Here is a 52942-nt window from a genome sequence, read left to right on the forward strand (position 1 = left end):
ACCATTTTATGATTCTATGATTCTATAATACATCTATAATACATAAGTAATAACATACAATAAAGATAAGTGATTTTTTACCAATGAAGTAATATTGCATGACTTAGATGTTTTCTTAATTCTTCCTACTTTTAGCCCCTTGGAGAAGAACCGTTATGGGGGGATTATTCTAAACCATAAAATAATTTCTCATATACACAAGACCTACCTTCTGAGTCTGCTATCAGAACAATAAGTCAGTATGTCAGCATAACCCAGGTGACCTAACAGTTCAAAATGTCTCTAGCTTCTTTCATGCTATTACTGGAAAACTAAATTTGTTGCGAGTCTGCAGTTTGCGTTTGAAATTTAACCGCAAGTTTAATAAAATCTGTTATTTTTCATTTTCAAACAACTAACTGTAAAAAACATAATGCCATTTTGATACTCCATTTTAAATACAGGTATAATCACCTTTAGAGACTTGCTCACTGTACTTTTGCAGGTATGATGAAAATAATTTGCCCCAATTGCCAATTTACTTATTTTTCAAATAGTCTGCACTTTTTGTTAACCTTTTCAGAGTGGTAAAAATATTCTCTCTCTGTCTCTTTATGTGGCAAGTTTTACCCCCAAAGGTTTTATTTAGGAGTGTCTGTACAAACTCTTACAATATTTCTCAATCTTCAGTAAAATTCTTATCCTTTTAACACATTCAAAGGAAGACGACATAAAACATTTCCAAATTCCACCTTTCCAGAAAGGCGTGATTCATGTTTCCTTTTTTGGCAAACATACCACGAATGCTGTTTTACAAATGGATTCTGTTTTGTAATCCTATGCTCAGAGTCACCATGTACCAATCTGAGACAGGCAGAAAAGCCATATAAGGTCATCTAGGCCATTACTCCCTCCAGTTCAGGGTTGTTGTTCCCATGGTGTGATTTCTAATGCTTTTTTCCCCCAGCATACTTTCAAGCATCCTAATGTTTACTTTTACCTCCAGTTATCTCCATCTGAAAAAGACCACTAGGAGGGTTCTGCTTTTCCATCACCATTGTTTTTAAAGAAACATTTCCTCCACCTAACTTAATCCCATCTTCTCTTATTACACACAAACTAAGGTTTTTTCCTCTCCCAGCTGTTTTTTATGCTTTTCAAGTTACTGATTAAAACACTGGATTTTTCTGTCCCATTGACAAGTACTTCTCAGCCCTCTTGCAAAACAGTCACTGAACACTCTCTAAAACCTAAGCCTATGCTCCCTTGCCTCTTTTAATTAAAAATTTCTGAGTTCTTCATTGTAATACATCTAAAATACAAATAAAAAGTAACTTAGGTAGGAACACCAGTAGGAAATGCAAAGTACAAGGGAGCGATATAAGCCCATCTCATTGAAACTTCAGTGATACTCTATTACAATTCAGATGCCAGCATTGACTATTTTACTCTTGATCATAAGACCAAACCACGGTGACTATCCATTATTATATATATTTGTAAGGACTACAATGAAGCATTTATTTGCTGTCAGATGTCAATGAATCCAGGTCCTAATTCTTCACCATGATTAAACTTACTTCTTCTTGTGTCCTAAAAATAAGAAAAAGGTGAACCAAGCCTCACTCATTTCCTAGCTGTGAAGTTTTCAGTGCTCCCTTCATAATAATGGCTTTCAAATAAGTCTCTCAAAAAATAAAATGGGGAATAGTGGCATTTAGACACTTTACTCCTGTTCTATTATCTGTTTCTTTCATCATCACTGGGGAGAATAAATGACTACCTGTGGGGTCAAAAAGAGGAGAATACCTCAATAGGAAGTAATTCTGTATCTAACTTCTAAGATCGTTACATTTTTGAATATGTATAGTTTCCCCTTAAATTAGTTGGTTGTGGAATCAGTACATACCTTTTCTGTGGACAGTGAAAAAGCACTTAAGCTTTGCATCTTTTAACTACTAGAGTTTATGTTAATAAAAAACAGGTAGGAAACAGAATTAGATACAAAACAATTTTGAGGATGGGTACATAATAGGCAATACAACTGAGAATAATGCGGAGAATAAAATGTAGAAAAACAATGAGTTCAGTATGACAATGTCTTTTCTTTTATCAAAAGACCTCAACAGTTTTTCTCAGATTTTGGCAGAAGCCAAGTAACTTTCACCATGAAACAAGAACAGACAAAGCCCTGCACAACATGCAGGGTTGATTTCAGAAGCTTTTACCTTCTTATCTATTATGACAATATAATATTTCAGCAAGTTACTCACCTACACAGTTACCCACCCATGGGCAATGGTGATCAAACTTCGCTATACATCGATTGCATACACCACAGTGTTTGGACCTCACTGGCTTCCGTATCTGTAACGGTTATTAACATTTGTTTAGAATAACAAAAATACCCTGACACAGTTTTATAGAAAACCTACTCAATTTAAATGCAATTCGATTTTTCTATTGTTAACCTCTTAAAGAACTTCAAACTTAATGCTAATTTTTAAAGCAATCTTAGCTACTAAGGTTAATCTGTATACTATTTAACACAAACATCTTGTATTTGGATTCTAGGATTTTTTTTTTTTTCATTCAAAGTTCTCCTGTTCCCTCCAGCTACTGAGCTTCATATAGCAACCAGTTTCATTTCAGCTTTTAACAACGAAAGTATAGGATGAGTTTGAGTTCCATGACCCCGTCAGTATCATTCACAGCTCAGCTCCAGTGTAAAGTGTTCCAGCTTATTTTCTAAAGACAGGAATATGACTCAGCAAATGGAACTCAGTGGAACTTGGAATGCTAAAGTACTCACAATGATTTTTTAAAAAGGTTATGTTTTGACAGAAAATGGCAATAAAAAACTAATATTAAGTGTTTCGAGATATGTATGTACATACACATGTCATTTTTAAGGTGTTGCATCTGTACGTCATTTTCCAGATTCACTTTTGGGAATATTAACATTATTCATGGTCTCCATAGGTCAGAGCATTACAGTGTTACACTGATAACCTTGATAATTTTATATTTACAAGTTACCTTTCTTAAAAAAAAACCCCACATTATATTTCCTATGGTTCCTTTTTTTTTTTTTTCCCCCTTAAGCAGTTATTTCCCCTTACATTTTTTGTGGTGAAACCAAGTATTAACTAGCCTAAGAAAAGTATTTGCTCAAAATTTGACAAACTTTACAAAAATTAAGATTTTATTTTTCCACCTCCTGATTGCTGCAAAATTAAGAAATACACCTGATTTTTGGAAAAAAAAATAATTGAAGCACCACATAATTTTACTGTGAGTTAAAGAGGTGTCAGAATGTCACCTGTGATTTTCATTACTTGTTAGGTCTATAACCAACCATCTTGGTAGATATATTGGATATTTGGATTTCAACACTAGCAAGTTATTTCTGCAACGATAACTTTTTTTCCTCTTATTGATGCAGGGTTTTTGGTGTACAGATACATTATTTTATTGAAAACACTGCTTAAATTAAGGATTACAAATAAATCCTTCCCTTGAAATTGCACTATTAAGGCCAAAAATATGTTCAGTATAGGAACATCCAGTTTTGGCCTAGCATTAAAAAAAAAAAAAAAAAAACCACAAAACAAAAAAACCACCAGTGCTGCAATTGATTAAAAAATACACTACCAAGCAGGTACTGCAGAATATACTGAGGTCCAGACTTCCTGTCTCTGCAAGTTCTACTATTGTCTGAAAAAAAAAAAAAAAGGAGAAAAAAAAAATAAATTAGAGTTTAGCATATAAATAAATGCTGACAACCACTGTAACATAGCTGCTTCTCAGCCCCAGGGTTGTAAACTCTATTCATTTCAGGTGCTTTCTAAACACAGAAACAAATTCAGCTGAAACTGATTTTAAACTATTTTGTTAAACCAATAAGCACATTTACTTCTAAATTAAATCTAGCATATACTTACTCCTAGTCTAGTTAGGTTTAATTAGAGAAAAAGACAGCTTATATTAATTTTGATACACACAGCAATTAGCACCAGTTTGACTAACCTGTTGTTAAACCTGTTAAAATTAATGCAGCTGAATTTCCAAACAGGAACACAAATAAAACGAGCTAACAGGATCAGCCAGTCTAAAAATCAGACTTTCTTTCCAGAGGTATCCCATCAAACCCTTTAAATATATATTCACCTCTTTCCTCCGATGTTGAAGCTTCAAGAAAGAAAAGAAATAATGCAAACCAAACCTCCTCTTACAGATAACGCTATACTTATGGGTCAAGTGATACACAGAAGTAGTTATCAGTTAAAGCATGCCTATACCTTCACACTAAATGATTAGCTTTTTCGAATTTCATACACTCCTTCAGTATCCACGTCACTGTTGGTATAGAAGGAACCTAGAATTCCATTAAGTGGTTTCCAACAAGTTTTAAAATTCAGCAGCTGAAATTCATGCCACATGAGGCTGAAATGACATTTGCAACATATGGAAAATATCCTGAAAACATCTTTTGCCAGAATAGCTTTCCTTGAACCAGAAGGAATTTGCTCAGCGTAAGTAGCCTAATGGCAAACAGATTAATCTACTGCTCCCTTTCAAATCACGTATATCTTACACATCAAGGTGGTTTCTAACTGCAGAAGCAATAAAATAGTCTTTACAACTATTTTATCACCATAGCAATATAAACAGAACTTCCTTAATTAGATGATGACCACTAAGGTGGGTATCTTGACTGAAGCCGCAAAAGTTTTCTTCCAAAACACTACACTTAATAACTGGTTAGGAAAAAATTATGAAAACTTTTCCTCAAAGTAACCAGTAAAAGCTACAGTCAACAGTCCGGGGTAAATCTTAATGCTTTCCCTGCTGATCTCTGGTAAATGAGGAACGATCTTTACAGTTTTATAACACTTCTAAGCTCTGAAAGTTGATTATTTTTTCTCCTTGTTTGTTGTATTTCCATTTGCTATTGGCCCAGTATTCTTGCCTCCACCAGTACAACCCTTGAGATCCACTCTCCAACCAACTACTGCCATTACGAGCCCTTTCATGTCCCTCCTGCATCTTGCTAACTTCAGTACTCTACATCCCGTTCTCATCCCCCTCTGCCATCCCTCACTGCTCTAACAACATTTCCCACTACAGGACTTGAAATTAAAGAGCCTCCCTCACAAGAGTAACTTTTGTAAATAAATCAAACAGAAAGCAAAGAACCCAACAACATGTATCTACTATAAATTCAATGCTGTTGATGTAGTTTTTGACACCTTAATATATTTTGGAGAATTTCAGTGGGAGTATACACTATGCTACCGGCTAATGAAAGGACTGACTCAAAAAAGAATGTACGTGTTGTGATGCTCAGCACTGCAGTTCAGTATTGTCCACAAGCAAGACACCAATGCTCAGGAGAACAGAACTGACCATGAGCAGATAAACCACTTATATTTAAGTCTCCTTAGAGATTATAGCATAGAGACCCAGGAGTACTCAAGTCAGAACCACATTTTTGTGGTTTGTAAACGTTGGGTCTATTTTCTGTACTCCTGAACTATTAATATTTGATTCTGAAAATTTTGAATTGTATATTTATTATTTGTTTACTTATTTTAAGAGTGATTTGGGTTGTTTTGTAACACAAAAGAAAGGGCATGACATATTGGAAGAATGGAACATCTGAAATCTTTGCTTACTACATAATTCCAAACATACTTAACTTGATCATCTGGAATTAAAAGAACTTTTTTTGGTTGCTTCTTCCAAAGCTAAAGGCTAACTCAATATAAAACATTTGGAGACAAATCACAAAAACATGAGGAAGCAGTACACTGCACAAAGGTACGACATGTACCCCACAGTGGTTTATGTCCCTGATAACGGATCATTTCACAATTTGGTTATCAGCAATGTATGACATCCAAAACATTCACAGCCATATGCATCTGACTGAAGAAGTTCCATGTTACAATTCCTGTCAAGTTCAGCAAGGCTTTTGTAACCACACTTAGCTACTTAAGCAAGTAGATAAAATGAACTGCATATTCGTACAATTTGCTGAATCTGAACCAAAGTGTAGTTATCGACTCTTCAATTTAATTCAGTCCAGTTGAAGGAAGAGAATTTAGTCTGGAACTTACTTTGGCAAATTTGCAATAACAAAAAGGGAATTTGCAAAAGTAAATCTGCACACTGACTATCAACTCAGTAAAAATCTACTGGAGAAAACAAAAATCACTTAAGCTATCACAACCATCCTTTAAAGGCTATTATATGTTTATCACCACATAAGGCCATAATTCCAAGCATCACATTTCGATCCACACAGGTGTTTTCACAGATGAGCATGAAGTAGAAGCACAAAACTCACTTCTGCTGGGATGTGACCTTCTGGGAAATTTGGCCAAAAATTAAACAAATAAAATGTTTCTCCTGCTTGTATAATTTTGCAATAGTCAATGCTGAGTTTGGCTGCTGAGAACAATGTACTTCAACAAAAAAAAATCAGAAATGCTAACAGGGTTAGAAAGTCTTAGAAAAGTATCTTTAGATAATCCATATTTTCTCTAATATTTAACCAAAAATTAAAAAAATCCACCCCTGACCACCTAGGGTTTTGATTATTTTTAACTTCAGTCAGTCCAGTTGTCCTGGTTTCAGCTGAGACAGTTAACTTTCTTCATAGTAGGTAGTGAGAGGCTATGTTCTGGATTTGGGCTGGGAAGAAGGCTGATGACATACTGATGTTTATAGTTGCTGCCAGGACAGTCAAGGACTTTTCAGCTTCTCTGCTGTGACAGTGCCTGCAAGTGCAGAAGCTGGGAGGGAGCACAGCCCCAATTACTAGCCTTGGGTTCAACCTCAGGTTTAGGATTGAGACCCAAATTGGCCAATAGTCTACTCCATGTCATGCACATCATTCTCAGTTTAGAGATGAGGCTCTGTCCGGAAGTTCTCTCTGTTGCTCTGGGTTGTCTCACTCCGGGTTGCCCCTCTCTCAGTCAGCTCTCGGTCTCTCAGACACTCAGGCTCATATCTCCATTCCGAGATTGTGGTTTTGGGACTCTCCCTGCTCCAGGATTGTTGGCCGGGAATGGGCTGAACCTTGGTCATTGGGTGTTGAGCAGCATTCCTGTGTATCACTCATTTGTATATTTGTATATATTACTGTTATTATTATTATAAATACTAGTATCAACTTTATTGTAGTTTAGTTATTAAATTGTTCTTATCTCAACCCACAAGTCTCTTTTCCCTTCACCCCTTTAATTCTCTTCCCCATTCCCAGGAAGGTGAGGGGGAAGGGAGAGCAAGTGGTGTTCTGTAAAACTACAACACTAATACTTTTAGACACAAGGAAAACTAGAGGTGCTGTAAAGTCTGCATTTTTTTTTAGAATCAAATTAACTAACACTTATCCCATATGGGTCATTTTTTTCAGTAAGGCAAATCTCTGAAATTTCACATTTTAATTTTCACCCAACTGCTTTTTAAACTTTTTTATCTTGAAAATCTAAATTGCGATTTTGTTACTCAAAATGACCTAAACCTAACTTTGAACCAGTAAGCACTTGAACTTATGTTCCAAATGTAAAAAAAAGAAACCTGGATGACAAGTGAAAAGAAAACTTTTCAACGTTTTAGACTTTTTCTTATACAACAATTTATTGAAATTTCATGTACTGAACAGCAAACTACTCTGACCAACTGGTGGCAGGCTGCTGAAGATCAACTTTCACATATCTTATGGCTTTACCTTTTTCTTCTGTTCTTCCGTGGCTTTGATGATTCCTGGATCAGATTTCCAGGATTTTCCAAAATTGTAGAAAAGTGCAACGCTATTAGCAAGGAATGGAAGATGTATAAAGAAAAAATTGAGATGTGTTTGAAGTCAAGGAATCTAAAGTTTAAAAGCAAATTTCCTCTTGAAAATATCCACTGACAACTCTGAAATAAAATTTAAATAAACTTATTTTTTACAAATGCCTTTGAGTCACTGTCTTCTGAATTAACAAAATTGAGTGCTGCTGTAAGAACTAGCTTGGTACTAAGTATTTTCTATTGCCCAAAAACTTGAAAATTTACTTTTTAAAATACTGTTCTCTATGAGGCATTTCTAAAGCACTTACCCTTCTAAAGAATGAATAATGATAGTTCAGTTTTTGTATTTATTTTCCCTTTTAAATAAATTAAATTCCATGAAGTTTATCTTCTTGAAAGTATTTCCTGTTTTCACAATAAACATTTCAGAGGTCTATTTATGAGATAGTCATTTGACTGCCTATGTCTTCGGTGGCTTGAAATTCCTGTTAGATCACAGAAGGGACTGTTTCTAGCCATAGAAGGAATCATGCTGCAACAACCACTGTTGCACGGCAATCATGTCTCGACACCACTTATCTCCAAGAAAGGTACTGTCTGAAACCTGGTCCTATTATAAGGCAATACCCACATTTTACATCAATGAAAGTTATTTTTAACATAATAATATCTCTAATTCTTACAAAACCACAGGATTTAGTATTCTCTGGAAGTGCTTCATCAATTACCATATAAAGACAGAAAATAACCATTAGTTTTAAAATATATTTCCTGTGTTGAATGACTTGCCATATAACATGCCTAGTCTTACAAGACTTGACATTTCTTCACAGAATTAAAACATTTCTTAGCAATGATGTTGCAAAACTAAACACTTCAGACATGTCTCTTCCACAAAAAGTGGAAAATTATTTACTCTGATAAACCTACAAAAGATCTGACCAACCCGACTAAAGATACCTGTCAGCTGTCAGTCCTAACTGCAAGGAGATGTCATATTTGACAAACCTGTGGTGGCAGAAGCCTCTACAGCATTCTGAGTAACTTAGATAAATATTTCTCTCTACTTTGGTAGTCATTAGAACTTCTACTGTAATTAAAGTTTAATATTTTGTGTGTTTCCATTACGAAACCCTCATATAAGACTTAAAAACAAGCATTATGTAGCAATCCATACTGAACTGGTACATAATACTTCAAAGATAACAACAAAAAACATTTTTGCATGCTTTGAAAAAATCAGATTTTGAAGTTAAAGTATATAATGTATTAAATCAAATATATTCTACTATATATCTACAAGTATATTCTATTCTGTTTGACTCGATTGGAAAAAATGTTTATTGAAGGCATCAATCAGTATTAAGAAAAAAATTACACAAACAACATGGTCCAGATGCAAGGAAATATTAAATGAAAAAACAATAATTTCTATAAAATAACAGTAAGTATCTCAAATCCTTCTACTACTCTTGTGATGTGAAAGAACCCTGCAAGATGGATAAGATCTCTTTTTGACTTCTGAAATGCTAACAAAGTCTCACTGTTCATGTGAAGCACATTCTGAATAACTTTTGTTTTCCTTCTCTTGTGGGTAGGAATTGGCTGTGAATTTTTAATAAAAAATATTGGCAAGTTAACTTAAAATTTTAATCATGTACCTTATATAGCAGCATGTTAGTGTTAACTCACTAAAGGCTAACTAATCCTTCCTCTAACAAGCTGCTTCCAGCACGTTTATAATAGGGTGAAAAAACCCACCAGCTATACCATAAACTAAACACTCACAGTTCTACTTGATACATTATAGATAAAAAGTTCTGACTTTAATACTTATACAATCTAATTTCTTTCTATTTTTCTTCTAAAATTACCTGCTGCCAAGAAAAAAACTGGTTCTAGCTAGACAGAGATTACATTTTCTTTAGAATACTAAAAGTATCACTGAGGTTTTTGCCACAACGGTGAAAACAATTTTTCATTAAAAATACCTTAATCGGACATCTGTTACAAACAATAAAAGAAGAATTGAAAAAAATTATATGACCCATTCCTAATTACTATACGTCATGTCTAGACTGTTAAAGGAGATAGGGGAAGACAATTTACTTTCTACCCAGTAAAAGAGTTTAACCTTAAAGTTCTGGAATTGGTTTTTTACTGACTAAAATTTGGACAACCTGTGTGATAAAGAAGCTGTCCATGGATCCAAGGCACACAAGTGGAAATTCAGAATTTTTCTGAACTTACACCTCCCCCATTTTACTTCATAAAACACAGAATCAGAATTTTTCTGAATTTACCCCTCCCCCATTTTACTTCATAAAACACAGAGCATAAGAGACTCCCCACAGAGGCTAAGTTTTGCCTTTCCTTTTATCACAGTGGTGTCAGATGAGCGCAACACTGACAGTGTAAATGGTGGCAGATAAGGTACTTCTGTGCTGAGGATGAGAGAAGTTGGGAGACTACATGAGAAAGCAAAGTTAAGTATACATGAGCAGTAACTATATAAATGGATAAAGACAAAGTCAGCAGTATTTTTCATTAGTATCTTCAAAAATCCATTTCTCATAAGTTTTAAGCAAAACTGGGGAGAAGGGATGAAAACCAACCAGACTTTGAAGGAGAAAGGAAGGTTAGAATTGTCTTCTCCAAGATACTTCTGGCATCTGATGTAGATAAACATGTCCCACTGTGAGATTCACCTCACCTACCTTAAATCCCTCAGTATGCCTTCATACACAACAAAAAGGAAAACTATATCCAATCTATCTTCAGTATCAAGCTATTTAAATGAAGTCAGAGAACCAGTGCCCTACAAGTGGCTGTCTTTCTCCACGGGCTATGAAGAGAGCTTAAACAACTAATTTAGATACAGATGTCCCGAGTAGAGATATCCAAAATTATGCTGAACTCCCCTCTGAAGTTTACTTCCAAAGGGATTTTAGCAACTTTGAGCAACTCTCAAAACTCTCCATATGCACGAAACCCCTGTAATTGCATTAGCTACAGCGCAGGGAATCAGTTCTCTGGAGAGAGTGACTTGTTTTCACATCCTCATTTACATCTACGAAGAAAAAATGCAGTACCTTATTATTAAGGGCTGCAAAATGCATGATATAGCAAGCATTCACCTTCTGCCCTGTCACTACTTTGCTGTCTTTTATGAGGTTTCCCCAGTTTTAATTGTGAGAGACAAAGCAGAAACACCCATGAATCCCTTCCTACTTTTAGTCCGAATCAACATCCTTTAGTTATTAGAACAAGAACAACAGGCTGGCTGAAAATTATTCCAGGAAACCACCTGGAACCAAAAAAGACCATCTCATTAAAAAGAAAATGAAAACCAAACAAGCACCACACAACCCATGAGTGAGGTAAACATACGATGAGTTAATTTTTCATCCTGAGCTGCAGCCTATTTGAAAGGGCCCAAACACAGGCAGCTTCCTGCTATCACAGCTACACATCATGCAAGAGTCTGAAACCAAGCCAAAGTGCACATTATATACCAAGATGCTCCCTTCAACAAACTACAAATCCAGTAATAAAGTCCTTTTTCCTAAAGAGAAAGATCTGCAGCCAGTGTAAGTTGCAGAGATCAATACATGCTAATGAACCCGCCAATTCATACCAGCGGTACATCTGGATCCAAGAGTCCATGTAGATAACAGCAAATAGCTACCTACGCCAGAAGCCTCACTTGACTAAGCATTTATTAGACAAAATTCATTTTCAACCAACTGAAGCTCTGCAAATGCTCTCTATTCCCATCTTCTATCTAACATAAACAAAATCCCTTAGCTTGCAAAAAAATTAATTCACTGCCATCTCCTCTATCCCAGAATTTTTTTGTTTGTTTGCCTGGGATTTTTTTAAATTTAGAAAAAGTATTTAGACACGGAAACAGAACTTTTGGATAGCTGGGACTGGTGTTTGGATTCTTTGGGTCTTTGGTTCCTCTCGAAACATGGCTGCTGGCTTCTTTCTTTCTGCGTGCAAGGCTTTTTGCTGTTTTCCTAAAGCTAATTTTGTTAATATGAATTTATTTTGTTTCAACGGCTTAACTATACCAATTGGCTTGTTACAGTTTTTAAAACACTATGCAATTGTAACAGCTTTGTGAAACCATGAAAACCATAATGAATTCTCTTACACCCAGTTTTTAAAATGATTACTAACTGAAGAACTGTGCAGTGTCTGTTTTCTTTCACCTAAAAGCCACCAATACATGAAATATATTTGAAATAAGTTAATCAATACAGTATTAGTCAATGCTAAATTACTTTAAAAATTATAAATTGTCTTATCTCATTATCTCAGCATTGCAAGTAGTATGCTATATCAAAAAAAGCTTAATTAATGAAAACTGCACACTCCCATTTGCAGCAAATGGAAGTGGTAGAACAACAAAAAAAATACTGTGAATAATTTGGGTTAGAGCAAACCCTGACATCTTAGAAAAACAGAGCAGTATAAGAACCTTCTGACACAACAGGCACTATTTGTTCAGCTGGAACTGAAAAGACTGCGTGAACAACTGAGATATGAACTCGGTACGTGTGCCATGAACTGTTACAAGACACAAGAGAAGGTTCTACCTATAAATGCTAATGAAAAAGAATGAAATGTGAAATTCTAGTCTCACATTATTAAAAGTGTACTCCTAAATCCCTTTTTTCCCCCTTTAAAAATAAAACCAAATTAAAATACAGTGATTTAGTGTGTAGGACTTTTGAGGATTCCACCCCCCCACTCTGCAAATAGATTAGAATCCACTAACAGAGCAAGACAGAGCTATCCTTTGTTATGGGCAAAATACAACTAAAGGGAAGCGACAAAACAGCAGCAAAACAGTGTCAACAAAGCACAGGACCACAGACTCATATATCCATAAATACACAGATCATAACTTCCTCATTCCCAGCAAGAATAGGATTTCTATTTTAACAAATACACCAGATTCAGAAGCTGCTGAGAAAAATCCAACAGAATGGAAACATTTACAAAAATTCAGTACACTAGATCCATCTAAACTGCTTGAAATTACCTTCAAGATTGGTATTTTAGAAGACACATCATCATGCTTTAGAATTTATAGACTTGTTTTTCATGTGACCACCCTGAAAATTCAAGAAAACACACTTCTAATCTTTGGTTTTGATTGTTCTTTATGACACATTGTTTTGAGTCCCCTTGTCTGTCTCATTAGCATTAAACCCAGAACACCAGATGATCTTCCAGACACCTTCAACATATCTACAAGAAAAGAAAATTCTTACCAAACACCTGAATATTAAAGTAACATTTGCACCAATTAAGACATTTATAGTATTTATAATACAAAGTCCCAGTAAGGCAATTAGTGACAGTTGTTTAAGCTTCTAAACTTTTTTTCCTGAGCAAAAAAGATGGTCAGAATTTGTGAAAACTACTAGGACAGGTTTTATCACTTGAACATTACAAAGTAGTACTCTAGTCTGCTATAACTAATCATATAAAGCTGTAAAAATACAAGAATCCTTTCTTCAACCACAATGCTGTGCCTCATGCTATAAAAATAGAGCAAACATGCAATTCCATTTTTCCAATAAAGCTACAGTGCAATTTTCCAGAAGAAGAAGAATGAATTTGGAATCTTATTACAAAGACTTCCAATTAAAAAATCATCATTTAAAGGAAGATGGCCTCAAGCACTAAGTCTCTAAAACTGCTTGTCACAAAGAATTGTGTCAGCTCTAATGAAAGCAATTAGTAACTGAAGTTTTTAGACTACTACTTCTGTCTACAAAGAGACTGTTGCAAAGGTTTTGAGGCACCTACCTTAAATTACAGAAACAGTACAGTATTTTATTGACATTCTGAAGTCGGACTTTATTAGGGTAATTGTCTACAGTTACTATGTCTAGTGGACAATGAACATTATTCTGTGACAAGAAAAAACCCCAAACTTCAAGTTACGTTAATCAGAATGGCTAACAGAAATAAAAATCTAAGCAAGCTGGTACAAATATGAAGAAAACCCAAGCTCCAGGATAAAAATCTCACAATTTGCCAGCCTTAAGGGACAGTTTCCTACATCAAAATAGAGGCCATCATCAAGTTGCGTTGGCTGTGCAGCCATTTTAATACGGTCAAGGACTTTGATCTGAAGTTGCACACATTCTTAGATCTCATTCAAACTGATGTTATGTTTGCACCAGAAAGCATTTCATTATAGCTCAACATTCGCAACCCAAAACATGTAGTAGCATTAGCAAATGTGAGCTTCTAAAGAAAACCTACAAGGTATGGAGAGCTGAGATTCAGAAGTGAGATGATGTAGTTATTATAACTGCCTCAGAAACTTGTATTTTACTATTTGCCAAAAGTCAGGTTTCCTTAACAAAAAGAATAGAAAAGCAATTTGAGTCTAGAGGCAGGACATATTTAGACAGTCCTACTCCATTCCATAACAACTGAAAAAATATACCTCCATTTTTAACTACCACTTTTAAAAATATTTTTCATATTAATTTTGTACTTGCTTTCCTCATTCTGCAGTTACTAGAAGAATTTAATTGAGCAAAAACACAGAAAATCAGCCCAGCGAGACCGGTAGTAGGACCAACATTTCTAAACAACTATTTCAAGACATACTCATGCTAATATTGATAGATTTTTTTTTTTTATTTAACAGCTACTAGATTTTAATTTTTAGGTTTTTTTAAACATGAAATAGCAACCATCTCCAGTCACAGGGGACTGCGGTTATTCACAGCAGCACCTTTGCAAACACCATCAGCATGGAAGCAGGGTCTCCTCTCTCTTCTCAACGCAAAAATGTAAGGCTCAGTTAGCTAAGGCTGGGGAACATATTAACAAGATGATAAAAGGGTTGCACTGCTGCTATCCTATTTCATGGTAATTCCTTTGATAATGAAAAGGCTTCTAGAAAAGTCAAGCCAACTTCCATCATAAAGTTCACTTCAACTAAGAACTGTATTAAACATTTAACAAAACATTAAATCTCTATTTAGTTTTCTTGGTTACTGGAATTACAACACCCAATAAAGTTGTCTAAAAATGTTTATCTATTTCCTTATGGTGGATAATTGACATTCTTCACTGAACTCTGAATCAATTTCTACCCCTTTGAGTATGAAAAGTTCATATCTAGGCAGGCAGTCAAAAACATAAAAAGAGAGGCATACGTAGAATCTCTATAATTTAGTGTTGTTAATACATACATCTTCACAAATTGAAAATACAGTAAATAAATACATCTAAAGTTTGCATGAAATTGAATTTGCAAAATCTTTAGGAAAAACTAACTATAAAGCTAATTCCACTGGAATTAACACCTACCGTGAAATTACCTACTGCTTCTCAGAAAAGCAGTGTCTAAAAATGCAGTCAATTACACCTTGTCACCTCACGGCCACAGCATATTTTATAGAGCTGCTTACATTTCCCCCACTTAAGAAACTGGTAAAGCACAGGAAATTTTGCAGGCTACTGAAAGCCAGTTTGGAGAAAAATCTTTCACTTACTGAAGCAAAGAAACAGTGTGCACATTTTTAAAGCAATAATAATTACCATCAATATAGAAAGAAATGTTTAATGGAGATAGCCATTTTAAAATTTTTGTTAGTTTACTTATATGCAGGCTATATCTAGGTATTACCTCATACTACTAACATGAAAAATATTACTTATTACTGTATGCAAAAAAGGATATCATTCCAAAACCAGAAGAACCACGTCACATACATCCAGAATTTTGTTGCCAAGTATATTCCAAGAGGCAGTGCACTGTGCATGGAGTGATCAAAGAATGACCTGTAAAGTAGGAGCAATGTCACAGGGTAAGTTTAGACTTATAAAATGTAAATTCTGAACTACGTCTTCTGAAAAACACTTTCTGTTAAAATATGTACTATAGAGGATGTTGCAAAATATATCATAAAAACATTTTCCTCACTTTTATCTTCAAAGTTTATGAGAAATTCCCATTTTCAACCTGTTCAGATGAAGTGTCATGACTGAAAGTTAATTAATTAAAATCTATACATTCACTTTTGAAGTGAATGTCAAGAACTGGACAAGAAAGGGAAAATAAGTAAATACTTATGCCAAAACTACTCTGCAAAAGCACTTAGAAATCTGTGTCATTCCTAGCATACATCATGGATACTAGTTGCAAAATACATTTACTCAGGAGATTTCAGTGCTAAAGGTATTTTGGAAACCCGTACAATGAAAAAAGCTTAAGAGACCTTGGTGTTATCAGCCTACATACTGCAAATATTTCAGATTCTTGAATCTTTTGCTTCTGCTACCAGAAGCCAACAGAAAGTTGGAAAAAAACACAGATTAATTCATTGCCATGTCACTAGATTTGCCAAATTCTAAGATAGAATGCTGCTACCTTAATTAAAAAAAAAAAAAGCCATCAGAATTATTTTCACCTTCTTATACTCTTGAATTTTAAGGAATATTCTGAGTAAAGTTAAATTTACTTGAGACAAACTACGTCAGTGACTAGACAATTCCATATTCAAGAAAAAAAAATCTAAACATATAAAAAGTCACACTCTAAACTGCTAAACTCCTTGAAATAAAACTTCTTCCATCATCTGCCTAAACATCCTTACATTGATGCATTTTGCTTTTTGTCCTGGTCATGCCTTCAGGGCTACCATGGACAAATGTCTGCACTGAGTAGTTTCTGTTTTACTCCTTTACTCCCTTGCAGTAACTGTCTCTTCTCTAATGGAGGTTTCTCAGGTCTTTCGAGAAAAATCACATAAGGAAGATGAGCTAATAGGGTAAGTAAGTAACAAGCAAATACACATTTGGATACACAGTAGTTACTCAGCAGTAATCTCTCTTTCAGTGATTTCTGTGCATTGTCTTTTATGACAGGACTACTCCTGTCAGGAGGAAAACACAGCTAAGCAGATTAGGTCAAATTCTACAGGGAAAGGAAATACTACTAGGGTAACAGTTTCATTCAAACTTTGTGAAAAACATTTCAAAGAGTATTTACACTAAACATTAAGCAAAGGATAAGAGAAAGTAAGAATGTTAATCCTGAATATGTGTCAGGCAGGTCAAAAATATAAAACCTGACAGAACATAGATCTTAAGAACCTTGAAGAAATCTTGTCCTTGCCTGACAAGGTGTGGTTGAGGATTCACGCTGCTGAGTAAGCTACCTGTGGGAGGAGGTCAGCAGATTGCACAGCCTCAGAAATGACAAGAAGACTGAATAGATCATCTCCAAGATCCCAGAGAGACAAAAGCCTGATGCCCCTTCACCCCCCTCCTGTTGTACTAAGTTCACTAAGAGTCTATGGTTTAAGGAACAGATATGTTTTCTTTTCCTCTTTAAATGGAAAGGAAGGAGAAGCACGTGGCTCTAATAAACATGACATTCAATGACAGAAAAGCGTAAAGCTCACAAGTATGAAGATATAAGTCTTTCTACACATGTAACACATGACAATGAAAAGAAAGCATAAATGAAGCAGTGTGCAGTCTGAAAATCTGTTGGAACATGTGTGTGTGTGTGTGCATATGCATGTGCAATTACAGATAATTAAAGTAATCGCAAATGCAACTAAAATTCTTTATGATCAAGTAACAAATGAAAAACATTATTAGAAAGCAGGCCTTTTCCTTAGTCTCCCCTTTCCACAATAACAGGAGCTACAAAACCTGACTCTGAATTCATTTTTCTTATAAATCTCTTCGGATGCCTTTGGGCATTTCAATTCTAAAAAATTGGGCTTTAACAGCAAACTTGCACATACATTTTTTTTCTATTCCTTTCCAGTAACTTTTCCCTTGACTGCCTTCTTCAAAATTCATGCCGATAATTCTTTGTAGACAGACATGCAGCACCCTCCTCTGGAGAACGTCTGAATTTCTGTTCTGCTGTTAGCTTCTATTAGCTCTGGTATTCACCCAAAATAATAATCTCATGGCTACTTGCAAGACAAAAGAGCATTACTAGAACTAAAGCTGCACAAGAACTTTCCTAGAAATAGTAATAATAAAAAAAATCCAACAAAAAATATATGTTGCATGTCAAAAAAACACCCCAAAAATACAAATTTAACATCACTTATCCAATAAAGATACCAGCAAAACACTTATTGTTTGCACACTAAACAGACAGTGTCCTGGTAAAATACTTACTTTGAAAGAAACTGCACCATAGCCCAAACGCCACCATACATCAGCCCTTTAATGAGCCAAGAATCAATGTCTAGGTCTGCTATAAACCCAACCAGCCAAATTACTAGGAAAGGAGTTCCCAGCATCACCTTCTGACGGAATTCCTATACAGAAAAAAATATCAGTAAGTAATTCTATTTTTAGGAACATGTAGTATTATAATAATATTCTATAATAAATAGGACAGTCACAAAAACTTCAATAAATTTTCAGGAAGCTTGATATAGCGGGAGGAATCTTTTTTTTTTTTGTCATTTCCTATATTTACATATCTCCAACATATGGGCAAGAAAAGAGTCTTCTTGAAATTTTATAGAAAATCAATAATTTTACTTATTTTAGAAAAACTGTCTTTTAGAGACCTTACTTTTAATCCAGAGTAAAGGCAACAGAAGCTCTTCAAGAATCTGTCAAGACATATAAACTACTACACAGCACACAGTAATCTCAGTGAACTATAAAGACAGGACCTTTTTTGTCTTATGTTACATGGGTACAACTCCTGACTAAGGCACTAAACTCTTTCCAGCAATTGTAAAAGCACAGCTGCAATGCACATGTACACATAATGCAATGCACATATCACCTAAAGTCAACAGATTATTATATTACCACAGGCTGTAGTCAGTGCTTTAATCGTCAAGATGCCAAGTATCTTTAAATCAAAAAGTTATTGATATTAACTCTACATACAAAGTTCTCAAACTACAGGCAGGTAGACAGTTCTTCATGTTAGAGCAACATGTTACACTTTACACCCCCATTTCTTGTCTCCTCCTATCTGCAGTATTAAATAATAACCTAAGAAAAAGGCCTCCACATTAGAGATTCACATGTTACATTATACTCCCAAGATTGACTGCTTCTTTCATTCAACACAAAACACTACATAATGAGAGATGAAATCAGAGTTCAGGATATCTAAAGTGCTTCTTTCCTTAGATACTCAAGAATCAGCTTTGTGAAAGTCTTGGCAATCCCCAACAATATCAGACCACTTGGTACTTTCCTAACATGTAGTCAGCACAAAAACTGAAAGCAACTGTGTGGAGGCTTAGGGTTTTCTTTCCTCTTGCCTTGAATAAACCTTTTTTTTTTTCTTTTGCAATTACTTTTTTCATAACAAAAAGATGTTTCCTAAAACTGAAATGTAGCAAACCACAGTACTGAACTGCTTTCTTTAAACAAACACATATGCCCCCAAACCAGCAGCAGCAGTAATACTGATTTACATAAGTGTTATACTACTTCTTACCTTATCAGCTTTTAATTTTCTCAGGAAGGATGGACTGTCATATCCCTTTGCCTGTCTTGCTTCCTGTAGGTGATTGATCATCCAAACATTTTTCCTCTGTTTTGCTAGATCAAGTGGTGATTCTCCCTGCCAGGAATATAAAAGTGGGAAACATAAAATTTAAAAATAAAATGCATTCAGAGCACTTTTGAAACAGAAGACTGTCAGGAAAAAATAATGCATTTTAAATCAGTTTAAGCTACATTCTGGCATATTTTTTGCTCTCCAGCTTACTTGACACCAAACATCATTCATTCTTTTTGGTCTTTTTCACTCTCATAACTATACATGGGTGCACAAGTAGAATATTAAATGTGTGATCCTGACAATATGTATGTCCTGACATAGTAATAATTGTTACCTTTGGCATAACACATCTATGTTTCACTGTTCTACACACAGTCTACTAGTCTCTAAATGAAAGACTATGCTTCGCCCTCAGCTATTGACAGGCAGCAGAAATCAAGCAAAGAATAAGAACTCGTGACGCACTGGATCATGGAAACTCTCCCAGTCTAAAGCCTGACTTCTCAGTTAATTCTCTGCCTTTTTGGCAGAGTGAAGTTACTAATACCATGGAATGTTCCTATAAGGAATTTTTACCACAAGATTAATGTTGTGATATTCATCTCAGTTACTGAAGTCCTAGAAAGAAAATGGGAAAGAATAAATTCATTGCTCACGTCCAACTTACTCCAAAACTCTGAGATTTATGCTCAGCTTGTGCTTCACATACTTTGGGTGCTAAACCAGCAATGGTCCATGCTTTCTCTTTCCTTACTTTCAGAGAGGACTGACAGACAAAGCAAGAGAGACACATAGCGAGATACAGGGGCCAAAAGTGCCTACCAAACTGATTTGGTTTCACTGCTTTTTAAACATTTAGGAAGAGAGCTAAAAGAAAGTTATTGATTGGGTCTAAAATTATAGAGGAGGCAAGAGACAACCAATTGCAGGTACCTCCAGCTTCAGTTTTGCATTTGACTCCTCCTCTCTTCTACTGGAGTTAACTCCCCTCCTAAACAAACCATTCATGGAGGCTTGAAAAATGGCTGAATCCTCCATCGCTCGGCCCCCTCCTAAAAAAAAAGTGAGACAGGTACCAGAAACTGAAATTACCCAGGAAGGGCAATAATTACTATAGACAGAAGAGATTTCAAAGATTAAAAGGTAGAGTTAGCTACCTATATCCCATAGAAAGACAATGGGAATTGAGTACTTAACTGTCATTTTTGCCTTTGAAATCTTGCTCCAAATCTCTAAAAGGTGAGTAAATAGTGCAGACTACAGATTATGAGGTGAAGCTTTTTGCTGCTTAATAGGACCTTGCTCCTTCTGTGTGAGGAGTTTAACTAGCAAAATCAGTTAAAAAAGAATAACATTCTGACTTAACTTAGCTTCAAAGTTATTCAGCCAGATGTTTAACAAACAGATTAAGTTAATTCCATCCTCAACAGAAATGCCTGAAATCAAACTATGGTGCCTGCTTCAGCACAAAATTTAATAGCACTTGGAACTGCTAATAGCTGGAAAACTCCAGAGATGCTGTTGTTTTATATCACCTTATATATCCAGACTGTAAAGATTACCTGCGGACAAGCAATCGTCTCTGGGAGTTGATCTCCCAAGTAAATCCTGAAGTTGTCTTGGGGTCCAGCTGAGCATCCCTTCCACTAGAGGGCCATGAGACACCTAGGAACTGCCTAGATAAAAAGATTGAGGGAGCTTTAACGAAGTCTTTGACTATGCTTCTTATCATCTGGCCGTTTTAATATTTTCCTTATATTCACAGAGGTGGTGAATGGCTGACTTGCTTAGAAAGAAAAAAAACCAAATCACAGAAATACCCCAGGGAACTTAATCTAGTTACACACTTAGTTTGCAAGCAAGCAATAAGGTCTCAATAGTATATATTTAAAGTATTTAGAACGAAAGAATAATCTGAAGAGTCATTACCATAGGGAACTGTATATGTAGACTTCCACAGACAAGCCTACAGATACACTGCATAATCAAGAAACTATATCTAAAGTCCATTCAATGATTCATTAAGAGAGTAAAAAAAAAATAAAAATATATATATATATATAGATATATATCTTCCTTAAACCATAAAAGCTCTTTTAGGTCTCTATCACCAGTAAAAAAGGAACCTCTTTTTATATTTAAATAAAATTTACAGGTTTCCCCCAACCTCTAGTGATAAACTGACTCCCTGTGAAATCCTGTCCTCATCTGTCCAATCTGTCTACCGGTGTGGCAAGATAATTTCCTTAAGAAAAAATCAATCAAACAAAAAAACCACTCTGACTACTGAAAAGCAGCTTCCAACTCCAACTGTAATCCCGTTCTCAAAAAGGAAAAAGAAAGTATCTTACTGGCTAAAGAAAAGTATTACTTCTTATACAGCTAATATAAAGAGGATAAATAACACAAGCAGGACAAACCTACTGCTTGTATCAAGCTTTACTCTAGAATAAGAGTGTTACTGTTCAATGTATTGTTCAAACTGTCATGCAAAGTAAACAAAACACCTTAGTGAGACAACTGGTTCAATTTGTTCCAAACCTAGGCGGCCAGCAGCATCTGCCTAACACAGACTCACTAGAGCTGATAACAGTAAGGCCAAAGCTTGAACCTAATATTCAGCCACTTCATGATTTGAAAACAATTAACACCTTTCAGCCAATGTATTTCTTTAACCTTAATGTCTTACCACCACTCTTGGTCAATTCCATGGGCTATCAGAAGTCTGGAAGTGAGCCCTTCATGATTCTTTTTATTTCTGGGGAAACATGAGCCAGAGACTTAACAACCATTTTTTGGCTCAAAGAAAACTTTTTTGGTGAACAGTCAAAGGAGACGTACAAAACTGAGTTTCTATATACCTACAAGAATTAACCAAATTTGTATGTTTTCTGTATGTTTGCTCTCATTCAAATCAGCATCTGTTATAAAGCCACTGGCAGGATGGCAAAACTACCACTGCAGAATTATTTTGATCCTCTGAAGATCCCAGAATCCTGGGAAGGCATGCAAGAAACCTAGACTCCACTGCAGAAGGCAGGCAGTTGGTTAATGAAACCAGGCACATGTCTTCTGGCATGACTGGAAAGATATCATGATCCAGCAGGTTTAAAAACCTATTCTTCTACCAACTGCTGCTGTCTGTCAATAAAGGAGAGACCAAGAACTGCTTCAGGCTAGCAGACACTTTTTCATTTGGCCAAACATATGAATTTTTATTATGGATTTTGTAAGAGTCCAGAAATGTAGGTGAGGTGATGACTTTAAAACTCTAATCACACCAATTAGTCTGCCAAGGGAAGCAAGGTATGACACACAGATATTTTTTTTTTTCCCCCACAAAAATACCTTAATTTTCACCATTAGGTGGCACAGAAAAAAGCTGTTCAAAAGTTTAGAAGAAGTGAGACTAGAAGCATAATCCATCCACACGACTGACCTTACAAACCAGAAATAATTATTATATGTTAACATCAGTACATGCAAGAGGCTAGTTGATTTGTTTTAAACATGTAAAAAAACATGTGATTTTTCTAAAGAGTCTTCATTCCTGATCATCAGTATTTCTGATATTCTAAAGTGGATGTAGGACCTAGACAGCTACTAGCAAAACGTGACTGCACCCTTAAAAAGACTGTTCCATACTGGTGAAGAAAAAGGATGTGTATCTATATTTTTTAGCATATTTCTATCACTCGTGGCCAAGCGAAATAGGCCCTGGCCATCTTAATCAGCAGGGAAAATGGCGAAAGGTCAAATAAATTTAATTAAGCATTTCATATTTTATAAATGTAGATTTACAGCTGTATTTTCCAGTATAACACTCATTAAGTGCAAAATACAAGTATTTGAAGAGAAATTCAGCAGAGAATTCTTCTAAAAGTTAATTCTTCTCTGATATCACAGAAGAAAGAGCTTGGGTGGTGAAATGCTTCTAATTTGATATGCAGAACAGTCTGGAGGCAATGGACAAAACCACATTCAATAGGTGCACCTTTCACTGCTGGAGAAGCTCTTATACACTCCAAGTCTATGGCATAAATTCTAACAGCTGCTTGGTTGACCTAACATATGCTAGGGATGGGCTCTTTTAGTGCTGAATCTAGCTTCATCATTAGGAGGTTCTGGTAGAGCAATCAGGCAATTTAAAATTCTGAAGCCAAAAGAGCCCATTTTCTTATTTTACTCCTACTGGTATTTTTAGGCCTCCTCTAGGAGCTATACCAGAGCATTCGTCATCTCTCTGGAAGAGGACAAAGAAGTCTCACATCTCACTCCAACAAACAGTCAGTCACCCCAGAACTTCACTAGAAGACATTCAGTCAGATTTCCAATTCTGCTTTCAAACGCATTGGTCTTCACGCATGCAGTCTAATTGCACACCCCACTTCCATATATCTGCACATAACCATTGGTAAATTATTTACATGAATACATTTGAAGGTGCAGATTTAGTGGTTATGCATCACTGTTAGGAAAAACCAATTCCCAAACTAAACATTAGTGGCATGGCTTTTGCTCCATCTTCATGATCCCACCATACCCACAATAATAATCTATTATTCAGATTTATCATAGGCTTTGTTATTTCTGCCTCAAACCACTTACAATAAAAACAGACCAAGTGTTTACCTTTATATTTTGAGCATCGACATTAGCTCCGGCTTCTAACAGAAGACTAATAACTGTAGTATTTCCTGCTAGCACAGCCCAGTGCAATGCTGTGTTTTTGTGATACTTGTCTCCAAGATTAACAGAAACATTAAACGTAAGTAGCAATCGGGTTGGATCCACGCTAGGAAAGAAAATTCTTGTTAGATCTACAGAAGATGAACTCAAATACATACCAACACTGTTCAGAAGTTCAATTTCTATAAAGAATATTGATCAGGTACAGTATGTAATAGCAAAGTGACATTTTTTTCTGATGATTATGAATGGCTCAAATTCCCTTCCCACCAAAGAGCAATCACAATTCTGTTGACTTTTAAAGGAGCTCGGTAAGACAGTTTGTTCTCAGATGTCATGAAACATATTTGGTACACAATTCTGTTTTCACATTTACCAAAACCTAACAGTATTAACAGATCTGTAAAAGCATGCACATGAATATATACTTGGCAGATAACAACCAAAGTTCAAAACATGTTATATTTGCACTTCACATTCCAAAAGATGAAAATAAAATAGGATGATAATGTTGGTAATGGTAGGTATTTGTAAAAGCTAACCTATGTTTCTCTCAACAACCGATGGAGATAGGCCCCTCAGAGCAGAAATATAATTCCAACAAATTCGCTCTTTGGAGAAGTGTTATTTTACACAACTTTTTTCAATCATCTCCACAGGAAGATTTGCTTTGTGAATTAAAAAGTTCATATTAGTGAGCATTTCTGCACAATATCCTCTCTCTTGAATAGGTTATTGGTTATTGTTTTTTTCCAGACCATATAATGTCATGCTCAGCAATAAAAGCTGGGGAAAGAAAGAGGAAGGGGGGATGTTTGGAGTTATGGTCTCTGCCTTCCCAAGTAACTGTTACAGGTGATGAAGCCCTGCTGTCCTGGAGATGGCTAAATATCTGCCTGCCAATGAGAAGCAGTGAACGAATTCCTTATTTTGCTTTGCTTGGGTGCGCAGCTCTTGCTTTATGTATTAAACTGTCTTTATCTCAACCCGCGAGGTTTCTCACTTTTGCCCTTCTGATTCTCCTCCCTCAACCCTGCCGGGCGGGACTAAGCAAGTGGCTGTGTGGGGCTGAGCTGCGAGCTGCCTACTGGGGTTAACTCATAACAATCATAAATGAAGAAAGATGAAGTGGCAATTGTGTAAAGAACATTGACTAGTTAAACAAAAAAAACTTTCAAAAAAATCAAAACCAGTCATTACTATGTTACTTAGTTAACATCAAGAGAAAGTCAAAACTCCAGTGAGATATTACCTATGTGTTCTGTAAGCTGCCCACATTAAAGGTGTCATTCCATTTTGATCCATCATATCTACATCCTAAAAAAAGAAAAGAAAAAAAAAAAGTTGTTGAGGTAAGTAAGCATGCTCAAGACCCAGTAGATACAAGGTTTGCAATGACAAGCAGTATTTTAAGACTAACCAACCGAATTGGAGAAAAACTGGCAAGCTTCTAGTACATAAGAAAATAGTATTTATAGAAATGAAAACAGACTTTAACATCACCATTGCAAAAATACACCATTACAGTCTATTTGGAAACTAAGGAACAGTCATGCTGTATAAGACTAGTCATTTCTATCTTACCATTAATCTTCAACATAAAAGAAATTTATAGATGGTGTACTACTGCACTTAAACGCAGGAGAAAACTAAAATAATGCACCAATAATTAATAAAATACTTGATAAACAAACATAAATACCATAGTATGAATCCTGCATCCTACTGTATATGCTAGATGCATCTATTTTTCCACTTGCAAAGCAATTTTCTTTAGTTCCTTCAGTTTAAAAATATTCATATATTTGAGAATCAAGTTAATGGATGTCAGAAATTTTTTAAGTTTAAACAAAAGCCATTAATAAAAACAACCTACCCAGAAATAAAACTGATCTATAACCACGGGCTGACTAAACTGATGGCTAAAAATTAAAAAAAAATTATTATTACATTTAACAGAACATAGCCACAGAATGACAAAATAGCACCATCCAGACATTTCTCTTAGACCCATCAGATAGGATCTAATACCTACAGCACTTTTTCTTGTTATAGATCCGTGCCTCACTAACATGGAAGTTGGTGATTCCTAAACACAATGAGGCAATTTAGACTCTCAAGTGCATTTGGGTAAGTTCTACAGACCACCACTAACAAAATTACTCTAGGCTACATTAATGCAACACCTGAACAGTCTTCCTTAGAAGCAACACAGCTATGTCAACACTTCCTATGCCACGCCCCTCAGTCCTTACTAGGAAAATTAGGTTGAAAGTGCTTCATTAAAGTCTTTTGCTACAGAAACTACTAACAGAAACACAAGAAAGTGGATGATGTTGCTTTCTATCGCCCCCAGAACCTTCTCTGCTCCAGTAGTCTGCCAAATGCCCAGCACCATGGGACGCCTACTCATGGTGCTAGCCTGATCCAGGCAGAAGTTTTCCAGAAAATCCCATTTAGTTCTTCCAAATAATTGCTTTTAAAATCTACCCTGCAGATAACTTTACATTTCTGAGTTTTTACTCTGTTGCTTAATTAAAAAAAAAAAAAAAACAGAAATTGCACAAACAGTTGATGGAGAGGAAAGAGAACCATTACTTTATTGTATTGTTTGTTCAGAAGAGTTATATGCATTGAGACTGGCATCCAAGTCTGTTTGCCCACGGTTCTTGTGTAGAATAGAACCTTTTGAGCCCATATGACCGTGCAACCATTGGCACTGCCTTTAACCTCCTGTTACTGAGATTGTGAAGGAAATTAGAACTGCAGCCTAACCTCAATTTCATTCATCCTTGAGAAGCATGACTTAGATTCACAGGTCACACTGCGTGAACAACATATTCTGAAGATCGTACAAATTACTGTAAAATGAACAATCACTCTTTCATATTTAGATTTCATATAGAAAAGCAATTCTTTGTGACAGCTAGGACTCGATTGCCTGGACGTAAATAAAATTATTCCTTCAGTGATTCCACCTGACAAATCAAAACTACATTTTGCACACTAAGTGACACTCAGCTAAAAGAAAAACAACAAAAAAAAGCCGTGAACTCCAGACTATTCCCTGCACACAAACTACCTAGGCAGGCTACAGCTATTACTCCTATTAAGCTACAACATGGGCTGAGGCAGATCCCTTTTCAAAAGAACATTAACAAGAGGCAAAGCAGCTAAGGTTGACTTGCATACTGTTGTACAGACATAACAAAGGCGATTAAGTTTTGGATAGCAGATGCATGCTCTAACAAACTTCCCATCAAAAATTCTTTATTATTTTGCCAGATCATTACCATAACCAAACAACAAGTGGGACATTTCAGAAAGGAAGCTCTGTTGCATCTTTTTACCAAAGGGCTGAGGCAAAAAAGTAGGTATACATCAAGTGATTGTTCTCTGTTCTGGTGTGTACCAACAGGCATTTTAACATTAATTTCTTGTTTAACTCTCAGTGACCGGTCAACCTGCTAATGCTCATGGAGGGGTGTACCTATGCTGTTAGGACACAGTACAAGCACTACAAAAACCAGATTTCAACAGTAAGTGATGCAATGATCAGCACACACTGCTACTGCTGCCCTCTGTATGTATTTAAAGCATGAACTTCATGGACCATAACCGGCAAATTCTTTACTTGTTTCTGAAATAGAACAACTCTGGTTCTGAAAGAGAACAACTTTGAATATGTGAAGATAACAAGACTTAATCCTACCACACTAATACAAGACTCCACAAAGCTTCTGGAGAGGCAAAATATAGGGGAGAGCAAGCTTCCTGCATGGAAAGGAGCTGTAGCAACTATTCTACTTAACGTTCCTTTCTGAAAGCAATACAGCTGATGAGGTAGGATTCTGAATAGCAGCTAGAGATCAGAGTCGCATTTATGCTTACCAGGACATTCAACAAGCAATGGTCAAACCAGTACTGTGATACAATACAGCCCTTTCAAAAGCACAAAAAGCATCAAGAGATTCCACTTAGAAGTGCATCAAATTGCACAGAAAGGAACCAGGAATTTGATCTTCTTTAGAACAATTACTGGTTATTTCACAAAACACAGACCTTCACAGAAAGACTCATCATGCCCTTGCTCAGAATCTTATTGTCCATAAGGAAAAGACCTTTTTCACATGGACTGTTGACCAAGGAAAGGATAACAGTCTTCTAAAGAGATGACATATTTAAAAGCATATAGTAAAGGAGATTTATCAGGCGGGGAGATGTAAGGCTGAAAACATTTCCTAATTTAGGAAAGATGTGTGCTAGTTATTCACTAGAAGCAGAGATATCGTAGGATTCTTATGGAATGAACTGAGTGCACGCAGATATGTGGCTCATCAAGCAAGGTAACACACAGAACTGAACCTACCTTGTTCTTTCAAACAACATAGACTTTGTTCTCAATACTCTAGTCCATCAAACACAGAGTCAGTTTTGACAATCATGAGGAAGAAACACAACTGGACTTATAATTCTGTAAGTAATAAGCTGTAGGTTGGGTTAAGGAAATAAACACTTGGTTCAGTGTCTTACACTGGCCTAAGGCCGGTGGAGAGATCGATTCTCAGTGCCAACAGAGATACAGTGCTTAGAAGCACTGCTCATAGACTGCAGCACCAAAGTAACCAAGGCTGCTGGTACCAACTGCCATCTTCCAACCTAGATGCCAACTACTCTTAGGCCATAGCTCAGAAGAAGGCCCTATGTAGCTTGAGACAGTACTTAACACATAAAATTGCAACTCTAAGAATAAAAAAAAAAAAAGCTTGATGAATAAGTGATACTTAACTATGAGTATAAAATAGCTAAACTATAATTTTAGCTCCAGAATATTTTTTACAACATGATTTTACCCTACTAGCAACTTTATAGTCACTCATTATCTGTGATCGAGGTAAGTTATCTCACACACGCCACAGGATGAGAACACATTATTCAACCAGCTAACATACCATATCCATATCTTAACTTATTCCAAGATGGCATGTTCGCATATGCTAGGCCCTGATATGCCTGTATTTTAAGTAGCGTAAGGCCCGTGTCAAGCAGTCCAGTAGTATGAGCATTTCAGTTTTCCTTTCTTGCATTTTTTAAAAATAATGATCTTGCCTAAACTAGAACTGTGCTACAGATTTTGTTACTTCCTATGTGATTATATCGTGTACATGCTCCAGGCTTGATTTTGATCCAGGCAACCTACTGACACAAACAACATGAGCAAATTATCATACAGCAGGTATTAGCCTCTCAAAATTCAGTAAGAGACATGAGTAAATAAAAAGCAACAGCTATCAGCCACTGTTGCCTCTTGGCTAAGCAGTACTTGCTGGCATGAAAGTGGGTTCACTTCTGTGGTAGTTAACCTTGGCTGGATGCCAGGTGCCCACCAGGCCCCTCTATCACTCCCCTGTCAGCAAAATAAAGGCAGAGAATAAGATGAAAAACTCGTGGGTCAAGATAAAAGCAGTTTAATTAAAGCAAAGGCCCAGGCCATGCACAGAAACAAAGGCAAACAAAGATGTTATTCTCTACTTCCCCTCAGTAAGCAATGTCCAGCCACTTCCCGGGAAAGCAGAGCTTCAGTGTGTGCAGCGGCTGCTCCTGGAGACAAACCCAGTCACCAATGCCCCCCTCCTCCTCCTGCCCTGGGCTGTTATGGCTGAGCTGAGGTCACATGGTCTGGAACAGCCAATCCGGGTCAGCTGTCCCGGCCCTGCCCCCTCCCAAGCTGTGTTATCAGCACCCTGCTGGCTGCCAGGGTGACACCCAGCGCTGTGAGGACGCTGTGGGGATGCTGACTCCAGCTCAGCCAGACCCAACACAACTTCCAAACAAGGCCAGAGGGCATCTGACCAATAGTTCTTCCCCTACACTATACTACAGAAGCTAGAGGACTGGACTTGAGCCTCTGCTTTGAAATTTTACCCTTGCCTTCTGCAGCCCAGGAAGAAAGTGAAGTAGAAAAACTGAACTTGGATTCCAGCTCTGTCTCAAAAAGGGACAAGAAACAACTAGGAGCAACTTCTTAATCCACCTATCAGTTCTCTACACAGTTATGAAAGCTGGCTCTCCTCTGATCATGCAGGTCCACAAAGGCACCAGGATCAGAACTATGCCTACGCTGACCTTTATTCTGACATATATTTAGTTGCCATTTACCACACAGGTACTACAATTAGGTTCAGAACAAGGGCAAGCCTACTCTTTGGATACAAGAGATCCTCATCTCTGTAAAGACAAAAAGCAAAAAAAAAAAATTGCAAGTAGTATACAGGGTAAGCCCACATAAGCAAAAGCAGTTCAAGCTTACAAACCCAAATCGTGGCATCATACAGAAGGTAAAAAAAGAGAGATTAATGACCTCAGATGTACTTATTAAAGGAGAATAAAAAGTAGAATTATGTATCTCCCATAGCTTCTACAGAAACCATGTAGTTTCTGTAGTTGTATGTAGTATAGCTAGAGAATTATGAGCTTAGAGATTGCTGTTATAATGCTATTAATATTACTATATTTTAAATAAACAAATCAATACATAATTTTAAAATTGAACTTTTTGAAGTGCTTACAAAATGTACTGTTAAAATTAATTGAAACTTGCAGCATGGAAAGGATACCAAAATCATATTGATAACATTTCGGAGATTTAATAGGAATCATCCTTTTAAAAGCTTTTGATAAGGAGAGCTGCTTCCAAGATAATAGGTTTTAAATTTTAAAGCAAATTTTGTGCATTTATGTATGTACACATGTAAAGACAGCTTCTTTTGGAATTAAGTATTATATGCTCAGATGAATAGGATGAGTCTGTATGTAAACACGAAGACAAACAAACATTTTCAGAGAGATTTCATAATTACAGCAGAACATTTTAAAGGTCATTTATACTTCATTAATACTATGCTTTAAACAAATTCGCACTTTCATAACATCTGCAAGATTTTCCTGGTAACATAAAACCCACATACAATTACACATAATTTGTGAACAAAATACAAAACTTGTTCCTGATGAAAAAGCATTTCTCTCTAATCATTATCTCTTACAAAATAGTGATTATATACGATCAGCCTCTTCTTGTGCCTAGCTTAATCTCTATCACACACTAAATACAGTTTTACCAAACAGTTCTCAGATACCAACTGAATACTGCATGGAGCAATGTTTTTTTTTTGTTGTTTTTTTTTTAGTATGTATAGGCGCAAATAAACTTCTGCAGCAAATTTAGTATTTGTTTCACATAGACCAAACCCACTGATTTCATAGTCATATTCTACCTGACTCACTGGATCACATCTTGCTTACTATTTGAAAGAATAAGCAGAGATTATTGGTTTTGGGTTGTTTTGTTTTGATTTTTTTAGTTATACAGGCATGCAATTAGTAACAGCAATAAATAAAAGTTGTGGACTGGGGTGTAAAAAAAGACATGACTTATGACAACTCCTTGTTATTAGATTCTTTACCCATGTATAACCTGATGATTTGGTAAAGAATTCTAAAATATTTGCTATCATTGTCACTGTTAACGTCTAAAGATTAAATTCGTTAGACATGAAGAACAGTAAAAGAATAACTGCTAGAATTTTCATATACTACACCAGACAGGTATGAGTTAAAGCCAAAGTACTCAGAGTACTGTTAGAGGAAATTAAGTTAGCAGGTAGCACATCAATACTGTAAGCTACAATAAAAGACATTGAATTATTTTTACATTTAGTCAGGCAAATAGTCTGCATTTCTTGAATGATAGGTATAGGTTCCAATTGTTTTCCTATGCTAATTCTGAGCAGGATCTATTTAAATACGATATTACTTAAAATTTACCTGTCCCTTTGCTATCAGGTAAGCAACAATCGAAGTATGTCCAAACTGGGCAGCCAAATGAATACAGCTACATCCTTCTCCATCAATTAGCGACGGATCTGCCCCATATTTCATCAGCTGTACAACCATGGATAAGTGACCCTGTCTAAATGTAACAAAACACAAAAAACAAACAACTGAATAACTATTTACAGAAAAACTACTAAAATTTGAATATTTGAATACAACAAATACATTTAGCAGTTAATTATACTACCAGAGCTTCCACACTTTGATTCATACTTTGAAAACACCAATCATCACAATCTGATTCTGCAATTAAGTAAACAACCTTATCACACGAGTAAATTCTATGCAGCCAATGCACGCATCACATGCAATTGGTTTAAGCACGCTATATAGCAAAAAGCCTGTCAACAAAAAAACCCACATTATTAGTTTAGAAATCTAGTCTACTGTGACTTCTTCCAATCCACATATGAAACCTGCTATTTAAGAGATATCAAACTGGCTACATACTGTCTCTTTCTGTGGGGCATATGGTTTATCTTTCTACTGTTAAAAAGAGCAGTGAAATAAGAAAAGGAAAAAAAAAGGAAAACTGAAGGCCTACACTTCCTCCACACTACACTAAAAGCTTAAGCACCCTTTTGGCATAATGAGCATAGGCATATCCTTCTTGTAGACATGATGCCTAACTGTCAATACACATTTTCTGACATGACCAAAAAGACCTTTTCAATCTGTCAGAAGCAGCTTTGGACAACGCTTCACAGAACAGATCACAGCTATGAACACCAGGAAATGTAATCAAGCTTTTGTGCTATTAACACAGAACTTAGAGTGTGATCTGTAACCAAAAGAAATATATGGGCTAAAAATCTTTAACGGAGGCTAACAAGAAAGTCCTCATCTTCAGAAAACAAATTATTTTATTTTGATACATCAAATGTTCTAAAAGCTAATTTTATAAGTCTCCCTTTGCAGTCTACAGTTGAAAATATTCATACGGACAGTGTTCCTTTCCTGCCTGTTTCTAGGCGGTTGTCTGAAGAAGCAGCAACTACTCAAAGGCTGTCTTCAATTTTCCCAGCCATTCATCATTCTCAGACCATGTGCTACACCATAAATCTGATTTTAAGTACATCTTAAAAAAATATCCACACACGTAATAGTACACTGCAATGTCACACAAAATCACCCCAAGCCCCATCTGTACAAGTGTCACTGAACTTCAGAAGACTAACAAAAATAAGATCTCCAAAGTAAGAGTAAACCAAGGTGACTATAGACTCTCATCTTACTTTATCCCTTTTCCTGTCATAGCAGTCATCCTCCTCTACATCAGAAAGAGACAAGACAAAAACTGAACTACACGTTGAAAGCTCCTGTAGCTCAAACACACCACATTCACAGTGTGCCCAGTTATGAATGACTGAATTAATTCTTGCACAAAGCACTCCCGTAAAATACAGCAATTTCACAAATCAACTGTAGCAGATTTCAAGTTAAGTAAAAATACAGGAAAAGAAAATGCCAGAAGACTTTTCTCCACCTTGTTGCCCAGTGAAGAGGGGTAGAATTTAAATCTCCTCCAAGCTGATCAACGATAGCACCTTTTGATATATAGTATCTGTAATAACAGAAACAGTAAACATTATTGCTTATATTGGTTAAATAACAAGGATACAGTAAGCATGTTTCATGTTACGCAAAACAGGCAGTTACAGACCAGAACCTTTCCCTGCCTTCATATAAACTTCCTTTTTAGAGGTCATGTATATACATTCAATTTTTTGCCTTTTTGATGTGGGTTCGGAGAGTAGGGATGCTTCCACCTGTGTTTTAAACATGCTGCTATTACCTAGTTCTAAGGTAAAACACAATAATTGCTATTAGTACAAACTGTGCTACCACAGAAGTATTTAATAAAATAGATTCTTCTAAAATATTTAAGGTTGCTGCATTAAAAAGAATTATGAATTAATGGTAAAAGAATATGCTGCTAGAAGACTAGCACATTTAGAGAACATTGGCTAAATGGCTGAATTATATATAATTCAGCTTGCAGCATGTTTCATCACTGGAATGGCCCCGCTGAAGTCGTTGTTTGCTTAAGTTATGCATTTAGCCAAGTACTAAGATTTTTACATACTTCTAAATTGCTATTAATCAAAGGACAAAAACATCTGAGTATTTAAAAAATACTTCTAAATGATGGGCTAGAAATCTTTTTTCCCTCAAGAATATTTATAAAAAGACAAGCTACCTTTAAGAACAAAACAAGTTACCCCTATTTAACTGCGGTAATTCATTTTCATAGTCATTTGTACTGTTTCTGTGAATTCTTTTCCTTGCTGCTTTATATGGGACACTAATCTGGCAATATTAATTTTTCCTTTGGGAAAGAAAGCGCATACCTTACAAAGAAACTAATGTTTCTAAAAATCAGGCCTTCCCAGAAAGCTTCTAGTTTTTCATTCACTACTCTATAAGCCAATGTAAAAAAAAAGCTATTACTAACAGACCTTTGAAAAGTACTATCTAGCTATAGATTCCTAAGTGCTTGCACATTTCAAGTACCTGTGCCTGCAGACTTTTCACTTTCAAAATACCTGTCAGTATATATGAACACTGCTCTCCCGTACACACAAACTGTCCTTCACATTCTCAGCACTGAGTTTCTGGCACCTCAATTTCCTCTAAGTGTTTCAAGACATGGCAAGAAGAAGGGTAACAAACAGAACAATTTGAAAAACATTAAGTAACTATCTTATTTTTCTTTAGTCCTTATTGATTCAGAGAGTGAAACTTCAAAACCAGCCCAAAAGTTACCTTTAGGAACAGACTGAAAAATGCACTAGCTATACATGTCCACACTAAAAACATCTAAAGGAAGAGTCCTTTTATACAATACAAGTACTTCAGCAGACTTGCCAAAGTCAAAGTCTGATTTGTACGACAAACAAGATCCATTCAGGACAGTGTGCTCCTCTGGTCTCCAACACCAAAGGAATAAAACTGCAACATCTCTCTGCTGAAGTTAAGTTTTTGGATTTCTCAATGAGAACAACCAAAGATTTTGTGAAAGTCTTAGTCCCATGCAGGTGAAAAGACAAGGTGTATACAAGGTAAAGGGACAACATAATTTTGTTGTGAAGTATCAGCTACCAAAGAACAAATTTGAAAAAGACACTGAGAAGCTATTTAGTCCCCTTTGGAGTTCCCCAGGAAATCTTGTCTAGAAAAAAAGAAAGCACAGGGAAATTCACAGTCAAAGCTTGGATCCATCTTGCTGATGTGACAGCCACTCATAGGGAGGTGAACATTAAACAGATTGTCTTAATTCAAACACTGGTCCCTGCAGAAATACAGAATATGTTCAGATTTTACTGAGCAGCAGCACTGCTTACTGGTTAGTACGTTTTATTTAGAAGGAAGAACTTGCAGTTTGACAACTGGGAAAAGACAAGATGGCAATCTCCTGCCAGATGGCACACTGAAATAACATTTTATGTTTCTTTAATGGCATTCTTAGACTAAGTTGAGATTTATCACTGCCTTTCAGTTTCAGTACACATAAACAGTGGGATTTTTCTGCAGAACCAGGCTGAGAACTTAATCTCCTTGTCTACTCAGATCTTGCAGAAGCAATTTTGTGCTTGGTGAGAATGTCCCTGGAGAAAGGAGGAACTGGGCGATTCTGCTCTCAGCGAGTCACCTAAGCTTCCAGGCCACAAGATGTCAGGTGTGCAAGTCCTATTTAAGCAATCTACTTACATTCAAAGCAAGCAGATCTGACAAGAGGTCACCATAAGAAGAAAATACTTCCACTGATCTCTACATTAGGATCACTGAGTCTTTTCCAGGCATTTGAAAACTGCCCCAGCTTGCATTCAGTGTTTGTAGAATCAAAGTGCAAAAGGAGAAAAAGTAGAAGAGAAATCTCTGTCTGGAGAAGCTTTGACACAGGGGAAGGGGAAATGCAGTCAGTAGGTAACTGTTGAGATAAAAGGTCAATTTTTGCATTTTTACAAAACTGAGTTGAAGACAGACCAACAGATCAGTGTCATGATGAAAAGAGAATTGCATTGTGGATGTCTGACATCCCCAATCCTACAGAAATATATGAAAAGTTTTTGTAGTTTTCCTTACAAAATATCAATGGGCTTCACCAGTATCTATGCTGAGTTCAAGTCTCACAATAGACAAGATGAGGAGATACTAAAAACAAGAGAAGTCTCATCTAGTCTGCACTCTCCACAGATGAGCTGCTAGGCTACTTCACTTGGAAAACCTTATATAGTCAATACCCAGTAAGCAAGACTGGGTAGACCACTTACATTTAGACTCTATCTCTGTGATACCAAGCACACTAGCCAACATATTTAATGTAATTATCCATTGCACATATTGGGCACAAATAGTGGAGACATGGGTAAAGATGTGATAGGATCAAACAAAAAGAAAAACACATAATAATTTCATTCTAAGGAAATAGAATAATGCAGTGTGTCCCAAAAGAGAGAATGAGAGAGCACATGATATGCTAGGTGATATATACTAAAATAAATCAAGACCCCCTAAAGACAGAGGAACTCGGAGCCTATGAACCACATCAAGAGGAATCAATTTTAGATGCAGTTAAACACATTAGTAGTCACATGCACTTTAGTAAACAGCAGGAAGAAAAGGCAATGCAGTATGTCACAGTGGTACAAAGGCATCAAGAAGCGACAAGAGCTTTGACACACTGTTGAGGAAAAAAGAAGAATCAGATGCATTAGATTTAAGAACATTCAACTGTAAGTGCTCATACTAAAATAACTTAAAAGTGATATGGCTGGTACAATTAAAGTTGAATTAAAATTATCAGAAAAAGTTTCCAGCACTCAAATGTAGGTGGAGAGATCTCCCTAACATATAATAAAGACCTACTGGGAAATTCAGATAGAGATTTAAGCACAGACTTCCATCTATCTGAATCTGACACTGTTACTTTAAACCACCTCTATGTCCAATATAATTGTTATAGCAGGAAATTGTTAGCAACATGCTCGGAAGGGAAAAAAAGGTAAAATACAACACAAAATACTCACATGTTAAGGTACTTCTTTCACAAATTCAGCTTCAAAAGAGGACTAATGGGAAATTTAAAATTTGGTCTGATTTTACCTGTGAAGGACAGAAGGTCCCAAAACTAATTTTTTTGGGGAGGTTTTTTTGGTTGGTTTGGGTTTTAGGGTTGTTTTTTTTAAAGAAAAAGCTGTAGAATACATAAAATGCTAGTGAACTAAAGCATTAAGTCATAATCAAGTATCACACAGGTAGATTCCCTGCACTGCAAAGCTAATACAGAAACTATACATAATTTAATACAGAGACATTATCCACAAAATAGCCCTATTTTTTCAAATGCCTCATGTCATACCGATGTTTTTAAATTATGACAGTTGTCTCAATGCCATTCAGTTTTCAGACCTTATGAAGACATATCAAATGAGATGGAATATTTGTAATACAAATATGTCTTCCAACAGTTCAAATAAGATGAACAATTAATTGCACATAATGCATTATGCATTCACGATGGATAAAAAATTGAGCTCAAAATATAACTGCTTTTAGATGCTGTACTTTTCTTCAAGAAAAACAGTTACCTAAAAAATTTTACACATTTCAGTTATCTCACAGCAAGTTGTAAGATGCTAGCAATAAAGACCCAGGACAACCCAGAACGAAAATGGAATGAAAAGGAAGAAAACAACAGTGTCTTAAATGTACTCTCACAAAAAAGGTTATTTAGGTAAAGCAGGGTGCTGCATCACTTTTGCAAGAGGGTGTCTTTAAGCATGCCAGAAAGCACACTGGTTGCCTATCTTATAATGAAGGGAAGATATCAAATGCAGAATTATGGTTTACATGATAAGCCTATAACCACCATAAAGACAAAAACCTGCTGTGCTATCTATTGTGTACAACAAAAACATTTCTTTCAGAAACACTAAATTATTTCACAGAACTGTTTAGTTTGGAAGGGACCTTTAGAGATCATCTAGTCTAACCATCCCTGACCAAAGCATCTAGATCGTGTTGTCTAGGACCATGTCCAGCTGGGTTTTGAACGTCTCCAAGGATGGAGGGTTCACAGCCTCTCTGGGCAACCTGTGCCAGTCCTCAGTTATTCGCACAGTAAAATATCTGTTTCCCGATGTTCAGATGAAATTTCATGTGTGTTTTAATTTGTGCCCTTTGCCTCTTATCTTGCACCTGAGCAACACTAAGAAAAGTCTGGCTCTGCCTCCTTTACTACCCCCACCAGGTACTTATATACATTAATAAGATTCCAGGTATTGTATTACCAGGTATCCCAGGCACTTATATATACATGGACAAGATAAACCTTCTCTTCTCTAGGCTAAGAAGTCCACACTCCTGCAGCCTCTCCTCATGTCAGACGTTTCAGTCCCTTAATCATGTTTGCATCCCTGAACTGGACTCACCCCAGTAAGTCTATATCTTTCTTGCAAAGGGGAACCCACAACTTCACACAGATGTTCACAGAATCATAGAACGGTTTGACTTGAAAGGGATCTTAAAGATCATCTAGCTCCAACCCCCCTTCCTGTCCATCAGGATCCCAAGATCCTTCTCATCAGATCAAAATCTTTATCTATTTACCTGTGTTAATCTATTTAACCTTCTTTTAAGAGAACTGCATCAGGACACAGAACTGTTTTGAAAAGTGGATTGATTTAAGATGTGCAGTTTATGTCAAATATTCTAGAAACCTGCTGATTCAATAACATTTTGTGTATTCAGACTGAATTGCACGTACTTAATTCATCGTGTTGTTACTGGTAGAGAAAAAATATCTAAGTTCTATACACACACATGATTCGTAAAACAGCAAGTACTAAGAATTATCCCTTCACAATTTAAGCTCTCCATGTTCTGAAAGATAATAAAAGCTTTTAAAACATAGTCTCAAATATTATGCTCCAGACTTTACAAACTTAAAACCAAAAAAATACCCCAAATCCCATAGCTCCCACTATTAAAGATTGCTGTTATTTGAAAGGAGAGGTGTTGCAATGTTACCCATCTGTGTTTTCAAAATGCAAAGAAGTTATTTAAGTTAGAACTTCTGGAAATGCTGAATGAAGTAAAAATTGCCCCTTGCATTATATTAATCTTGCTTATTGAAAAACATTCACTACCATCTAGCATCAAATTACCCCTCCTCAAAAAAAGAAATCTGGTATTTCAACAAGTATACCATAGTATAAAGAAACTGCATGTACAGCTGAACAGCTGTTCCACAGGTTTATCTCATCTGAGAAGTGTCTGAGCTTGACTTCTGGACGTTTAATAGGGTTTATTTCTGTTAACTGTGTCATCAAAACATTGCTGACAAAATGCAAATTGGGTCTTTTGACTACTCCCCCTACCCCAAATTTCAAGACCAAAAATTGAGTTTTTAAAAGAAATAAGATTACTTAACACCTTAAAAAAAATCAACATCTTTAAGGACATGATTGGTTTATGTTTAACTTAAAGTTTAATACTTACTTCACCAGATCTATCCTGTTGTTGATTGCAGCCCAGTGGAGAAGAGTTACATTTTCTTTGTCTGGTTGCCGTACATCATAACCTGCTTCCACCAACTCTCTACATCGTTCGTATATGCCGTACCTTGAAGAAGAAAATAAGATTTTTCCACAGATTTCTGGATAAAAATGCATTATGCAAACACCATATTATGGTCCCAATACAAAAGCTTCAAAATAAGAGAAATGAGGCAAAAACTTTTACTTTCTGTTTCTATACAATGACAGATTTCTTGCAACAAGAAGTTTCCACTGGCAAAAGTTATCACCAATTCAAGATTTTACAGAAAACTTGTCTCCACAGGAAACTAGACAGTAGAGCCAGGCAAAATATAGATAAGTATTAAACCAAGTATAAAAAAAACTCTTCCCAGGAACATTTGTTTCTTCCACCTCTGTTCTCCTTCCTTTCCATCTCCTGAAGACCAAAAGAGATGGCCAACTGATTTGACAGCATCTTCCTAAAATTCTGATGAAAAGATCATCGGATCAATTACAAACACTAACAGCTCAAACACTTCCCATTTTTCTTCTCAGATAGGAAAGAAACAGCGATTTGTCTGATATAAGTCAGTATCACCAATTTTTTTTTATACCACTTCAAAATTCTATACATTAAAATTCTGCATCCATTTTGAAAGTTGAAATAATTCAGGAAGCATAAATATCAGTTAGATATCTAATGTAGGAGCAATTCCAACATTAAATGTTCGTCTTGATGCTTACATTGTTTTACACCTATTTTTAGTGGCAACAAAAGAAATGCAGAAAGGCAAGTAAAGATTACATTTCAATGTCTGTACAATCCACAGGGACTTCTCAAGTCTCAAGGAGCAGACTGACGTGTGGACAAATCTTGAAATCAAGAACAATTCCCTGTGACATCCAACTTCTGCTAGAGCAGAATGTTAACAGCCTCTCAAAGTTGGCATTTATGAAAGTTTTCCTTATGCTGCTTCTATGTTCTACTTGCTTAACTGATGCCAGGACCTTTTTTTCCATGGTAGTTATCATTTTTACTTTTTCTTGCATGTATTTGAATGGATCCTCAATCTGGACAGCACTCCCACAGTGAAGTCTCAATTGACTCAAATCAACAAACCTCAGGAATACTTTCCAAGCCTGTCACAGGCTTCAAGCACACAAACTAGTTGGACACTATCAAAAAAGAAGTGCTAGACATAACAGTGTACTTGTATCGTGTTGTTTTCAATCTCTTAGGAAAGCTGAACTAGAAATTATGAAAAATGATGGAATTTGCTGTCATATCTATAATCTTCCAAAGATTACAAAAGATCAAAACAAAGACTACTCTGTGCAGTACATACCAATTGCCGACACGCCTGTAAAATTTGGTCCCTTGGAGCGAGTAAAAAAGCAGCAGTTATGAACAATTCTGGGGACCAAGCTCTGTTTTTAATCAGTTGGGGCAATGACTGGAAAGAAGAGGTTTGGTTTACGAAGAATTAAAAATATGCAACCAGCTAGACAAGATACACAGACACACTTAACTACCAGGAAAACTGATAAAGTTTTAAGTCTTGCCAATCTTGAGGCGCACTATCTCCCAAGTCCCAGTCTAGATCAGCAGTATTGCCTGGCCAGTGCCTGTTCAAATGGCTTAACATGTACCATTCCTGACTCTCCCACCCCCAGCTGAAAGGGCCACTGAAACAGGTTAGGAGGCACACCAGCCAAGAACAAGGAATGAGGACAGTAGAAGAGATAGAAAAAAGAAGGACTTCTGAAAGCAAGACAGCAACTTCTGATCTTACTGCAGTACAATATCACACTAGTACATTACAACATCTGGAGGTAACCTAGAAAGTGATTCATACAGAATTGCAAAACAACCCTTTGTTGACAAACTGTTCTACCACAGTCAGCTGTTATGACAACCCTTCCTACTGTAGACAAGCCTGCTGCCTTTCTTTAAACAACTGATACCATAATGTAAGAAATTACTGACCTGCAGCCCTGCTATTAGGTTTAAAAATCGTACTGCCTAAGGCTGAGTTTAACTGGCTTGCATCCTGCTTCAATGTAGAACTATACAACAAGCACCGATTATATTAATAAAATATTCTAAGTTATTGGAAGGATACAAAGAACAAAAGAACACAATAATGCTAACTTCTGTAAAGTGTAAGAGGCGATCGTGTAAACCTTTTATACAATAGATTAGGATTTTCCTTACATGCACTGGTTTTGGCTGGGATAGAGTTAATTTTGTCCATAGTAGCTCCTATGAGGCAATGTTATGGATTTGTGAGCAAAACAGCATTGGTAACACACCAATATTTTAGCTCTTGCTGAGCAGTGCTTACATAGCATCAAGGCCTTTTCTGTTTCTCACGCTGCCCCACCAGGTAGAAGGTTGGGGTGGGCAAGAAGCTGAGAGGGGACACAGCTGGAATAGCTGACCTCAACTGACCAAAGGGATATTCCATTTCACATGACACTGTGCTCAGCAATAAAAACTGGGGAAAGGAGAAGATAGAGGGATATTTGGAGTTACAGTGTTTGTCTTCCCAAGTAACTGGTACGCATGACGGAGACCAGCTTTCCTGAAGATAGCTCAACACCTGCCTGCTGATGGGAAGCAGTGAATTAATTCCTTGTTTTACTTTGCTTGCACACACAGCTTTTGTTTTCTTTATTAAACTGTCTGTATCTCAACCCACCAGTTCTCAGTGCGGGGAAAGTAACGGAAGATTGGAAAGGAAGACTGTAAAAGTAAATAAATAAATAAACCACCAAATAACAATGGGATGTACTAACTGTTGTTTAGTCTTGTGTGCTTGACAAGTAGAACCTCTGTGTTTAGATAACATAGGCCTGTGATAGACCCAGAGGCACCCTATGTAACATGCTTGAGATTCCTGCCCTGCTGTGGTAAAGATCAAAGCACAGTGGAAAATTCACCTGTGTGAATCCTTAATACACAGGTAAAAACAGCAGGTTTGGCGACCCTCTAGCAAGGACCGAGCTTCACAGCGCCTGCAATTCCACTTGTGTGCCTCTTCCCAGGTCCTGCTTCCAGGATCCCCTGGTTCACAAGGTAACAAAAATACATTTACTCTTTGCATTTCTCCATGGCTTTGTGGTTGTTCCTGTGTCCTGCTTGTGCTGGCTCACACACACTCAGTTTCACACTTCTGATTCATTTCCTCATCCCACTGGAGGGGGAAGAGAATGAGCAGCTGTGTGGCGCTCAGCTGCCTACCAGGGTTAAACTACAGTATCACTATCGGTCAGCTATGGTAAACCATACCAATGGTTTAGATGAGTGTCCTGCCACATTAACTACACAACACAAAATGAACCTCCTTGAAAGTAACCTCTGATACCTAATCTAGTTTTTGTTAGACCATGCTACCCACAATAGGTATAAACAAGCAGCACTGTCACACTCAAAAAAGTGCAGTAGAGGGGTGTTTGTTCTTTGGTGTTTTGATGGGGATTTTGTCGGGTTTTTTTATTTTATTTAAAGCAAATCTCTAGTCTTACAGAAGACATGATGCTGCTTTCTGAAGAACTTTGCTCAACAGACATGAAAATGAAGGACTGCTGTGGCAAGCATGTGAATTGTCAGTGCAGCCTGTAGAGGCAGAATGCTGTCAAAAATGCCGCTGCAGAAGCCCTGACAAGATGCTCTGATTATGCTCCAGTGTTGTTTATAAATACCATTCTCTAGAACTCATCCATACGCTGCTGTGAGGCCCTGGGCAAAGACTATTGCAAGGCTTCAGGTACAACAAGGAGTAGCAGGAACGGATTCTTTCTCTGGACTTAGCATCACAGGCTTCTCCTCCCTGGAAGGTAAACTACAAGTCACAGGTACTTCCTACTGCTTGCTCACCAAAAAAAAAAAGTTCTACAATATATCAGAAGGGTCTTCCCCGAAAAACAAAATACTTTCCAAAAGTTAGACTGAGGGATACAGCAATTCTTTTATTTAAGTCACCATCAGTTTGTCTGTTCCTAGCAATTTATTTTGGTATCTTGAACTCAATCATAACTGATTACAAAAGATGCAACACACAAGGTATAATTTAATAACTCTTCAATTTATTAAATTGTCACAAGAGGACTTAAAAGATCTAGGCAGACAAAATCTGCCTCACAAAAAAGGTTAGGAATTTACAGCAATTTGCTCCTCTTCCTGGAAGCAGCAGGCTCTCTACAATTAAATAAAACACTGAATCTGATGCAGTCATGGTTTCTTCAGTTCTGTCTTAGAAATGCAGCATTCTTCTCTCACATACTACCTACAGTCTTCTTCCATCAATTTGCTGCAGCTGACTTCACCTTGCCTTCTCTGAAGGTTCATGATGCACTGTTAGATTACAAAATGAGAAAGTAACCTCTTTCAGACACTCAGCATAACGTTGTTATAAAGGGCTCTGTGCCCTTCACAAAAGAAGAATGGGAGAAAAGATTCAAATCCTCACAAGAGACTGATGTATTAACCTAAGAAGTTTTCAGCATCTGGGTGAATTCCAGAGGATGATGTGATAAACATCAGTATGGAGTATAATTAAAGCATACTATTGAGCTTGTCTTGTTCTGAAAGAAATAGGACTAGTTCTTCCAGGGCAAAAATACCATTGTGCAAGCTAATTTCACTATCACAGTCTCTAAGCCATTTCAGTAACTAACCTGTAATATTTTATTTGTCATCACAGATTAAAAATATTCTGAATTCAATACCTTCAAAAAGAGTATCCTGGAAGCCTTTTGCATTTTAAATATAGAATCCATTTTTTAATCTTTCGTCTGCAATCACACTGAATCTTGGAAACAGACAGCTTTGCTGTATGATTAACATAAAATTTGGCCACAATACTAGGAAGGAATCTCTCTTCAGTGAGCACATCACCATGCCAACAAACAGTAGGTAAGCCAGGAGCTCACTCCCTCATTTCACTATCACTGTAACTCCAATCAAAGCTGTTTTAACTAGAAATGCAATTAGTAAAAATATGATCTTTTTTATCTACTGAAGTCTCATTCCCATGAATGATGGTGGTTAAATACTAACAAAGCCTTTCACACCTTCTCATGTTTTTTGTGTTAAACAGTAACACAGTTTTGTTTTCAATAGCACAAGGATAACTCAAGAGCTGCTTAATGAAACGTTAACAGCGATGCCAAGAGACAAGAGAAATTCAGCTCTTGCATATGTTCCAAGGCTCAAATTGTCTAAACAGTTCTGGCTATATTACTACTGCGGTTAAAAAAAAAGTCCCACCTTTCCATGTCAACTTGATAAATTTAATTTTCAGCAATACAATCAGACTCCATGGGCCTAAGTGACCTGTGTCATGGTCTGCCCATCTTTTCCTCTGGATAGCTGAAAAACCTGGAAGTAATTGTCACTTTGGCCAACCCTCACTAATTTGAACTATTCCATATGTATCCTAGTTTTTATTATCAGTTACCCCATGGATGAGGAGAAATAGTGAGGAAAAAAGAATGTTCTCAAATGTATCCACGGGTTTTTTTTCCTGAGCAAGATTCAGCATATTTCATATTTCGTGCTGCACTATTTCACAATGCACACGATTTCACTTTGAATTACCTCAGTGAATAAAACTAACAGAAAATTTAATCTTGCAATAATGAAATTGTAACACTTGAGCACAAGGAATCAATCTTCCAGAAGTCATAAAAGCACTTGTTAATATCATTAATGTTTAATACCCATGTTCATAATGGTTATTTAACACACTTTCAGCACAGCCGGAATTTGCTGATGTTCACTACAAGCAGAAGGTGCCTATTGACTCTTAGCAGACCTGAAAGTCATGAAGCAAGCATTAACACTGACACATATTTTGTTCTCCTTCTCATAACTTCTCATAACTCTTTACTTGTGAACATCAGCCACCTTTCCTTAGTTTCACGGCTTAAAAGATTTAAAAGGCAGCAACTTCAAATTATTATGTTAACACAGTACCCCTCCTAAGACATCATATTCAAAGCTGTGATTCCAGCCTTGGATGATACAGGGCAACTGGTGTCAGAAGAGACGGAAATAAACACATTCAATATATCTCCATTAAATCTAACTTTTAACTCACTTATGACTTTTTTTTTTTTTTTTTTTTACACAAGACTCCATTCCCTCTCAGCTCTAGTGAGAGCACCAAACGATTTATCAGAGAGGAATGAAAACAGTACACAGCCCACCCTCTGATTTTGCAGAGGCAGAACAAATTCAAAGACTTAATAAGTACTTCACTTATAACTGCTTAGAAAGTATTAGCATGCCATGTTTCTCCAATGCAATGGCAAAGGCAAGAATGGATTATTTTCTTTCTACTGCTTTGAAAACAGATTTTCAAATACATAAAAAGTGGCCTGCTTCTGCTTTCAGAAACACAGTGGAAAATTTATAGGAACCAAACTGAATTTTGCTATAACCGAATACAAGATGTCAAGAGACTACACACACATTGTAACATCTGCAAGATGAAGGGCTAAGACACTACTACTTTTAATACTACCTAGATGCCCTACCTTGATGCGCTTGGACATGTTTATAACAAAGCCAGTGAAAAGCATCACTTATATTAATAAATATTAAAACCAAACACTGTGATTTTTACTCCAGCACAAGTTTCTGCAAAATAAACTCAGAGAAAGACTATTTTTGGTATAAAGCATTCCTTGGCCCCCATATCTGTGGGAGAATTTATCAGGAACATGTTGGGAAAAAACACAAATACTGATAAACTCTTCGCAAGAAGAACATCAGCTGAAGTGCTCTTTTCTATACAAAGTCTTAGTATGTTTGTAAGAGGTTATTAGATTTGTATCTCATAGTGTATGAGCATGTTAATTTACTAAGTGTCCAATCTACAAACTCAGAAGAAAAAGCACACCAACAGTTCAAGAAGATATGAAACAACAAACAAGTACTTCTGGAAAAACGCACAGAGCTTGCAAGCTCTTATCTTCTCTTGCTGAAAAATGTAAAAGCAAATGCATTATTTTACTAACATTGTTTTATTTCTTTGTAATCCAGTGCGAATAAATTCAACATCTCAAAATAGAATTCTACAGTTAAACAGCATGTATGAAGTATAGATGAGTTTTAAACCTTTTCATCCCATTTTTCATCATCTTTAAAGTTTAAGAAACTATGTTCCCCATTTTCATGTATGTTGCAACAATAATATAACTAGTTAGTTTCACAGGAGAAACTTCTAATAATGCATCACATTGAATACTGTAAGAACTATGGTTATGAAAAAAATTAAATGACTGACTAGCTACTTATATGACATAATCCAAGCAGGAAGCAGTTAGTTATCAAAAATTTAATAGCAAACAATTCTATGCTACAGTGAAATGCACCTTCTACTTGTCAAGAAGCCTCCAATTTAAGCAGTCTTACATGAAGTGCCAAATTGTTTTGGATGACAGAACAGTGACTTTTTTTTTTGACAAAGGAAGATAGCTAATTATAATAATAAAGTTGTGTGTCAGACCATTCTTGAGACCAATAGAATTTCACTTAACTAATGGTAAGCACCCAGCCACCATTTGACTGTATCACACTAAAAAACCTGTGATATTGTCTTGGGGTAGTCTGGGAAAAAAAAACCAACTGTTCTACCAATCCCATGCTAAATACTCCATGTCTGGACTTGGAAAAAAAAAGCCCACCCAAACAAAAAGACATAACTATTCTTATTCTCTTTTGCTTCATTTTCCTTGAACTTAAACTGCTTGGGGAGGGGAGTTCTGGGAGACAGATGAGTGGTCCTTTATTTACAAAACTTTTTGTGGCATCTTACTTATATTAGCACTGAACAAAAAAGTAAATTAAATCAGCAGCTATTTTAATTTAAGGGAATATCGATTTTTGAGGACAACTGGTAGAGGCTAAGATCACCTATTTTTCATATATATAAAAGAGACATTGTATTTCTACAAAAGTGAATACATCATTTTAATAGGAACTGCATAGCTCTTTAATAACACTGAATTAATGTACTAGCAGCTTTATTTTATTGCAAGCCTTATGATGTTTGGTGGGTTTCTTTTCTGTCTAAAAGGGAAAAATCTCTGAAATTTCAGAGACCGCGGTTTTATATAACACGGCCTTCAAATCCTAGTAAATACTTAAAATACATGCAAGCTCTCCCTCTAGTTAGGGACATGCTGTCTGGATACCACAACTTGATCATATACTCATGCTGACAGTCCCCATTTCCTGTGATATTAAACATTAGGGTTATGATATGAAACTGTAGTCTTCTTTTGTGAGATGTCATCCTCTCTGTAAATCACATGTCCCCAAGACTGGGAAGGAATGTAACAGGATAACTCACAGCCCTGCTGATTCTTGTTTGAGGAGACCAGAAAAGAATTATAACAAGTCAACTGAAAGCACAGATTAGCTTATAACTGAGGGCTAACAGGGACAAATGTGTTTTAGGGTTTCAAACATGCAATAAGCATACAAGAACAGAAGCAGGTAACCTGTTAAAACACTTCTGCTGTGCTATTTCTACACTTTTAAGAAGCAGCTAGTGTGATGCTATGCCAGTAATTTCTAGAAGTCCCCTAATATGAGGATTACAGGTTGTGGCATTACTATTAAAAGTACTTAGAGCAACAATTGCAGAGGCAGTCAACATCTATTTCAGGAAGATGAACCTCCTCATAACTCAAAACAAAAGTGAAGGAAAGTACATACTTCCTAAACCTAAACGGGGCCTGTGTCACATGCAGAGCTGCAAAGCTGCTTTCAGTTGGAGGAGATGCCTTTTAGGAAAAAAGAGGAAAGAAAAAGGCAAATAGCTCAGCAAGATACATAATAGTTTAAGCATTCAAATTAACAATACAAGAAAAATAAAAATCTTACAAAACTATCACCTCAGCCCACTGAAGAAAAATGACAGTGGTGGTGGTTTCTGAATGGTAATTAACAGCAAGATAAAAAGTAGTGTCATGACAGTTCTTCAGAAAGTCTAGTGTATGTGCTACTGGACTGTGTAGAAGACAAATCTCTATAATCCATCTGCATTAAGAATGCAGTTATTGATTTTGTACCCAGTTTACTCCTACAACCCTTACTCAGTAACAAACTCAGTTTCATAGCAGCACTGAAACTGCAGAATCAGAGACAATAAAGGAAGTTACACAGAGACACATTCCTTGTAACCTCTAAGTGATGGCAACAAAACAAAGAAACCCTCATGTTTGTGTATCAGTGTTGCCCACTTACCTCTTAATCATCACCTACAGAAAATAAACATCAGTACCAACAGGAAGAAAACAATATGTTCTCTTCCAACAGTCTGTCAAACTCCTCCTTATATTTACAGCTTACCATAATTCCTCCTGTATATTTTCATATAATGCTCATAAATTTGTCTTAACGGGAATTTTGTAGAATTCACTTCTGAAATCTTGCACTACTGTATCTACAAATACAGCTCACCTTCCACTTCATGCAAATAAAAAAATAAATTTTACTGTTTTTAACTAATACAGACAAATCTAATACTCAAAATAAACTTACTGTGTGGCTTTAACAATGTCCCAAGTGCTGTAATCATCAATGTGGCTTTTCCGTCCAAGAGATTCACTATATCCATGGTTGTAATGGCTTTGAGGCTTTATTTCCTAAAAAAGACAAACTTGCTATTAGAACACCAAAATGAGCATTACTAAAGTTTCTCAGAAAAAAAAATTTCTGTAAACAAAAGTAAAACAGTACCCAATCCAATACTATCAAGCTACCTAAATCTGAGGGTGGTAAACTGACTGGCCACATTTCTACACCTTGCAAAGCAGGCCACTGTACTCCATAGTACAGATTTCAAACACTTTCCAGAAAACACCACTTCTAATAGCAAAGTTCTGACAAATCACAGACTGAAGTATTTTTATTGAATATTAACCAAAAGGAACAGCTTCTTTTTTTCTGTTTGGTTGTTGTTGTTGTTGTTATTGTTGTTTTTATAAATGCAACACAGCATAGCTAAAAAAAAAAAAAAAAAAAAAGCTATTGGCCATAAACTGAGAGTCTCACTCTGCTACTACAAATACATGCTATACTTGAAATAGCATAGTCAAATACCTTCTAGAAAACAAATAATTGGGACTGTTTAATATCAATGACTAGAACCTACTGATACTTTACTGATTCTTCAACTCCAGTCCCAGCTTCAGGGGTGATCTATGTTATGTTTAACCTATGGGTCTCACAAATGGCATGACCATGACATGTTCTTTACCAGATACAGCTCCCTACAAACTTAATTCTTTTGACAAAGGGCAACACTTCAACCCTTAAAGCTTCCCTCAGTGGAATATATATTAAAACACTGTACTGACAGATCACTAGGGCAGCAACACGCAATTTTTCTTTACAAACCAAATGCGTGTGAAAGTCAGCTCAGCAAGCTGAAACTGAACGATGAATTTTATATGGCTTCTAGACAATTTTCCATTTGTTACAGATGTTATAGCTTATTGCCTCTATGTATCAATCGTGCAATTCAGCACAGCTACACAAAAAAAAATGCGAGAACTGCAACAGTGAAGAAAAAAAAGCATGCTCTCTGAAAGTCATAAAAATGCATTTCAATTGATGTTATTAAAATGCGTAATTTACTTTTACTCAGTTTTCCCCAACATAAAGTTCCATGAGCAGAAATTTTGTTTCTTTAATCAGTATCTGGAAACTCTTTTAATTAAACAGCTTTCATAAGGTGTTTAAGATTCCAGCTTCCACTTACTATTAAAATGAGTGATCAACTTTTTCATTATTATATTAGATGGATTCTTATTTTTTTGAAATAAAGATATCCTGAGTCAAGACAACCATGATATAATACATCTAACCATAACCAGGATTCACAGTCACAAATCCCCAACACCTTCTCACCCAAAAGGCTTATATTGCCCTGCTAGCTTAGGTGACTAAGAGACATACTAGGGCTAGGGAGACTTCCTGCTGCTAAAATGAGCAGGTCTCCCCATTTCTCACATTCTCTCAGCTGTGTAATAATTCCTGCAGAAGGAGCTGTTGGTCACAGTGAGAAGTATGAGTAACTCCGTACTGTGTCCAGTTATGGCTGGTCCACCAAAGTGTTTTCTAGCTTCCTGCAACAATGTTAACCAGCTCTCCATTTACTGCAATGGGAGTTTAAATACTGAGCTTCCATGCAGACAAGTAAACTCTGCCCTCCAACTCTTAATCTGGAGTTTACTCATCCCGCCTGTATAAAAACAATGCCTTCGCCATAACTGCAGGCTGGTAATCAAATCAGACATTACTAATTTTTCTCATTAAAGTTATTTTAAAGGTATTTCTAGCCTAAAGCTATTACACACATGTATCCCTTTTAGAGAGATAAAAAAGATTTAAAACTGAAAACCACATTTAAAATACCTACTTCCAGATTTCAACACACTGAAGTGCCACTTAAGCAGAAGTTTAAAAACTTATACCAGCTATAACCTCAGAGTAAGCTATCAAGAAGGTAGTCTAGTTGCAAATCCCAAAACTCTCAGTATTCATTTCAAAACTGAGTAACTCCAGTTGAGCATGTTTGTATTTGTTACACTCAATGTACCTATTTCAGACAGGGGAAAAAAAAACAAATGAAGATAAATTCTAATGCATTAAGTACATGTTGCAGTACTAAATTGTACTAAAGTAATATAATAATTTATATAGTTAGGACATTCAAGACATTTTATACATTATAAATCCTTTCAAGAAATTAGAGTGTTTAGAGCTTTAAAACCAGAACATAGTAACACTGAGAACTAGTGCAGCAAGTCTTCATTTCAAAAGAATCTATTCTTATGCACAGATTTCTCTTCAAAAAAATTAATGTTTCAATTTCACACAGTACCTAAATAAACAGCAGAGTATCTCTACTACAATGTTATTTTGTGGCATTTAATTTTTTTCTAAGCCTGAAAAAATAACTAGATTAACCAATCATGCACTGTCAACCCAGGAGGAAGGCTGCTCTGTTGCCATTTCCACTGGAGAGACAACCTAAAAGTGTAAAAGGGCATCTGCTGTCATCCAAATTGCACACTACAACCAATTTTCTTACTATCCAGAAACATAGCTTCACTTCGCATTTGAAGAAAACAACCACTTAACCAAACCTTTTCTTCCCCAGCTACCAGATAAGCAAGATACCAGAGGACATTACAATTAAAAACAAAAAAAGTAAAATATAAGAGAAGGCTAAATTCATTATTTTGTGCCACATGATTTTCTTTTTTACATTAGAAAAAAAATAAAAAAGCAGGATTTATTCCATCTCTGTTCACCAATTATTACACCACACAATTGCAGTAGGATTTTACGTATCAAATTGGAATGCTCAGACCTTGAAAAGCTGGAGGATAAGCCAAATAGGCAGAGGCCAGAACAAAAGAAATTCAGTCCTGTAGCACCCTGATGACAAGACAGTAGTTCAATGTATTTCTGGCCTTCCATAGCTGCTGGAAGGGTAAAAAAAAAAAAATCTCTCTTCTTGTTATCTAACAATTATTAAAAGCAAATGGAGAAGCTTGGGTTCTTTTTCAGGCAGATGCTAACTTACCAGGGAACACTACTTCTCTTAAGCTGCATTTTCCTGACTACTTCAAGCACACCAAACAGGCTTCCGTTCCCTTGAGCCCACACTAGCCAGTCAAGAGAGTTGCCCATTTACAATCAGTGTAAATTTATGTGCATGTAAACAAAGTGACCATGAAACCACACAGCCTTGCGATACTAATGCTTTCACAAAAAGGTTTATGGGAATATAGCAAAATCTTGAGCATTAATTATTAACAATGTAAATTCAAAACAGTGAGAGATTATATTCCTTAGCCCTTCCTACAGCTGATCGATTACTTTTACTAAGGACTTGAAGGTAGTGACAGTACCCTTAACTTTAAAAAAAACACAAATTTTAATCTCCTTTTGTACTGATGTCTCTAAACTAATTTTTTTATACTTAAATGTTCAGATTTGGTTGTATTACTGCAAAATAGCCAAAGTGATTAAAAAGTTAGATTTGAGGTGATAGCAAATATGACTGCCTGACACAAAATGAGTAAGCAAGAAACAATTATCTCCCTATTTGCCCCCAGTACATATATTAACAGTTACAATCCATTTATTTAAGACTCAAGACAAATAGAAAAATAAAGTGAACCTTACGTTTCCCAATTTACTAAGAGAACTGAGTTTGTATTTTACATTTAAGAACAGCTGAAACAATCCCTAAAATCCTGAAAGGTATATGAACATCATATCCTCCAACATAGAACAGGGATTTCTAACCAGTGTTAATTGTGGAAAAAAAGGATGACTTTAGATTGGCCTGAAAAGAAGATGCAAACACTGCTCATTTCTAAGTAAATAATTTAAGAGAAATTCCAGGAAAGCATATAAAATGTGAATTCTCACCCAATGCAGTCAGTTCACAGAATCACAGAATGTTAG

The 52942-nt window shown here is 36.2% G+C and overlaps 1 protein-coding gene across 1 annotated transcript; it reads right to left on the minus strand.

The window, feature by feature from the left end:
- Nucleotides 1-2252: 2252 nt before the first annotated feature.
- Nucleotides 2253-49101, minus strand: LOC104457817 (palmitoyltransferase ZDHHC17; the record flags this gene model as incomplete). Its single annotated transcript, XM_010085448.1, has 12 exons — nt 2253-2346; nt 3634-3696; nt 7718-7842; nt 15506-15606; nt 17971-18113; nt 19265-19390; nt 23963-24125; nt 25272-25336; nt 31847-31991; nt 33402-33479; nt 39419-39541; nt 48998-49101. Coding segments are annotated over 12 exons (1330 nt in total), but the record flags the coding sequence as incomplete, so codon positions are not given.
- Nucleotides 49102-52942: the final 3841 nt, after the last annotated feature.

Source organism: Pterocles gutturalis, unplaced genomic scaffold (assembly GCF_000699245.1).
Source record: "Pterocles gutturalis isolate BGI_N339 unplaced genomic scaffold, ASM69924v1 scaffold6175, whole genome shotgun sequence".
Classification (NCBI taxonomy): domain Eukaryota; kingdom Metazoa; phylum Chordata; class Aves; order Pterocliformes; family Pteroclidae; genus Pterocles; species Pterocles gutturalis.